The sequence below is a fragment of the Cucumis sativus genome, chromosome 2, assembly GCF_000004075.3.
Source record: "Cucumis sativus cultivar 9930 chromosome 2, Cucumber_9930_V3, whole genome shotgun sequence".
NCBI classification, from domain to species: Eukaryota; Viridiplantae; Streptophyta; class Magnoliopsida; order Cucurbitales; family Cucurbitaceae; genus Cucumis; species Cucumis sativus.
In genome coordinates, this window is record NC_026656.2 from 10613558 (window position 1) to 10677619 (window position 64062).

General features: G+C 31.6%; 7 protein-coding genes across 7 annotated transcripts; 3 read left to right on the forward strand and 4 right to left on the reverse strand.

Moving 5' to 3' along the window:
• The first annotated feature begins 9222 nt into the window (after positions 1 to 9222).
• LOC101216114 (40S ribosomal protein S15-4) lies at positions 9223 to 11304 on the forward strand. The gene is made up of 4 exons (XM_004150355.3): positions 9223 to 9381; positions 9464 to 9615; positions 9717 to 9774; positions 10787 to 11304. Exons 1-4 carry the CDS (start codon positions 9379 to 9381, stop codon positions 11033 to 11035), a joined length of 462 nt encoding a protein of 153 aa, XP_004150403.1. The 5' UTR covers positions 9223 to 9378; the 3' UTR covers positions 11036 to 11304.
• A 1443-nt stretch (positions 11305 to 12747) lies between these two features.
• Positions 12748 to 14207, reverse strand: LOC105434595 (transcription factor bHLH92). Its single transcript, XM_011650863.2, has 3 exons — positions 13674 to 14207; positions 13285 to 13578; positions 12748 to 13072 (listed from the first exon to the last, which is right to left on the reverse strand). The coding sequence occupies exons 1-3, from the start codon at positions 14103 to 14105 to the stop codon at positions 12959 to 12961; spliced, it is 840 nt and encodes a 279-aa protein (XP_011649165.2). The 5' UTR covers positions 14106 to 14207; the 3' UTR covers positions 12748 to 12958.
• Positions 14208 to 17554: 3347 nt separating this feature from the next.
• Positions 17555 to 20086, forward strand: LOC101215872 (DNA-directed RNA polymerase V subunit 7). Its single transcript, XM_004150354.3, has 2 exons — positions 17555 to 17689; positions 19258 to 20086. Exon 2 carries the CDS (start codon positions 19294 to 19296, stop codon positions 19819 to 19821), a length of 528 nt encoding a protein of 175 aa, XP_004150402.1. The 5' UTR covers positions 17555 to 17689; positions 19258 to 19293; the 3' UTR covers positions 19822 to 20086.
• Positions 20079 to 23946, reverse strand: LOC101217310 (protein SIEVE ELEMENT OCCLUSION B). Its single transcript, XM_004150360.3, has 7 exons — positions 23613 to 23946; positions 23197 to 23298; positions 22632 to 23080; positions 22439 to 22536; positions 22213 to 22346; positions 21179 to 21655; positions 20079 to 20881 (listed from the first exon to the last, which is right to left on the reverse strand). Exons 1-7 carry the CDS (start codon positions 23844 to 23846, stop codon positions 20300 to 20302), a joined length of 2076 nt encoding a protein of 691 aa, XP_004150408.1. The 5' UTR covers positions 23847 to 23946; the 3' UTR covers positions 20079 to 20299.
• Positions 23947 to 27826: 3880 nt separating this feature from the next.
• Positions 27827 to 32832, reverse strand: LOC101217067 (protein SIEVE ELEMENT OCCLUSION B). The gene is made up of 7 exons (XM_004150359.3): positions 32512 to 32832; positions 32138 to 32230; positions 31554 to 32002; positions 30879 to 30976; positions 29904 to 30037; positions 29291 to 29767; positions 27827 to 28629 (listed from the first exon to the last, which is right to left on the reverse strand). The coding sequence occupies exons 1-7, from the start codon at positions 32737 to 32739 to the stop codon at positions 28036 to 28038; spliced, it is 2073 nt and encodes a 690-aa protein (XP_004150407.1). The 5' UTR covers positions 32740 to 32832; the 3' UTR covers positions 27827 to 28035.
• Positions 32833 to 40862: 8030 nt separating this feature from the next.
• LOC101216834 (acidic endochitinase) lies at positions 40863 to 42687 on the reverse strand. The gene has a single exon (XM_004150358.3). The coding sequence runs from the start codon at positions 42006 to 42008 to the stop codon at positions 40995 to 40997; it is 1014 nt and encodes a 337-aa protein (XP_004150406.1). The 5' UTR covers positions 42009 to 42687; the 3' UTR covers positions 40863 to 40994.
• A 12119-nt stretch (positions 42688 to 54806) lies between these two features.
• On the forward strand, positions 54807 to 60497 carry LOC101216599 (protein SIEVE ELEMENT OCCLUSION B). The gene is made up of 7 exons (XM_004150357.3): positions 54807 to 55095; positions 55307 to 55396; positions 55873 to 56321; positions 57005 to 57102; positions 57233 to 57366; positions 58164 to 58634; positions 59709 to 60497. Exons 1-7 carry the CDS (start codon positions 54868 to 54870, stop codon positions 60282 to 60284), a joined length of 2046 nt encoding a protein of 681 aa, XP_004150405.2. The 5' UTR covers positions 54807 to 54867; the 3' UTR covers positions 60285 to 60497.
• The last annotated feature ends 3565 nt before the right edge of the window (positions 60498 to 64062 follow it).

Below are 64062 nucleotides of genomic sequence, written 5' to 3' on the forward strand. Positions count from 1 at the left end.
TCCACTTTGTCCCTATTAGGACAAGTTGGAGGTGGAGAAGGTTGATTGCAAGGATCGATAAATTTAAGGTATTTTGTCTCTGCTGCTACCTCTTGGCCCACGACCAACATGCCTATTAAGGCCAAACATATCAACCACGACTTCATGCTTTTTTTATTGTCTGCACGAGATCTTCTTGCGATTGTTTTGTATATTCGTTAGATGATTTCTCTATTAGTTTTCTCTGACATTTATATGTTCCATTATGGTTGAGAACACATACAATGATGCAGGAAAGTGGGGACCTACAATAGGTAGATGGTTAGGTAGGTACTTTTTGTGAGTTGTCTTGATGTCAAAAAGTTATATAAAAATATGAACCACACAATCATAATTTGTTGTCATTAGTTAAATATAAATCTATAAACGATACCTTATATTTTTAGTAAGAAGAGAGAAATTTGTTAAAAGAGTAGAGCTTATCTAATGTATAAGTGAAAAGTTGTATATTTGTTAGATGATTTCTTTATTAGTTTTCTCTGGCATTTATAAGTGTCATTATGGTTGGGAACTAGGGGTGTAACGATCTGAGTTGAACCTGAATAACCTGGACTACCCAATTTATATTATAAGTGTTAGGTTGGGTTGGAAACTAAATTCGGTTGTCTTCTCTTCCAACCCAACCCAACTCAACCCGGTTACACCCCTAATAGCAAGCATTCCGTCAAGTTAAAGTTAACTCAGTGACCATTTAGAAGTATTTACCAAATGTGGGAGAACAAAGTATTTGTTTGGAAACTTCAAGGACTGAATAGATATGAGTTTCAAACCTTAGGGACCAAAAGTGCATTTTAGCCTCAAAATGATCATATCTAAATAGGAAAAACTCATTTTCTCTCACACCATTAACAAACCCTAATCTCTTACCTTATTTTTGCCGACCCCATTGTCTTCCTCTCTAAACTCATATTTCGATGGAAAAGTCTGTATTGCAGAATGAATATTTCTACAACAGTAAGAGATGGGTTTATGCCAATGAGTTTCTCAAGGAATATAGGGTTTATGTTGGTTTGGTTTGGTCCTAATTTCAATTTCTACTCGTGAAACAAAGAGGAATCAATGATAGGCTTGCAAAATGTGCAAATTGCAAACAAATATTTTAGTTTAAAATTTTAATTTTGATTTCTTATTTTTGTTTTACTTTTTTTTTCTTCTTATTTTTGTTTTACTTTTTTTTTCTTCTTATTTTTGTATACTAAATTGTTGGTGTGGAGATTCAAAATTAAATCTGCTGTAGAAAATACAATATGTACAAGGGTACATATTTGTTGGTATTATTGCTCTATTATATGTATGAGTTTTATATCTAAAGGCTCTTTTCAAATTTCAAATAAACATTAGTTAGTTTATTTAAAACAATGTGAGTTTTCTCTATGTTTAAATACATCGGCATATATAATAGATTATGTAGAATATTTATCTCAATTTCTAATATATACATGCATGTAAATATATGACAAACTGTAACACCTTGAAATCTAAGGTAATTAATTTTAATCAGATTGCTCTATTGTTTTAGAACTTTTATTTTTTTGTTGGGTGTTACTTTATTGCTTTTGGCTTGGAAAAGAAATCTATTTATTGAGAAAGAAAAGAAGTGAAAGTGGAAAAGTTAATAATAATAATAATAATAATAATATATTATTATTATTAAGTATTATTTATATTGATAAAAAAAAAAGAAATTAGAATTTCTTTTCTTCTTCTTCCTCCAGCGCGCCGTGTCACAGTTGTAGCGTTTCAACCTCGAGATGGACGATTGTGCGGCACTTGTTCTAACTCAATGAACAAGTCAGCCGATCAAAATCCAAGAGTTGTGGGTAACGTCGATGTATGTCGTAACCTTCCTTTGCGTTTTAGGGAAATTTTATTTATATAACGCGGGAAAGAAAGAAATACATTGAAATAGACGTTACAATAAGCATTAAAAAAGGTCAATTGCAAGGAAAACGGGTTGCTTGCAAAGAGTACAACTAATGCTTGGGCGAGGATTCAACTGGTATGCCTTCCCTATAGTACATTTTGAACATTTTCTTCTCTGGCAGGCTTACATATGAAAATGCCGAAACGTCACACCCAAGCTTTATGACCTAGAATGAAAATCAAACACCTAAACTAGTTATGGAAACTAAAGATGAGATAAACTCGGGGTAATCAGAGCATATAACCAAAGGTAAACACACTTTGGAAAAATATGTTTGTGACACACTCCCCCACTTAAACAATTGACGTCCCCGTCGACTGGCAAAGCTGGAATCCTTCGATCTTCTGCCTCCACGCTTCACGGTCTTGGTACGTCTTTCACAAGCTTCTTCCATGAGGAGGCTCTTATGCTTCACCATGAACTTGTGTATCCTCCCCATGGGTCTTCTTCTTCAACTTCTGTTGATTCCTCGTGTGCTCCCACGAGGTGGAGATCTTTGTATCTTCAGAAACCGCATTCGTTCAGGTCGCGACGTCACGATATCCTGACCTTCCACATGAAGGTCTAAGGGGAGATGCTTCCCATCTGCCCATTTACTCAGCTGCTTCGAGACTCTCTCTAGATTGGCTCGAACAGTGTCTGATCTTCGCTTCCACTTCTTTCCAATGTTACGAGTCTGAGGCTCCTTCTTCATACATGGAAAATCAACAGGACGCGACAATACATGTTGTCCATCACCAACACTCTTTGTTGGACTTCTGTCAGTAGATGATTTCTTCACAACTGTAACACCAGGTTGTGTTGCCTCCAACGGTCGACCCCCATTCTTTTGCACTGACTTGCCGGCCTTCGTCAAACTCATGCCATCATGAGTGGCAGATTTTTCTTTCATTGATTCTTTTGACGCCTCTCGCATTGAGCCATCAGCTTGACAGGCCTGAATACGAGCCGACACATGTGGAACCCCATGACTGCTCTTGCTACGTTCTGACTCGAAATCAAGTTTGAGCACGAGTCTTCGTCTCCTTGCTTGATTCAAAGTCAAAATCGGCCGAGTACCGAAATGGTGGGCAACATCGTTGTTCATCTCTCTGACAAACGTTGATTTATGGGGACTCTGTCTCCCATCCCTCAGACTGTGTGCTATGGCCAGAATTTCTTCTTCAATCATTGTATGATTGCCCTCGGTGGCACTCTTCCTTCGACTCTCAAATGCGATAGGGTGTCCATTCTGTAGTGGGACCCCACTCAACGCATGACTACGCGCCTCAACGTCAGCTTCAACAGGTTGGGTCACGCTCATGGACCCAAGAGTTGGCCCTCTCCTCAGGGCTTGCTTCAGGACACGGTTGTTGACACACAACCGTCCATTCTCTTCCTCATGCAAAAAGCCTTGTGCTTTATACGGAGCTCCTACAGGTCTAGCGAATCTTGCACTCGACAATCTCCTTGATTGTCTCCAGGGTCCAGATGACACTAACTGTGCCATACGATGACTTTTCTCTGTAGGCGATCCTAACATGGGCAAACTATCACGTTTTCCATCTCCATATTTCTCTGCGACACACCTTGTGTCTTCTCGAACACGGTCCTCTCTCAGTTGCATGGCTGAGATTACTCTCAATCCTTTAGGTTGTCGAAGGGTTGTCTGCACAATGGTGGGGGTAGAGCCCGTGATCACTAGACATTTAGCTGCAGGCATCATGATCACTTGATGTTCGAGGAGGAACTCCATTCCGAGTACCACATCAAAGTCATCCATGCCTACAACCACAAAGTCAACGAAATCGCTCCATCCTCCCAACTGTATCACTGCCCGTTTTACTACTCCAACGACGGGTAAAGCTGTAGAATTCACAGCTTTCATTTGTCCCGTATCCTTCTTCCAATGAAGGTTTAGTCTCTGGCTTCTGCCACCGTTATGAAATTATGGGTTGCACCAGAATCAACCATAGTGCTTCTTGCATGGTTTCGATTTATCCAGGTGTCCACATACATTAGGTCCCCTTTCGTGCACCCACTTGTCTCCCCTGCTCTCTTTTGAAGGGAGGACAAGAGTCTTATGGCTCCCACTCTAACATTTTGAACTCCTTCTACTTGCCCAACTTCATCCTCTGGTTGACCCGACGTGTCATTTGAGTCTGCAGCTGACGAGGCTTGAAAGGCATAGAAGGTAGCTATATCTGGACATTCCCTCGCCCGATGTGGTCCATTACATATATAGCAACTAAGAGGACGATTCGACGTGTTTGGATTATCACGTCTTCTCCAGGTGTTCCCTGTATTGGACTTAGAAGGCTTGCGGTCTCTATCGGGACTTCTACTTCCACTGACAGCTTTGGAAGAATTTGGTCGGCTGTTTCGGTCTCTTCCAGGTGAAGAGCTTTGATGACGTCTCGTCTCTTGAGCGTCACTAGATAGATCAAACAAATGCTCAACTGTTGCATAGGCCGACTCAAGGTCTTCAACTCTCTGTTCGTACAGCTTAGTCCTTGCCCACGGCTTTAACCCTTCAACAAAACTGAAGAATTTGTTCTTCTCGGTCATATCAGATATGTCTAACATCAGCCCCGCAATTTGCTTCACATATTCCCGAATGGTTCCAGTGTGCTTTAGTTCCCGCAGTTTTTGTCGAGCCAGAATCTCGACATTCTCAGGGAAAAACTGCGAGCGGAGTTCTTTCTTCAAACTGTCCCATGTGTCTATTACACAACACCCTTCCTGAATGTCAATGTATCGGGACCTCCACCATAACTTTGCATCCTCAGATAGATGCATGGTTGCCAATGTCACCTTGGCTTCCTCTGCCACGGTGTTTGTGGCTTTAAAGTACTGCTCAATATCGAAGATAAAGTTTTCCAATGCCTTTGCATCCCTTGCCCCACAGAAGGGCTTGGGTTCTGGGATCTTTATCTTGCCAACTGCCATCGCTCCTCCAGCTGGAGCTTGATTGGCCAATGCTCGCATCGTAAGGTTCATTTCTACGATTTCATTTCTAACGACATCCAGGGTGGCTCAAAAGTCCTCTGACATGCCATTTATCATTTCTATTATATTCTTTTGGGAGTTATCTAGCTCCATAACTCGCTCCTCCATCCAGGCAATAGAGTCCGATGAACTGTCCCCACGATCGTAGGGAACATTTCCAATTCTCTCGATTTGTGACTCTAACATGTCAACTCTAGCCAGCAAATCCTGTATGGGTAATCCGTCCAGGCGACCGGACACCGCATCAACAGCAGCGACTCTCTCGGCAACTTCCTCAAGTCGTTCTTCCATAAATCGGATGGAATCATGAACTTCCATCAGGTGGAGCATCTGCTCTTCGATCCCCACCAATCGTTCTTCATGGGTCTTGCTCGCTCGTTTTGCAGTCGACATTTTATTTTTGTCCAAACTGTCAGCCAACCTTGGCTCTGATACCACTTGTCACAATCGTAGCGTTTCAACCTCGAGACGGACGATTGTGCGGCACTTGTTCTAACTCAACGAACAAGTCAGCCGATCAAAATCCAAGAGTTGTGGGTAACGTCGATGTATGTCGTAACCTTCCTTCGCGTTTTAGGGAAATTTTATTTATAAAACGCGGGAAAGAAAGAAATACATTGAAATAGACGTTACAATAAGCATTAAAGACTGTCAGTTGCAAGGAAAAAGGGTTGCTTGCAAAGAGTACAACTAATGCTTGGACGGGGATTCAACTGGTATGCCTCCCCTATAGTACATTTTGAACATTCTCTTCTCTGCCAGGCTTGCATATGAAAATGTCGAAACGTCACACCCAAGCTTTATGACCTAGAATGGAAATCAAACACCTAAACTAGTTATAGAAACTAAAGATGAGATAAACTGGGGGTAATCAGAGCATATAACCAAAGGTAAACACACTTTGGAAAAATATGTATGTGACACACCGCACCCCCCCCCCCCCCCCCCCGTTTTTTTTTTCTCCTTCTTCTTCCGTTTCTCTTCTCTTCTTTTTGCCCTAGCACCAGCCACCCACCATCTTCTTCCTCTTTCCTTTTCGTTGAAGCCGCCGCCACCCCCTTCCTCTCTTCTTCTCCATTCGTCCACTACAGCCACCGCACACCCTCACTACTTTCGACGAAGCCAAAATCCAATCAAGCCCAACAGTCCGTTTGCGCCTGCCTTCGTCCGACTTTGTCCGCCCACAACCGTCGTGTCTCTCTACCCACAACCGTCACGCCTCCATCTGAAATCAAGTCGTTGTCTAGATCTGTGAAGTTGCCTCACCTTCGTCCGCGCCGGTCTTCGTGGTGAAACTAGCCATTCTATTCTACCTTGCACGCTGTTGCTTGGGTCGACTGGTGCACTAACGTTTCTGCCCTGCCACGAAGAATACTGGGTTTTTGTGCTGTCAATTGTGGACAGTGTTTGAATTTTTGGGTTCACGAAAGTTGCTTCGAGTTCAATTCTCCATTTAATTTGAGTAAGTTTTGGAATTTACATTAGAGTGAATGATTGAATGGATGAAATTGCTTGTGGAAGTAATGGATTTCTGTTCGATTTTGTTTAGGTTCGTTCGTTACATTGTAGTTTGAAAAAGGAGCTTAAGTAAGGTTAAGGTAAGGGACTTTCTACTGGACCCATATGTGAATTTCAATGATTAAAACGATTTGACTGTTATGTATGGACTTGAGTAACTTAAAGGGTATGACTGCTAAGTGTAAGTCGATGTGGTTTAAGGGACTTAATGGCTTTAGATAGTTTTATGTGTGTTGATGGAATGACTAAATTAAAAATGTTTGTTGATTGAACCGAGGATGGTTGACTGTTATCTTAAAGAATGGATGATATATGTTTGACTGGATTGACTGAACTGAGATGAGTGACACTTATGTATGAGTATACCTAATCGAGAAATCGTTACGCTAAGGTCAGATTATGTATTAGAAAGGGATTCTCTACTACTGGAGTCAACCACTGATATATTTATGTATGGATGTTTGAATGCGTACTGTGAATGACTGAATTTATATATGTACATAAAATTGATGTAGACTTGATGTTGAACGCATATGGTGTTTGTTTGGAATTATATATGTAGATGTGGTTGTAGACATGATGATATATATAGATGTGGATGTAGACAGGACGATAATAGTAGAATGTGTTGTATAAAAACGTGGATGTAAATTTGTGATTGTGATATGATTGGGTGTAGGTTATATTAAAGTGTGGTTTCGTATTGGTGAACTGAGTGGTGTTATGACCTTGTAGTTTGATTGATTGTGTATTAAAATGTTACCCACGGTCTTTGGACTAAAGTGAGATAGGTTGACTGTTAGAACGTTAAGTGAAAGGACTATATATATTGAAGTAGTTGAACGATGTTATAAATGACCGTTAAGATGTTTAGAATGGACTGAGGGGAAAATTGTTAGTTTTTTTTTTTTTTTGGGATGTGTCCCTTGTAGGTGTCCTATGGGATCACCAATTATTATGCATCCTTCAGGAGCATTAGACTGATATGTGTTTCTGCAGAACACTGGACTGAAATGTACGTCCCTCGGGGCTTTAGACTAATATGTGTATCCTACGGGATCACAAGACAGTGACTGTGCAGGGTATCCCAATAGGACGTTAACCGTTTATTTTTCCCCAACGGAACCAGTAGTGGGGTCTCTTATTGAGTATATTTATACTCACCTTTTTATGTTTATTTTTTTTCAGGCAAAGGTAACAAGGGTGGCAAACCGGCGAGGGGCAGGAAGGAAGCGTGATTGCCATAGGGAATATATTTTTATTTTGCATCCGCTTTATGTTTTTGATGTTTAAAACATTGTGATGTAACTGAGCTTACGAACTATTTTTTTTTTTTTTTATAAACAGTACTTTTAAAGTTTTGAATATTTGAAATCGGACCTGACTTAAATTTGTTTTTCCTCGATTGTATGTTTTTCAAATGTCTTATATTTCATTTTGTATCAATAAAAGTCTTTTGTCAAAAGTTAATGACCTCGACTTAGTTAGAAAAGTTGGGTCGTTACACAAACTATGTGAAGTATATATCTCATTGAAAGATTAAAATATGGAGTATATATTAAATATGTATATTTGATTTAAATACATAACACATATTATTTGAAATAAACCTCATATACACAAAGATTTACAACCATAAGTCAACGTTAAGTGAAATCGACCGAAATTTACATATGAATTTTTAGTGAAAATTTGCTATATGTAAACAAGAAAATGAAAATTTATCTTGAAATATACTTACTTGTACATTTAACCTCCTTGAAGACAATAGAGAACCAAATATGAAAATAATGCAAAATGTTTTATTAACAAAAAAATGTCCATGGACCCACAGTACGAAATAACAAAAAGACTATGTGATTAATGAGTCAGACACTCAGAAAAACTAAATACACAATTGTTCAGATCTTGCTAAACAATATTAGTACGTGATCTTATACTAATTCTAAACAATCTTGGTAAATGATATTGGAATATGATCGTTTACCAAGATCTAAACAATCACGTACCATATCTAAATGATTTTGATTCACGATCGTGTATCAATATCATCTATACTTAGTACAAGATCGTATACCAATATCGTTTAGATTTCATATACCAAGATCTAAACGATTTTTGTTCAAGATCATCTACCAAGATTTAATATGGAAGAGGAAATATATGAGAGATGAAGATTGTTTCCCAATTAGAAATGTAAAGAAATGAAAAATGAGAGATGATGAAAAAGGAAGAAATTTCGAAAGAGAAAATAAAGAAATCATGAATAAGAACAGGTGAAAATATGAATATGAAGAAGTGAGATAAATAAATCGTAAAGAAGAAGAAAAAGAAGTGAAAAATCGTTTGCAATATTCAAAGATAAGCTTAAAATTTATGAAAATACCATTGACTTTTTTATTTGTGATACGAGCCGTAAATATTTTAGTATTTTGTTATATTTATAAAAATTAATAATTATTTTAATAAAAGAAAAATAAGGAGTCAACAAAGGAAAGTAAATAATATACCAAAATTTCTAAAAATACAATGAAAAGGTTAATTTTGTCTCAAATAATAGCTAAAAATTTTGAAGGACATTTATGAAATATTATGTTTAAAAAGGACTCAATGGGTAAAAATGTCTTAAATTATGTAGAGATATGCAAAGGTATTGTTGGGTTAGACATTTTTAGTTGTAAATTTTTTTACTTAAATATTGGGCCTATAATGGGCTTGTGTAGGCCCAATTTTAAAGACCGTATTGTCAATACTGGTTCCACCTAGGGTTTCCGCCATTGGAGTTGCTGATTGTAACCAATATATAAATATCGCCGAAAAACGAAGGCGAAAATCCTTGCAGATTCTGAAGCATCCTCGCGCCGATTAGGTCTACACCTTCTCATCCCGGAGATCCGAAGACGTTAACCATGGTATGTTTCAACTATTTCTTCTCTTCCATTTGTTGTTCCTTTTTCCAGGTTCTTTAATGGTGCTGCCTCGGTTTCGTTTCAGGCGGATGTGGAAGCCGATGTTCCAGTTGCTGGACAACAGCCAAAGAAAAGGACGTTCAAAAAATTTAGCTTCCGTGGTGTCGATTTGGATGCTTTGCTCGACATGTCCACCGATGAGCTTGTTAAGCTCTTCACTGCCCGTGCCCGCAGAAGGTTGCTACACTTGAATGTGTACTGAAATGATTTAGAATTCATTCGTTTCTTATCGTCCTTATCCTTTGTAGTTTACTTTGTTTTCTATGATTTTGGTACAGGTTTCGTAGGGGTTTGACAAGGAAGCCAATGGCCCTTATCAAGAAGCTCCGCAAAGCGGTAAGTATCTTTTAAATCCTTTTCTGCCAATTCAATGTTGGAATGTTCAACTTAGTATTGGTTTTTTATTTGCATTGACGACGATGTTTTCTTAATCTTGGCATGGTTTAGATTAAGCGTTTCTTCAATGTTCTTGATGAGTAGCTAGGTGCAAAGAAAATTTATTTATTTAGGGCACGATATATTCGGTATATAGTTCTATTATATGAGATTTCCAAGAATAAGTTTCGACCGTAAACTCAGTCCTATTAGTTGCTAAGCCTCATTGCATTTTGCTAGTCTTTTAGTGAATATCAATAAACTAAAGTTTGTGAAATTTCCATTGTCAGTGAGCTTTTGCACTATATCTTCTAATGGATAATTGTGCTCTTGTTCTCGTGGGTCAAATGCGTCTAAGTTATTACAGGAAATTATATACCATTGGATTAGTTTAGGTTAAGAATGTAATCAACGGTTTGTTATCAGTTTCAAAACAAATGAATGGACTATCTCTATTTCTCTGAGAACAGCTATGCTGGCGTCCTGATAACTTGGGTCTAACTTGAAAGCTAATTTGTTTCACCCAGCTATGGTATCCCCCGTTTTTGCTATTTGATTTCTCATAATCTGACATGGGAACCTACCTAATGGTGGATGTGTTCATTAATGTACCTTGAGTCGTTGAATCTTGTTAGTATGCTAGTGTTTTTTTTTTTTTTTTTGCACTTGCCTTTATTTTGCTATTAGATTTGTCAAATCACATCACGAGATTCCAAGATCATCTCTCAGTGGTAGATTTGGAATTTCATATGCCTTTGGGAAGTGAATGTACTGCCGATCTCTGAAATTCATCACTGTGCTCCTGCTGTTATTTACTTTTCCCATCTGCGTCTTCTATTTTATATGTTCTCTACACTGATGAAGTGATTGTGAACTTGAATTCCATTCTGGATCTCTCTTCTTTCTATTTAAGAACCGAACTGTTCGGTTATTCTTTTCTTTCTCACCTGATTTACTCTTCTCTAATGTATAGAAAAGGGAAGCACCTCCAGGTGAGAAGCCAGAGCCCGTCCGAACTCACCTTAGGAATATGATCATCGTCCCAGAGATGATAGGAAGCATTATTGGTGTTTACAACGGGAAAACCTTCAACCAAGTTGAAATCAAGCCAGAGATGATTGGCCATTACCTAGCAGAGTTCTCCATTTCATACAAGCCAGTCAAGCACGGTAGGCCAGGTATTGGTGCTACCCACTCTTCAAGGTTCATTCCTCTCAAGTGAAAATCAGAGTCTTCAAGGTCTTGCTTGCTTAGTTTTGTTATATTTCTACAAGAAACTTGGATGTTGATCAGATTTTGTTCTTAGTTTTTGCACCCCAATTTTCTATATGTTTGATATCTGATTAGTATTATGGAGGCTGGAGGTATTTAGTTTTTCGAAGCTGTTACTGTTAAAAAATTTATTCTACTTGTTTCAACTAAATGTAGACTTTGGCTGCTTCGTAATTTTGTTTTCAGTTTACAAAAATGTTATGCATTATCATTTTTCTATATTTACTTTTTAAAGTCAGGATGGATTCTATGTTCTATCAAAATGATAACTACGTTTGGAAGTTGGTTTTTCTACAACAATTTTGTTTTAGCATTTTTAACAATGTTTTTTAAAATTGAAAAACTAGAGAACTAGAAGCGAGTATTCTTGACACATATGTATGTGAGTTAATTTTGTATGAGGTTTTTTTGACACCTACATATAGAAATAAAAATGAAGTGTAGGTTGTTTCTTAGTATGGCTTGAACACCCACATATATATATTATATATATTATATATATTATAACAAGCATAAAACTGATAAGCAATTTAATAATGGACTAATTATCCTTCTAATGGTTTTATTATTTGAAAAACTAAATTGAGGGTTGTTGAAATTTTAGGGACATAAATGTTAGATCTTAAAACACTAAGTAGTAAGTTAATTCAAAATGTAGTGAGAGATCAAGAAGATATTTTTTCGAGAAAGATCAGAGGTTATATAGCTACAGTGATTTTCAAACACTTTCTAAAATACACTCTGCGGTTCGCTTATAATTGGATTGAATTTGAGCAATTTAAATTCCTTAAAAGAAACACAAAAGAGACTATATTTATTTTTAATTTTATTAAAACTTAATTCTTCATCGATTCTTCACATCATTAATTTTACCCAAAAAAATGAAATTGACATGAGTTTATTTCTCAGCATCCGAAACTTTCATTTCCAAGTAACAAAACTTGTGAGAATTCACATATATGTTTATTTTTGCAACTTTAAACCCTTAGCTTTGTAATTAATTGCCAATCTACAATAATAATTGTAATTATTTTTTCATTTCGTTTTTAAATTTCTATTCATGCATTGATATTTACACATACAAAATGCGGAGAAAAATAATGAAAGGTCGTACAATTAGAGCACGAGGCTGTTATTTGTATATAGAGACAATAAAAGCCTGCAGGTATTAGAAACCATAAGACAGAAATAACAAACCCAAAACTGGAAAAACAACCAACAGAATAATAGAAATAATAACTAGCAGAAAATATAAAAAATATAAATTTAACCTACATTACAGTACACAACTATTTTTTTTTTCTTATTTTACAGGAATGGTGATATTAAAAACAATCAATTATAGTCTAGTTGAAACACAAACAAAGTTTTTCTAATATTTTTCATAAAGTTTCTTAAAAAATTTATCGACTTTTCATATAATTTTGAAATCCCAATATTGACATTTGGGACCTTGTTAAATAGGAAAATTAATTTTCCTCAAATTTAGTTTACTTTATATAATTATTTATACATTGTTTCCGAAAACGAGTCTTTATATATTTTAAAACTATATTATAAGCGTGATGTCATCAATAATAATTTTCGTAAGTTGATTAACTTCCAAAGAAACGTGTTAATTTTTCTTTAAACAAGAACTTAACGTGTTAATTAAATGGAGTCTATTCAAATTAAAACCACATATATTAATTTTTTATAAGACACCATTCTTAATTCCACATGATTAGAAGTAGAAGTCAAATACACAAACAACACTAATAGCAAAAGAAAATAAAAATAATAAAATAAAACCTAATTTCCCACGTGCCCACGTGGCTATATAGATTTCAAATTTCTGGACCCACCTCTGGGCCCCGTTATTATTATTTTAAAGTTAAAAATAACTTTCTTTAATTTCTTTGGATCCTTCGCTGTGTTGCCTTTGAAATTTCCTCTCTGCTTCGTTTAGCGTCAGCTGTAATGCTCTTTCTACTTCGGCAACTCTCATCTACAAATCTCAACCAGACCAACATTAAAAATTATATAAAAAATGTATATTATTCGACCCGTATCCTTTAATGATGTCGGGTCGGTATCGGATAGTTATTAGGAAATGATATGCAGTAGACGTTTCGTTGTTCAAACTACGATAATTTTTGTTTCGTTAAGTTAATTTAAGGGATGGTGAATTTGAGAAGGAGGGTAAGTATTCATTCTTACATGGGTATCAATGGCTAATTGCGCTGAGAATTGAGAGTTGAAGAAAGTGGCATGAATGGCATTGGAATTTACTCCAACAGTTTTCAGCACATTGAGAACAGTTAACATTGAGTTTATCCCACAAGAAGTATTGGCCAATGCTACATTTATTATTCCTTCTTTCTTTTCTTTTTTCTTCATTGCTATTGCTATTTCCATTTCCAACTCTGAGTTTCTCCTCTTCAATGTCTTCTCTAAGCCTTTCATCTCTTGTATTGTTCTCGCCGCGCTTTGAACGATCGAATTCTTATCGTTCTATGAAAAAATATAATAAGTTAAAATCATAATTTTATGACATATAATTTTGAATGTTCTACACGCACATGCATGGTTTTATCAATATATTATACCTTAGTATTTCTGGGGAGCATAGAGTGGAGTGCCAAATAACATTGTTTCTGTTTCTCCCTCCTCATTCTCTCATTCAACATGTGTCGATGACATTTCTCTCTCTCTAAATCCCCTGCGGAAACAGGTAATTCTTTCTTCTCATGCCAATGCTTCCTCCAGTACTCAATCATCCTCTTGTTCACATTTCTAGAATCATAGCTTGTGGAGGCGGAGGCGGAGGCGGAGGCGATGACGGTGGCAGCAGTAGTTGTGGCAATATTATTGTCTTGTCCCAATAATCCGGTAGGTGGTGGAGAGAGATCATATGGTAGGAAAGCACTTATCTGTTTCGCAGGAGGAGGAGAAGTAGGGGCAGAGACGGGAACGGAAATGGGAGCGTCGAGCCAAAAGTGATCGTTATGCCAGAATTCAACAGGAAAAGTATCATCCATCAGGTGGGGTGGGGTGATCAAGTTGTTGAGATTTTGGAAGGTTTGGTGTGGAAGAGAGGAAAGGAGAAGAAAAGAGTAGAGAGGGAAATTAAATTGAGAATAACTGTGGGATTGGAATGAATCTGTGTATATATATATGTTTTGGTTAATAATCATAATAATAAATGAGGTAATTAAACACGTGGTCAGTGAGATTAATATGGTTATTTATTTAATTTTGGAATATTGGTTAGTTTTATTCGGTGGACTAAACATTATGTTTGGTCAAATTTTTCGTGTGGCTCGTTTTGGAAGACTTGAAGAGAAGGGGAATAGTCAAATGATATTAATCTTCACTGATCACACTATGACTCTGGGATCCCACTCCTAAATGGCTTCAATTTTTCTAAGCTTAGTACACCACATAACTATATCCACTACATACCATAAAAAATATGAGATATTGATCAAAGAAAAAAAAAAACTTCATTCTTACCCTATGCTTTCATTTAATACTTTTTATTCGCTAATTATAAAAACCTTTCAACAATTTTCTTAATCTTCATTAAAAAAAACAAATAATCTTTAGTTTAGTTTTGAGTGAAAGTTGTTAAAGTTTGTTTGGAAAAAACACTCTTCAACCTTTAGAGGTAAAAGAAAATAAACTTAACTTAACAAACATTAAAAAAAGAAAACATTAAGGGTTAGTATTTGAATAGAAACGGTTAATTCCTTGTGGTAAAAATAATTTTATAAATTAAAAAACAAAAAGTTAAAAAAGTGTTCTGGTCACTAATATTGGAATAAATTTGTTTGAAACTTTTTTTAGTTTGCAAAAAAACCAATTCTTGAATAAATTATATAGAAGTTGTCACGCTTCGTTCTGCACGTGTCCTTACTAGTCATACTCACAATCATAAATTGACGTTTTAATTATGTACCTTAATTAAAGTGTTTATTTTTATTTATTTAATTTAGATAAATAAGTGTGAAATAATTAACAAAAATTCAATATTTATTTAGTTTAGGTAAACAGGTGTTAAATAATTAACAAACAAAAAAAATGGAAGAAATAAGGTATTGAAGAGGGAGAGGAAAGATGAAAATTAGAGAAATTAAATAAGATGGTATTAATGGTTTTTGTTCCCACAATAGTGAAAAACATTTTTAACTTTTTGTTTTCTTTAGTTTAATTGTAATTTTGAAATTTTAAAAAAATTAGAGGTATTTTTCCTAATAGTTTGATTGCCCTAATTAGGTGTGTAAGTAAATGTTTTAGTTTATATACATTTATCTATGTGATGTTTCTTAAACTATCAATGATATATTCTATCATTAATAGACTTGGAATATATTTATGGATGTTAATAGATACTTTAGTTTAACGTACGTGTATATATATATATATATATATATTATGTTGCTTAAAGGTGTTTAAGTAATATTGATTTCTATCACTAATAGATTTGGAAGATCTTTAGATTGCTTGCATTATAATATATATTTATAAACTCGAATTCAGTATTATCATTTCAGGTTGTTCAAGAAAAAAAAAAATGAAAACTATGGAAATGGTGAAGGATTTTAAAAATGCTAAGTCGAAGAGACAACTTAACCGATCAAAGAAAATGTTGGAGAATGCAAAAGACTAGAAAATTGCAAGAGGCCAATTGATTTGTTGTCCCTGGTTTTAATTTGCAACTCTCTCATTGAGTAAATGAATATTGTACTATATTAGTTTTGTGGATATTTCATGATGGAAAAAATCAATGATAGACTTCACATTTTATTTGATTTTGTTCTATTGATATAGAAAAGTGTTGGATTACAAGTTGAATATTGTAAATTATGTCCCTTTATATTCTTAAATAGTCAAGATTATTTAATAGATGTTGAAGTCTATTATTAATAGACAATAATATAGTGAAAGACTTTAGAGTGACATCACCTCTTCATATTTAATTGATTTTACCATATTAATATAGAAAAATGTTGGATCACAGGTTAAATCATTATTGCAAGTTATCTGCCTTTGTGTTCCCATTCAGAAATTAGTATTATACATGTTGAATAATTGCAAATTACTATTATACATGTTGCAAATTAGTATTAATGGGTGCATTTTACTAATAATTTTTTTTGTTAATATACATGTTGAAGTCTATCATTGCTAGAAGCCATCAACAATAAACTTCATACTAAAGTCTATAACCGATAGAAACTATCTGCTATAAATTAGACTCCATTATGAAATTATTTATATAACTACTTTACAATAAAGTAACCTGTATGGTCTTAAAAGTGTATTGATAAGAAATGTAGCTTATTATCGAAAGGTTAGAGTCAAACAAATAGAAAGTATTTATGGCTAACAAAAAACACTCTCTATTTTTCAAGTAGAATGATTATTATCAACAACATAATGTCACATCATTGTAAAAATAGTGGAAGTGTGCACTTTCTACGACTGTGAACAACACAACAACAATGACTACATTTAGAGTGACTTTTCTTCTCATCAATCAATATTTTTTGTTTTGTTTTCGTGGTCCTTCCGCTCAACGCTTGCAAACTAGAAGTAGTGTTACACTCATAAATTGAGAAATCATATTTATATATATATATATATATTCAGTAATTATTCTAGTGTTACACTCATAGCATTAATAGAAGATAAAGTCTATCATTGATTGATTAATATTAGTGATGGACTAGGATACGAGTTTATGATTGATAGACTATTATCACTATGCTCATATTAACTAGTCTAATTAATAGTCTATCAGTGATAATTTGTATTTATCAATATTTATAGAGAAAAAAACTCAACTTCTTTTAACCTAAAAACATAAAATTGATAGAAAAATTCATAATAAAATTTTAGAAAGCCTCAAATAGATGAAGTCTAATATAAGTAAAATAAACGCACTTTTTAAATATAAAATATTAGTAAAATCATCCCATTGAATTGAGCAAAATTAACCTATAGTGATGAAGTTAAATGAAATTGTACAAATTGGATGAAGTAAAATGAAAAGTTTAGGAAAAAATCACTAAGATGATGAACCTAAATTGGATGAAAAATTGAGAAACAAATCATGGAGAAGGGATAAAATCACCGAGAATGTAGAAGTGAATATTAATATAGGAGAAAATGAGGAGAAGATAGAGGAGAGAGAAAATCGTGGAGAATATGGAGAAGGGAGAAAATCGTGGAGAAATCGAACGAGAGAAAATCATGTAGAAATTATAGTGAAAATGGGGAAGGGAGAAAATCACTACAATTTCCTTTAAAAAGAGGGCAATTTTGAAATATTAAAAAAAAAAGTAAAAAATGTACTATAATTCCAAATTGTTTAAGAAATTAACAAACAAAAGAAATCTCATTATTATTCTCATTCTGTACGAAGGCCTACCAATTCAAAACCAATGAAGTCCAAAAACAAATTAGGCCAAATGGGCTTTGTTAACGTAAAAATAATCAAAGGCCCAATTGAGATGAGGCCCGTTACGTTGTTAAGGAAGGTTGCGACATAGCGGGGAGGCCGTGAAACTCGGTGACTGGAAAGGGAAAGCTGCTGCTTCATTTTCTTCTTCATCCTCAGGTCTGCTCTACAACCCTAGCTTTTTAATCATTCTTTTGTTTGTATTTGATTCGTGTTCGATGGTTCACAATATCATTATTTGTATGCTCGTATTTATTGAACCATAACATTTTCTTGTCTTCTCTCTCGTTCGCTCTTACACACTAAAAAACCAATACTTCAGCGCCCAAATTAGTGCCATTGTCTAAATTTTCAAAGATCGTTTCTTAGTCTTTCTTTGACGTGAAGAGGGTTTCCTACTTTATTATTCTCCAATTTTATATGATTAGACTTTCATACTTCTTGGTACGATTATTTTGTTACTCGAATTTACTGAATAACGTCGTTACTGATCACGCATTGGTGAACGATAATGGTATAATGGGAAATGGAAGTGGTTTTGTTCGACCATTGTTTATAAAGTTCTTGATTATCCAGGGCATGCTTTGAAATGGTTAAAATTCACTTTTGTTTGTTTCCAAATCACTCCCAAACATTTTTTCAACCCTTCAAAATTAGTTTTGATTGCTTGAATGCTGTGTTTAGAAGTGATTAAATTGATTTTGAATGATTAGAAGCATGTTTGCTTGGAAGTGGTTTTGAAACGTAACAAAATTGATTTTAACTATTTCAAAATCATTCCCACGCTTCTTGATTGGGGACAGAATTTTTTGAGAACTTTGATTGCTGTGAAGGGGATTTTCTTTTTGAGGTGCAAGGAACGTATTGGAGGTTGAGATTTTCAGATATACTGAAGGATTCTATCTATTGTTGTTTGTCAGTTTTCTTTGGCTGTCACTTTTAATGTGGGTTTGGAGATGTTGGGGGTTCTCCTGCTGTTATCCCCTGCTTGATTCCCCTTTTACCTTAGAACCACGCTTTCTTAAATATGGTGGCAGAAAAAAATACAAGAATAGTGATAATCGGAGTAGAATGTGAGTTTTCTGTTCTAGGCTGGCCATAGATTTATGTTGAAGACGATGAAGAGAGTGAATCTGATACATTACTTGTCAAGTCTATTAAATCTTTAAACATGACTAAATCATATGGAAATTTGTTTCTAACGCAAAGGCACGTTGAGTCTTGGGAGAGGAGTGTCACAGTCACTGGCAGTCGTTGACATTGGCCTTTTGGTGCTATTTGTTCTTGGATTTGGAAGTAAATAATAAAATGTCTATTTCTCTACTTCATTTCTCTACTTCATTTCTCTACTTCATTTCTCTAAGTTTAGTATCCATATTGAAACGATGAGGGGAGCTTACAATCTTTATGAGATATATGAGGGACTTCCTACTTCCATTTAATTTTGGGATGAACCCTCATATGGGATAGAGATCTATTTTTTGAAGTGTTAGGTATGCATAGCTGGTAATGGTGGGCAACCCTACTAGAAGAGGCTCTTTTCGTAATAATTCTTATTCGAAGTTTGAAAAGTAAAACATTGTAATTCTGTCTCTGATATTGGGAATTATGATAAATTTAGTTCCGTATAATCTGATTTTAGATAAAATGCTGATAACTAGGAATGACCGAAACTGTCTTTTGGATATTTGAAATAAAAATACTAATTGTAAGTCTTGTTCTTCAAGATCTCTGATAGGTTGAACGTTGAAGGAAGTAGGAAAATGTTTCTCAAAGTGCAGTTACCATGGAATGTCATAATTCCTGCTGAAAACTTAGATGCAAAGGGCTTGATGCTCCAGAGGTCAATTATAATCCGTCTACTAGATGAATTTGCCACCAAAAAGGCCACCAAGGATCTCGGCTATTTCCTTGCAGTTACAACTCTAGAAAATATAGGAGAAGGGAAAGTTCGTCAAACAGGTGATGTCTTGTTTCCAGTTATTTTTAGTGGTATCACCTTCAAACTTTATAGGGGAGAGATCTTGGAAGGGGTTGTTCACAAGGTTCTCAAGCATGGTGTTTTCTTGAGATGTGGCCCCGTCGAGAACATTTATCTCTCTTACCTAAAAATGCCAGACTACCGCTATGTGCCGGGCGAGAATCCCGTTTTCCTGAACGACAAGCTCTCAAAGATTGAGAAAGATGTGGTAGTTCGTTTTATTGTGATTGGAACAAAGTGGCTTGAGGCCGAAAGAGAGTTTCAAGCACTTGTAAGTTTGGAAGGTGATTATCTAGGGCCTGTTTCTTAGTGATTTTTTTGGCACTGCAAGTATGTACTCTGTATATATAAACCCAAATCAAGTTTTCTTCAGGATGGAACAATGTGTAGGTGACATTATCAATTGAAGCTAAATGCTTGTAGGAAGTTTCTTTGACGATGAACAGTAGGCCTGTAATGCAATTATGCTATCCTGTTATTTTCTTCATCTTTGTTAGGCTTTAAGACTTGATTTTCATTAAATCTTATGTATCATGCATACAGATATATAATATCTTGGATATTTAATTTCCAAACATTCAACTCTTGTATATTTATTATACTCAGGCTCATCATATAAATGACGAAACCAATTATAAGTATGAATAAGAGAACATCATTATAGTATAGCCACATGGCTTTAGGGACTCTACAGCCAAATGGTATTATTTAGCAATAATAGAAGAAGAAGAATACGATGATCTAAAGAACATCATGGCCGGGCTGCCATGGCAGAATAAGATGGTGATCTAAAAAAGCACATCAGGGCCGCCATGGCAGCATGTGAATCTGATACCACTTCCCATGTAGCGACGACACATAGGACAGGTGATGAAAAGAGGAATCCACCCACTATATCCGATGAGATTTACATTCGTGCAGTGAAGACTCGTGGCAGTGAGCTCGTCGAAGTGCTCTTTGAAAGAACCAGAGAAGCCTAATCGACGCATATTTTTCTTCCATAAATTAAACTGGTCCATTGCTTTTAATATCAAATCACCACCAGCAACGAAGACAACTGTGGGACCTTTGGTTATGATTGCCCATCCATCTTCAGTTTCGTAAGATATCAATCGTGAAATATCTTCAGTTGCAGTCGATCCCTGTAATTGATGTTTGAGAATGAAATAACTCCGTTGCGCCATCCAGAAACGAAACGTGATGACTGGATCTTGTTCTCCTTTGTTCATTCCCACGGGTGCCAATTCAAATGTAATTCCTTCTTCTCTGGTTGTAGGATCTCTTTTCATGGTTTCTGCTGATTCTTCAAATTTTTTAATCCATCTGGGATTGTGCCCTCCATAGAATATGACGTTCCTTTCCTGGTTAATCTGTTTGGAAATGATGGTTATCAAAAATTTGAAGCAGATGGATTTCACACAACTCTTAAGTTTATTTGAAGAAAAACAAGATTGTTTTTTTTAATAGTAACATAATTCCCCATGATACTCCTTTTTCCAGGTAATTAATAGAAGACAAATGTGCTTTGGTACGTAAATAGTTTTTTTTTTTTTTTTTGCATGGAAACTAAATTCTTTGGAATATTATATTATGTCATAAATTTTAAATATTTATCATTTATTTCTAAGTAAAAAAAATAATCAAGAAACGAGAAATGAGAACATTACCACAACCAGACTCCTCAATCTAGGTTGATCAGTAAACTTGACAACAGTTGATTCAATCCAGTTCTTCTTCAACAAAGCTTTTGCTCTATCATAAGTAAAAGGAAGAGCTTCTTTTTCCCATATTCTTGTCAAGTGAATAGCATTTGAAAATTCAACCTTGGATTGTGTGTTTAGAACAACCATCAATATATCTTCTCTAAGCTCCCATCTTTCCTCCAAAAATCTCATACCTGCAATTTTTGTATTAAATGGCACTACATACCATTTCATTACAGATATCAAATATTCATACGCTTCCTCATCACCATCCATTGGAGGATCCGGTATCACCGGAATCCAAACCATCTCGAACTTATTTTCCTTCTTCACTTCATTGTAAATCGAATAAAGAATCTCTAGATCTTCCGTTGAAATATCCAAACGCTTTGAAACTATTAATATCAACTTCTTTTCCTTCAAAAAGTCTTCGATGTATTCCTACATTCAATGCCAAAAAAATCTAACTAATTAGAGTCCATTTGGAATACCTTCTAATTTATAAATACTCTTACCTCTTACATTTTAAAAATGTACTTTATAGAACAGATTATCTTATATGTTATATTAATTGAAAATATATTTTCTTTTTTCATTGCATATTCTTAGAATACTTGAATGAATATTTTCAATAAAGATGTTTTGTTGTATTATTCAAAAGTTCTGATTCCTACCAATTATAAATATATTTTTCATTCTTACCATGTGTATCTATATATCAACATTTTATGCTCCAAAATTAGTCAATAAACTGTTACACACAAATCTAGCAAATACATTTTGTTTTGATGTGTTTAAAAATATGTTAGTTTTACCATTTAAAAAGTACAATTACCGTTTTTTAGAAGAGTTGCTTGGAGAAAAATTGTTTTGGTTAATTATTTTTTTTCAATAAAAAAGCTAATCCAAACAAACCATTATATGGTTAGAAAAAAGATAATCAAAAGCTTTACTTTAGAATGTATAAATGGAATTAAAAGTGTATGAAGAAGAGAGACCTCCAATTGAGTAGAGCAGTTAATGAGAGGCCTGGCTTTGTGTTTGCCATCAATTAACTTGGAAAGAAACAATGTGATATCAGTTGGAAAATGATCAGTTTGATCCACCAACCATCTATAAAGTTCTACCTCTTCTGCATAAATTCAAATACACAAGCCATTTTTATCATCTCTTCCTTTAATTTCTTATTAAGTAAATGACTACAAAATAAAAAATCAAATTGACCTATTTGTTCCCTGATGAGTTGCAGATGATTCTCAAGTGTCAAAAGAATTGATTCACTTTTTTCAAACAACTCATTCAAATATTTATGTGCTTGACCTCTGAAATTACATCAGTAGCCATTAGTTTAGATTAAAACATAATTACCTTTCTAGAACATGTGAAGAGAGAGGGAAAAAAAGAAAAAAAAACTTACTGGACACCAGAAAGATAGCAATGAAGTTCAATGCTAGAAGCCACAAGAGTGTGAATAATCCAATAAGAAACCAAAGGGATCTGACGAAGTGCTGCCGATAACTCAGGCACATCTTTTGTGTCATATTTTGATAACGTCCTGAATTCATTTATGTATTTAATTGCCTTCATGCAATTATAGATCATACTATTTTGGTTGAAAAAAACCTGCCCATATTTCACACTATCCAACTCCTTTCTCAACAATGACACTCGCTTTATAGTCGCCAATGATTTTGCCAGCGTATCCGAGTGTGAGTAATTGTCGAGGTGCCACAAAACTCCATAGTTTGTCGCAAACGCTGTAAATATCAACACTGCCTTGGCATCCCAAGAATATCTCGTCAATTTTCGTAGAATGTTGAGAGTTGTTTGGTCTGCTGTTTCTACGCCTGGATCCTTACATGTCATCTGATGAAAGTTGTACATTTTACATAACATAATATAATTAGTTTCAATTCATCCAATACTAATACAAATTGGAAAAAATATATGCAAGGATTTCTTTTTGGCTAATAATTAAATACCTCTGTTGAGATCTGATGAAGGGTGCAAATTGGAGGATCAATTTGGGTGGGATATTTCAATGACTCATCTGCCAATACAAAATTCCCTTTGCTTCCTTTTGCCTGAAATATTGATCGTATAAACTTAATTAATATAATGTGAATCAAATAATCACGATTAAAATATCATTTTTGTATTTTAAGTTTTGTTTCATTTCAGTCCATCTCTAAGTTTTGTTTCATTGAATATATTTGGATACTTACAGAGGAATTGCTAATGGAAAACCATTTCCTTTTTTTTTTTTGTTTTTTCTTTAAAATGAATTGGAAAGGGTTGATTTTAAAATTTATTGAAAATACATATATACCAAAATGATATTTTAATCCACTACGAAACATAAGATCAATTAGGAAGGGGAGAGGAGGTGAAATCTAACCCAATGAGAAGCAACAGCAATCTTATCTGAAGATTTGATGACACTTTCAATGAACAAAATGTAGCTATCAATGTCAATTTTCATCGTCTCATCATCGCTGTTTATGGTGAATATCCGATTCGTGATAACGTCGTCGGACAAATGCTTTAGATTCTTCTCTTCTTCCTTGTTGATTTCCTGCGGTAAAGCGAGTGCCAAAGCAGTGGCCGAGGTTTTGGGACGAAACATCGACATGTTTGCAATGGCACTTGATTTCTACCAAAGATAAAAACTTAGTACACAGATAGAGAGAATATTTTTGGTTTTATGTTGATATTTTATTGTATATATATACATATTTGCTTTGATTTGCTTCTTATTTATATATATAGCCTTTCACATGGGTGTAAAATGAAGAGATAAAGCAAAGAATTTCCAATAATTATTTTTTTTTTCAAACAAAGAATGAATGTTAAGAGTGATACTAATTGTTGGAGCTTTGTAGAGAAGTTTATTTACACAAAGTTTCATTGAGTACTTAAAGAATATGCAACTTGGCTGCAGCTTTATATTGACTATTATATAGTATTTTGGACTTTAGTAATTAAGATACTTTGGGTAACAAGTTAACACAAAATTCTGTAAGTAAACATTACTCTAAAGGAAAATTAAAGTTTATGTTGTTTTGAAAATTTCTACATTTGCATCTACTTTGGCAAGATTCGAATGACGAGGGAGAGACCCATAACATAACCTATAGAAAATTGTAATATGTAATTGTGAAAAAAAATAAAATATAATACATTTTGACCAATATGAGAGAAGAGAGATTTATATGTTTATAAAACTATCCCAAAATAAAAAATGTTTTGACTTACCATTTTAAAAGACTTAATAAGGAATATAATAATTAATTGTATACTAATTAATATTTATAGAATTGGAAATATAGAAAATTAAAATTTGTCATTAATAGTCTCTAACCTTTATTATTAAAATATTTTTAGGCTTTTATATATTGAGTGGAAGTAATTGAAGATATGTACCAAAAAAGTCTCTTCAATCTTGAAGATGAAAGTTTATAATTATTAGGTAGAGACATGATGGTATATGAGACAAAATCAATTTTACTATTGCATTTTCTTTTTAGTGAAATGTGAAAAAAGCATTAAGACTACAAATAATTAATTTGAAGAATGACAAAAGTTAATTAAAGCTATGCAGTACAACATATATATCCATTAAGTTTCCACAGAATATAATCTATTGTTGAGAACCATATTGTTATATATTATTATAACAATTAATTTAATACTATATATTTTTAAAAATATTTAAAAACTCAATTCCAACAAAAAAAAATAATAATTAAGCTTCATGCATAAGAAGGTGAGAGTTTGAACCAACTCCAACCTCAATTTTCGAGATTAAATATTCAAACTTTTTTTTATGGTATTTTTATTTTTGAGTATTTTTATATGTATTTGTTAAGTTAATAGTTACATGGTACTTTTATCAAGGTAATTTTCATAAATATAATAAAATATTAAAATATTTATGATCTAGTTAATAAAATGAAAAAGTTTATGAAACCGCTATAAATTTTTCATAAATTTCAGATTTGTCGCAGACGATTCGTCACTTCTCTTTCTTCTTCTTCTTTGCGATTTATTCATCTTTTTTTCTAGATTTCTTCGACTCCTCAAATTTTCTTTGTTCTATTTTTATTCATCTTCTCTTTCTTTCTTTCTTTCTTCATATTCTCTTTCTTTCTTACAACTCATCTTCTAGAATATTGAGATCGTTTAAATATCACTTACTTAGGTCAACACGATCGTTTAGTATGATCAACACGATCGTTAAGATTTGAAGCATTTTTCCATTGTTAAAATGAATTATTACACAATCATATATCATTTTCTACACGCGCATCATGATCGTTTAGAAGAAAAATTACATGAGCATTTTTCCATCATTAAAAAGAACTACACAATCATGTATCAGTTTCTACACGATCGCTTATTATGATTGTTTAGAAGAAGAATTACAAGTTTGGGTGTGGCCGGTGTTGATACTATCTACACGATCGTGTATCATTTCCTACACAATCACGTATCATGATCGTTTAGAAGAAGAATTACACACACCTGTGGCTGATTATTGTAGGCCCATGAACTTTTTTCGTTTTCAAAAATGTTTTATATCGTGTAAATGTTTTTTCATTTTGTTACATCTTTTAAAAAATCATTTTTATTTATATTTACAGAAGAGAGAAATGAAAACAAAGTTTATTATAAAAATAAGTGAAATTATTTTAAATAATAAAATTGCTTAAAATATTTATAAAATATAACAAAATTTGATATTCTATCGATTCGATCAATGATAATATAGATATACTTCTATCAATTTTTATTATTGTCATCGATAGATTCATTGATAAAAGATTCGTTAATAAAAGTCTATCAATATCTACCAGTGTCTTGATTTATGAAAGTTGACAAAAATTAAAAGATATATGTCTTAGATTAATTGTTACCTTTAGAATTAATTTAAGTATGAGTTTCACATAAATTAAGCGTAGGATTTTAATTGTTTTGTGTGTTATACTCGTGCAATCCCATAAATAGGATGGACAATTACATTGTTGTTGAAGCAATGTTAGGTGTGAAATAAACTACACATAAAATATTTGAATTTTAAGAGTCTTCCACATAAGTCTTTTTTTATTTTTTTCTAAAAATATTCTATTTGGTAACTATTTATTTGAGGTTGTCCTATCACACGCTTCCCAACAAAGAGGTACTAAAGTTTGATTTTGGAGTTTAAAAAAATTGATTTTGCAAATTGCAAACAATAATTTAGTTCCCTTTCCAAGTGCCTCGACTTACGAAAGACAATGATAGCTAACAATTGGTGTTTTGAATGAAAACTCTACTTGGTTCACAAGATGTGTGAAAAATTAGTAACAATGGTTATGAAGAACCAAAAAGTGATGTGACTTTGAGTCAAGCTCAACGAGAAGCTTTGCAAAATATAAGATAAAGAAAGACCAAAAGGTGCTTACCATCATTCATCAAGCCATTGATGATTCAAATTTTGAGAAGATTTATGGAGCAATTAACTACTGCATATATATAAGCATGAAATTTTTTGAAGAAAAAGTATAAAGGAGTAGATTGAGTCAAAAGAAGGTTTGCCTAAAAAAATTGGAGGTGATTATGAATCTCTACACATGAAGGAGTCTGCATCAATTTTAGATCATACTTCAAGATTTCTAGGAGTAGTAAATAAAATGAAAAGATATGGTGAAACAAGAAGTGATGAACATGTAGTAGAATAGATACTTCGCTCATCGTAGTAGCTTTGAAGAATCAAAGGGATTTAAGTACGATAATGTCCATCGATCAACTTATGGAAGATAGCCTAGAAAAAGGAAATTGAAATCAAGGATGTGGTGGCAACTATAGACGGGTGATTTCAGAGGTCGAGATGAAGAAAATACGATCAAAGAAAATTTGATGAGAGTAATTCAAACTCAAATTCATCAAGAGGTCATTAAGCTGACAAAAGTTTTTGAAGTCAAATGGAAGAGGTATTTGCTTTAGATATTTAAGCTAATTAGGATAGATGCTGAAGTTTAGCATTGCATAAAATACAGATAAGAAATAGAACCACAAAGTTAATTAAGAACTACAATATGACACAATGTCATAAAAAGGTGTTTGGTCCATGAATTTTCCGTACGTATGAGACGATAGTTGGATGTCATCTCTTAACTACAGTTTCAAAAACGCCAATTTGAAACTGTAGTTTCACTCTCAAACTCTCAGTGAAACTCTAATATAATTACAATACTTAAACTCTCTCTCATAATTTGAAGACTTTCCTTACCTTGTTTCGTGTACATTTATACATATATTGATGAATTTTTTTAATACCTTGATTTATCTTTTGCAACTAAAGTATCAGTGCGATCACTTCTTTTAATTACTAATTTTGGAATGTTTCATAATAAGTGTTGGATGTAGGTTCTAAATGCCTTCCAGAGGTATAAACTCAATATATTTTCATCTCATAGATTCAACTTCCATCTCATTAGTAAAAAATTATAAATTATCGTATTGTGATAATCTCAACAAATAATTTTTTTTTGTTATAACTTCTAGTATGTTTACGAGTAATAACGAGTGTAAAAAATAAAAAAAAAACTATAATAAAAATAAACTAAAAGAGAAAGTAAAAGCAACAAGCTTTTATTAACATTGAGTAATTCATTATAGCCTAATAGGCTCGTAAGCTTGATGAAATAGTACAATAAGATGTAATAGGATGAACCTCATATTATTTAATTGTAGAGTAGTACATATATATAATACCTATAGTATATATATTATATACCAAACATCTGTGCGTTTGATATCATCACCATCATTCTTCATCTTCATGAGAGTTCATAGCGGCCATGGTTACACTTGAAGCTGATACCGGTCTCCATGAAACGAGGGCATTCAGGACAATTCACAATCATAGGAATCCATCCACTAAATCCAGGAAGTGTCATTCTTTCACAAATATGAAAATTGAGATTCAACTCATTGAAGTAATCTCTAAAAGCATCAGGGAAAGCTTTTATGTTCATATTTCTTTTCCATTTGTTGAAATCTTGTAACACTCCCATGATCAAATTTCCACGACCAACAAGCAATGGAGTTGATCCAACAGCTACGATCGCCCAACCATTTTCGTTTTCGTACGATATGAGTCGTAGGATGTCTTCAGTTGTTTCAGTTGCACTCGAACCTTTTAGTTGACTCTTGATTACAAAGTAACCCCATTGAGTTAACCAAAATTGAGGGGTAAGTGTAAAATCATTGCTATCTCCTTTGATGTTTTGTCCTACTCGTATGATTTCAAATGTGTTTCCTTTTTCCTTTAAGTAAGGATCGTTCTTAATCTCTACTATTCTATCTTCAAATTGTTGAATCCACTTTGGTTCTTTTCCACCATAAAATATGATGTTCCTCTCTTGATTTACCTAGCCAAGTCGAAATAGAAGACGTGTTATTGATATTAAATCACCATGATCTCCCTCTAATACTCATGTTAAATCATCGTCAACTAAACCCAACTAGTTAATGTTTTGTTTGATAACTTGTTTTGTTTTAGAACTTCACTCGAATACTCGAATTCTAGTGATTTCATTAAGAGGAGTGAAAATCATAATTGAAAATTTTGGTACAAAACAAATATAACCAAATAAAATGGAAGCATATGAATTATTATAAATTTAAGGAGTGCAGAGAGTTTAGTTTTCATTTGTACTCTCAATTCTAAATGTGGCCTTTTACTCTTGAATTCTGATTTTAAAGCTTTTCCATTTGGTCTAGATTTCTAGATTTTACATTTTTGTCTCTTTTACCTATTAGGTATGTTATACATTAGATAGTTAAATTGAAATATTATTTAACCAAAAAAAAAAAAATGAATATGAGTAAAACCCAAAAAATTTAGGAACTAGAAGAAAATTAAAGGAAAATTCAAATCTATATAAAAACAATATTTTAAAAGTTAAAAACTAGACTCAAAACCACACGAAAAAGAATATGTCTTCCTAACTTAAACGTTCAAAACATAAATTACGAATAAAAAGCATTAAAAATAATAATGATATGGGAATAAAAAAGAAAATGACTTACCCAATTCATCAATCTTGGTTGGTCAATAAATTTGAAAAGAGTGGATTCAGGCCAATTCTTTGCCAACAAAGCATTAGTTCTTCCATTGGTGAAAGGAATAGCATCAATTCCCCAAACTCTAATCAAATGTATTGCATTGTTGAACTCAACTCTTGATTTTGAGTTCATAACAACTATCAATGGATCTTGTCTAAGTTGCCAATTCTCTTCAAGATATCTCCACCCAGCAATTTTTCTAGTGTATGGCACAATATACCATTTCATTAAAGAACTTGCATATTCATATTTCTTTCTTGCTTCTTCTTCTTCATCTTCAGTTTCTACTGTAATTACAGGTATCCAAACAATCTTGTATTTATCTTCCCTTTTCACTTCATTGTAAATTGAATGAAGTGCTCTAATATCATCCTCAGAGATATCTAATCCAGATATCACCAATATCACATTCTTGTCTCTCAAACCATCTTCAACACTAACCTGTATATAGAAAATGTATAAAATCCCAAATTAATGTATATGTTAAATAGTTAGATAGATATCTATAAAACCAAAGCCCCAAAGACCTAAACCCTAATCCCTAATAAGCTTAGGAACATAAAGAATTGGAAAGGACCTGCAATTTTGTAGAACCATCAATGAAAGGCTTTGCATCAAACTTGCCTTCAATAAGCTTAGGCACAACTGCTGTTATCTCAGTGGGGAAATTATCAATGTGATCCACGAGCCATCTATAGAGATCAATTTCATCTGCAACATATTGTACACAAAACAATGATAATGTTCAAGTCAGCAAATTATTAGCATAGGTATGAAGTACAAACTAAGTTTTCTACTTGTCGTTTTGCACGAGGAAGTAGGCCGTTCATCATTTATATAGCTTGTTAGGCTAAATCACGAATCAACCAAAAAGGTTTAAGCATGGGTAAGGATAAATTTAAAACTTTATATAGACCTAACAAGGAGAAATAAACATCTAATTACTCGAGTGGAAATTACTTATAGGGTTTCAAACGTAGAACCTTCTTACTATGATACCACGTTAAATCACCACTAAATTAACCTAAAAACGTAATTTGATGACATGTTATGATAAATTAAAAACTTGTGAAAAATCCACCAAGTGAAGATTAATATTCATTTGAGATGAGCTTGAACATTAAAATCTCGTGCTTTGTTACCTTGTTCAATCACCAATGGATTATTCAAACAAATAAACGGATTGTTTATGGTAAATTATTGGAGGCAGGAGAAAAATTAAATTATTAACTAAAAGCTTAATTTGATATGTTACGGTTAAATTAGAAAATTTGTAAAAAATGAAACGAGCGAAAATAAGTGAAAATAGATGTTAATTTTAGTTGGAGAAGAAATAGCATTATGAGAGTTGGAACACAATATTTCATGCTTTGCTATCATGCATGTTAAGTTATCGATCCTTAATTTAAATACTTTAGTTGAGGAGTTATGGTAATAAATTTAATTTAGATAGTATAGCATAATAATCTATCTTTTTTATTTCTTAAAATTAGTGGATAGATATTTGGGCCTATCTTTATTTCATACAAATTAAACATGTCTAAAAATTGACCTTGTTGTTCTTTAATGATCTTGAGATGATTCTCAAGTGTATAGAGTATAGAGTTTATCTTTTCAGACAACTCATTCATATATTTTTGTGATTGACCCCTGCAAAATAATATTACCACCAAGTCAGTCTTATAAGTATGAAAATAAATATATTAAAATGATAAAACTAAGAATACCCCATTAAGACAACCATTTTCAGTTTTTTTAAAAACTTACTGTTCATCATTGTAATTTTCACTTTTATTAAAAAAAATTGAATTTTTAGTAAAATACCATAAAGTAAAAATAAATGTTTAAAAACTATTTTTTAAGATATTTCTTTTATTCATTTCTCAACTACCGTTTTAAAAAATATTCAAGCTAAAATTTAAAACAAATAATAATAGTTTTCAAAAAATAATTTTTGTTTATAGTATTTGATCAAGTATTCAAGCATGGTTTTAAAAAACACTATTAGAATACACATATAATTTAAGTATATAACAAAATAGTGAACGGACCAAATCTACAAGTTTATCACTTATCAAATAGTCTATTTTAATAGTTCTAAAATCTTGATTTTATTTTTGAAAACAGGATTAAAAAAAAAAAAAACAAAAAAAAACTAAATCTATAGATTTCGTAATTAGATGTATAAAATAAAAAATCGTTATCAAACAAAGTCTAAAACACTTACTCGGTCTCATTCAAATAACTTGAGATCTCAATTCGGGAAGCAACAATTATATGTATGATCCAATAAGCAACCAAAGGAATTTGGCGAAGGACAGAGGATAACTCAGAAAGCTCTTTAATATCATATTTAGAGAAATTCTTGAGTATGGAAATGTATTTCATAGCTTTCAAGCAGCTATAAATCAAACTGTTGGGAGTAAGAAGAAGTTGACGGTATTTGATTGAATCCAACTGTTTCTTCAACAAAGGAACTCGCTTGATCATAGCCAATGATTTAGCAAGTGGGTCTAAAAGTGAATAATGGTTGAGATGCCAAATGTCTCCATATTCAGTAGCAAAAGCAGTTAATGTCAAAACTGCTTTTGCTTCCCATGGGTAACTCACTAATATATCAAGAATTTCTAGGGTTGTTTCATGTGCCGTTTCTATTCCTGGTGCTTTGCAAGACAGCTGAGAGAGAAGAAACAAGTTACAGTAATAGGTATATAAATTAATGGTTCTTTTGATAACTAAGAATAAGAATGTTTTCAAACTGATCAATCTGTGTTTAATTAACAATAATATATATTTGTTTATAATGATCACCTGGCTTGAAACATGGTGAAGGGTACAAAGGGGTGGATCAACAGCATTGACGTTCAAGAACTCATCTGAGAATATCAAACGCCCTTCGGTACCCTAAAATTTTGTTAGGATCGGTATTTTAGTACATCCAACCCAAAAACAGATGAATAATGATAAATTTAATTAAAACGATATTTTAGCACTCTCCTAGATCACCTACAAGTTTGAAAGTTATGTAGAAGATCCGAACATGTATAAAAGTCAATTTTGGTTAGAGAGAAAAGCACATTAATATAATTATAAACAAGCAAAACCTTCATCTTTCAAACTTAACATGATAGATTATAATGATAGTTAAATTTGAATATATCTAAGAAAAGAAAAGAGACACGTACTTGGGCTACAGTTTCGGTGATTCGATCGGCAGTTGTGATGATACTTTCAACAAGTGCAATGTAATTATCAACGTCAATCTTAATTCTGTTGTCCTCCCGATGTTTAGTATAGATGTGACTTGTGACGATCTCATCGGAATAATGCCTTAGGCTCTGGTCGTCTTTGGTGGCGGAAAGTTTTGGAAGAACCGATGGAGCAAGGGGGTTGTTAGGAAGCGGTAAAGACATGGTTTGAGTAGAGAAGAGAAGAAAATGGAAAGGGGTTTTTAGATAGTTTTGTATGGAGAGAAAAGAAGAGAGAAATTTTGACGTGCCATTGGCTTTGATTTCCATTGTTATTTATAGCTCTTTTGAAAGTGAAGAAATTAAAAGAGGAGACAAAGTTGAAGGCCAAGGGTTAGGTAAAAGACAATACCTAGCTGGCTGTGGGAGAGCTTTATCTAGCAAGCCTTAAAAGTGGGCCCATATACTATATGAATTGCACTTTTAACATTTTTAGCTTTTGTTAATTTTATGCCAAACAAAGGGGCACATTATATCTTCCTGTGTCACGTTTGGAATAAATATAAACCCTCCAATAATTACTATACATATTATACATATTATTTTTTTCTTTACTTCAAACAATATTTTCACCTTTTGATCCAGATGTGTATATAAATAAATAATACAAAAAAAGAAGTAAAAGTAGATCAAGTTCCACAAATTATAGCAAATAACACAATTTAACAAATAAACTAAAAGTATAGCATATGAATACAATATTTACAAAAATAGTAAATATTGACCCGTCAGTTAGTAAAATCTTTTAAAATATCAAATTTGCTATTAAGTGGCTATCATTAATAGAGACTATTACTTTAATATCAAAGATAACAATCGATAGCACATGTATTTTTAAAATTGAAAACTTACTCAAAGCATCTATCAACGATAATAACAATTGTTAATGTTAATAGCTGCTATCAATGATATATAAGTTTCAATTTAAGAAATTTGAGAAGAAACACTCATGATGATGATAAATAGAAAGTTATCACTGATAGCAGCTATCGATGAATCGATAATAACAACTGATAGATAGCAATGATTAGTGATAACAACTAATAACATCTATCAATGCTAACATTTATCCATCATAGTTGTATTGTCATTGATAGTTGCTATCGGTGATAACTTTTAATTTGAGAAATTTGAAAAGAAGAGCTCAAAATGGTTGTTGAGCGTAGATTTTTTAGTATTTTACTAATTTTTGTGTATATAATGTAAAAAAATTAACAACAATTTTATGAAATTAACAAATATAATATATATATAGCAAAGTGATAAACATCCATCAAAGTTTATTAGTATCTATCTGTATCTTTCCTTCCTACATTTTAAAACTTTATATTATTTTGTAAAATGGTTTTAGGTTGGAAATATATATATATATTTTATATATAATAGATTTGGTTTCCATTTTCTAATATTCCACTAATGTGACGGTGGAAATGTGAATTCTGAATTGATATTATTGATACATACTGATACACCACCAATGTTGTAATTGACATATTCTATTATGGATGCATGGATGTCAAACTTGAAATGAACTTATAATGGGCATTATAATATATTATACCTTAAATGAAAGATTTCACGATATTGTTGACAATATCGTTGATGTACTTTTCTTTCTCACGATGGTACACCAATACACGAAATATGAAATACGTATATTACACAAATGAAATAATACATATTAAATATAATTTACATGTCATCAAAATCATATTAAAAATTTGAAAAAAAGAATAAATTAATTGATATATACACTCTATAATTATCATATTAGTTGACATTTCTCGTACAATTAAGATAGATTAAATTATAAAAAATACCTCTCAATTTTATATTTTATGTCAAAAATATATCTATACTTTCAAAAGTTTATAAAAATCCCTTAAAGGATTCAAAAATACGTTTATCGTTAGTTTTGGATAGAAACATTAAATATTGTTTTATTTGAAGAATATCATTAAATTTAAAAAAGCTTAAGAACTATTCCCACAATAAGTATATAGATTGAAACCGTTAATATTTCATTGTAAAAATAATTTTAAATATAAAACATCATCGTTAGTATAGTGATAAATGTATTTGAAGTTTTGTTGAGTTGAAAAAAGAATCAATTTAAAAACAAATTGTATTGGTCTCCTTAGTAATTAACAATTTGGTCTTTTAGTTTCTTTCTTTTTTAAAATTAGTTAGTTTACTATCTTCTACTTTAAGTTTCATCATTTTGTTATCTACACATTTACCAAAAGTAACTTTTAAATTCAACCTCTATACTTATAAGTAACGAGGAAAATACTCTAATTTTATAGGTTTAATTTCAAAAACAAATTTTAAAGCAAATAATGATAATAACTTAAAAAAACAAAATGATTCAGATGGTCATACAAATTTTCATTTTCTAATATTGAAACTCCAATTTTCTCTGATGTTTCCAAGTTTTACATGAATTTTTTTCATCATGATTTGCATTTTTATCACAATTTGTATCTTTATTAAATACAAAGATTAAATTGAAAAATTAAAGTTACTTTTGTTAAAAAGATATATATGTGAAGAAATTTGAAGGTGAAAATAGTATTTTATAGATTTAATTTTAAAAAACAAAAACTCTAAACCCAAATCCTTCCCAAATGTGATATATATATATGTGTTAAATTTATTCTTTTCAAACTAAAAGAAAACTTGCGAAAGATGAAGGTGTAGTCTATTGTGTTATAACTATGTCGCCTAAGATATCGTATACTTTAGCTATGAGACTAAAAATATATGATATTTTATGCGACATAGTTATAACTACGATGCTAGTATCATTTCTCTTAACTTTAGAGCTTTGTTAGACTAGGTTGATATAGACTTCACTCTAGCTTTTCAACCTCTTAACTAATCTCTTTGTTAATAGACGATAAAACCTCTCATTCTAGGATCACTCTTAGTTTGTCTGACTCGGTTTCTTCTTCTTCTTCAGGAAAAAAAATATTATACATTTATTTTTTTTAAAAGGATATATTGGGTCAGGAGGTGCATCCAGACATTTTTACTAGGTGGACACCTCTTAGCACTTTCAACATTCTCGCTTCATTAAAATAAAAGAGCAATTTTTAAATTTTTTTTCAAGTTCAATGGTATTTTTTAAACCTTTTAATAACTCTTTAATGACTTTCCTCTAAAGTTAATAGTAAAAGCATTTTTGAACTCTTATTGAAAGTTTGAGAGTATTTTTGAAACTTCCAAAGTATTTTTAACTCAAAATACAACATTGTTTATAATTTAGCCATTAAGATATACTATTAAAGGTAAGCTAGATTTTTATTTTATTTTATTTTATGAAAACACGGTAAAAGTCATGCGGAAACCTAAAGTAGACCATCAAAATAGAATTAATAGAGTGAAATATTAAAAACAAATATTTCATGTTTTTTCATTGTTTCTTATGTTCACTTTTTTTTTTTTTTTTTTTTAATAATGAAAGCAAAACTATAACATTGTATTCTAAAAAATGGTTATCAATGTGTGTATGCGAAGGGATTTGAAAATTAGAAACAATTGGAATTTGGGAACTATCGTGGAGAGGAAGTTGTCGAGTGTCATGTTACTTAAGATTAGTGGTCAAAGTATGAACTATGTGAACTTAGAATTTAAAAGTTTTAGCCAACCAAGGCTGTTTCATTAATTTTTCAAACAAACTATTATTTGCTATGCTTCAAATTACTCATAAAAGAAAAGTACAAAGAATAATTAAATAAAAAAAGTATTTTTCTTGTTTGATTCTACTCCAAACTTGTAGCATTCGAGTTTCTTATAGGGATAGTTTTTGTTTGGTTTAATTTTAAAAAATTTGTGAATTTTCATATAAATGATTAGTTTGTTTTTTTCTTTTCTTTTCTTTTCTACATCTGCAAAAGTTATATAAAATTAATTCTTTGGCCATTTTCATATTTTCCTCCTCTTGGCTTTCAATTTTTTTTCCCACTCTCCACCATCCTTCACCTAAATAATGGGGATTGTCCAATAGGCCATGTCTGCTACTTACATACGTGGTCATATAAGTTTGTTTTCTTGGATCACCAAAATACCTCACTTGTGATATATTGTTTCTTTATGGTTTGATTAGTTTAATTCACTTTAAAAAATGTTTAAATTACAAAAAGTAATTTTACAAAATGTTGGAGGGTAACCACAAAGAAGCAATCAAACTAAACAAGAATTGGTAATTCACTTAAGTGGAATACATACCTATACCTATATATATTTAGAGGGTAGTGTGCTCAATAAAGATAAGTCCACTAAATGCAAAACTAAAGTTATACAAAGTTGTACTTATTCTAAAGCTACTAACAGTTATATTGACAAAATTTAGAGGTTGAATTCTTGAAATAACATTTAGGCTTCCCTAAGGGATCATATATACATTAGCAGATGAGCACTTAGACTCATCCTCTCAATCCACTCTAAAGACTTTGATACAAACCCAAATCAAATATTATCCTCTAAATCAGAACTAGTGACTTATAAACATGTATGAGGTATTTGAGAGAAGGTTTAGATTATGGAGGGTTGAGTTATAACTCAACCAGCGTTTGGCCCTAGTTTTACCCCTATCCTCCTCCCACAACCTTTCCTTAACTCTTCCTCGTTTATATTTTATCCATTTAAGTTTAAATACTATTTATTTTTTTTTCTCATTTATAATTTCTATATTTATGAGTTTTGTTTTTTAATCTTTTTATTTTAAAAACACAACTTGTTTTTAAGTTATGGACTTAGTTCAATTACATTATTAAATTTTTTATTTCCTCCTTTACTTTTGAATCAGGTAATTTATCGTGGTTACACAATTAAAATTTTAATTTAATTACCTTCAATCAACTCTATGTTAGAATTTTATCAATATATTTGTGAAATTAAAATTTTGATATCAATCTCAACCTTATTATATTTTGTTAATTAGCTTAAATATCTAAGGAATGTAAATTCGATGCCGGTACAATTTTAACAAACTACCATAAATTAATTACAACAATTAGCAAACTATAAGGACTATTTGATTAAATTAAAAATTAGTGGGGTTGTAATTTCAACAAACCTATTATTTAAAGGTGGCTTGTCTATATTTTTCCACTTTCATAATGTTATTTTTGTTATTAAATTAAGTTTGGTTAAATTAACATAAAAAATCTTTTGTTACAGAGATGGTACGTTCATGAATTTTTTACCCAATAGTTGTTGCAGAAGGACTAAAATAAATGTTTTGAAAGTATATAAACCACCGTTAAAAAAATAAAAATTCAAGTTGATATTTTAAAAGTAGTCTAAAATAGATTGAAGAGAAACCTAAAACTAGATTCATGGTAATTTTCTACCTGAGAACAAAACTAGAGTTGGTAAAAGCCTTTGTTGTTATTTTCTGCTTTCGGGACTTAGTATTTTCAAGGGTTATTTGCACTTATTTACATGTTTTGGGTTGCATGTCACATTCATAAAAAATAATTTATTGAAACGTAACGCTTACTTACAAAATTTTAAAAATGAACGTCGTAGTTAAATAAATTAATGCAAATTATTCTACAAAAACTAGGACGCTTTGGTAAATTAAATATACGAAATTTATGTTATTGGATTTAGAATATGAATTTTTTTAAAAATTATTCGCACCTAACGACTACTTAAAAAAATATTGAAAATGAACGTCGTATTTAAAGAAATTTATGAATTTTTTTTTAACGAAAACTATGACAATTTGATAAATTAAATATACGAAATTCGTGTATTGAATTTACAATATGAATTTTTTTAAATAAAATAATTGCACAAAGTTTGAAAATGAACATTGTATTCAAATTAAGGCAAATTGTTTTACGAAAACTAGGACAATTTGGTAAATTTAATATACGAAATTCATGTATTGGATTTAGAATATGATTTTTTTTTAAAAAAAATAAAATTTATTTGCACGTAACTGCTAATAAAAAAAGGTTGAAAGTAAAGGCCGTATTTAAAGAAATTTAGGCAAATTATTTTTCGAAAACTAAGACAATTGGGTAAATTAAGTATAGAAATTTGTGTATTAGATTTATAATATGATTTTTTTTTAAATCTAATACACTACCTGCATAACCCCTTCTCTAAAAATATCTTATCATAACCCTATCACAACCTTACCCACATAACTTTTTCCCTAAACACATCTTATCATAACATTTCCTCCATAACCCTTCCCTCAAACACATAATATCATAATCCTAAGTTTTTCTAGAATGTCACACTGTTGCAATTTCAAATGACTCATGATATAGCAACAACAAAAATCTTATATCATACCACATTGTTAACCCTAGAAAATACAACCCTTAAATATGCAATGAAAATCGAAAAGAAAATCCTAATTTTTTTTTCTAATCTTTACAAAAGAAGGAAAAAACAATTGAATACAAGAATCTGCCAAATTTTTTTTCATAAGGAGACAGAAAAACAATAGGATCAACTTTTTGAAAACAACATTTTAGAAAACCACGCATGTTAAGACATTTCAAGCGACATTCATTTAGAGAGAACAAACTTGCCACCAAAGCTCTACAAAATATCCTTTAAACCAATACTTATCATACTAAGCCCTCTTCCCTTCCTTCGAACATTCAGTACTACAAATATCCACCTTAAAGGAACCAACCTTTTACCAATCATAAGTGAAGCATAGTTCCCTTATCGACTGACAAGAATATTGTTGGATGCCGGTGGATATACAAAATTAAACACAAAGCTGATGGCACTGTTGAACGCTATAAAGCGAGACTTGTTGCAAAAGATTTTACACAGCAAGAAGGTCTGGATTATTTTGAAACTTTTTCACCTGTACCCAAGATGGTTACTTTCAAGACCTTATTAACTATTGTTGTATCAAAGAACTGGCAACTGACTCAATTAGATGTGAATAATATCTTTCTCTGTGGAGACTTGTATGAAGAAGTGTACATGGACTTACCACTTGGTTATAAATTGAATCTCACCATTCAAGGGGAGAAAATGGTCTGCAAACTTCACAAGTCCATATATGGTCTAAATCAAGCTTCTCGTCAGTGGTTTGCCAAGTTCTCTTAGTTTCTTGTCTCAATAGGCTTTCAACAATCAAAGGCAGATTATTCACTCTTCATAAAAGGTTGAGGTAACAACTTCCTTGCTCTGCTTGTTTATGTTGACGACATTATTATCACAGGAGCAAATGTTGGCCTCAATCGTAATCTACAAGCTGAACTCAATCATAAGTTTTTACTTAAAGACTTGGGATCCCTTAAATTTTTTCTTGGCTTGAACTAGCCCGATCTTCAACCAACATTTTCTTGTCACAAAGACATTATGCCTTACGTTTATTGGAAGAAGCTAGCTTACTTGGTGCCAAACCAGCCTCAGTACCTATGGATCCTATTGTCAAGTTGAACAGTTCAGAAAAAGACCTTCTCCAAGACCCAACTGCTTATAGAAGATTAGTTAGGAAGCTCATGTACTTAACCATCTCAAGACCGGACATCACGTTTGTTGTTCATAAACTTAGCCAGTTCATGACAAAACCTAACAAGACACATATGGATGCATCGAATCATCTCTTGGGAAACATCAAAGGCTCACTTGGTCAAGGAATCTTCTTGTCCAAAACACATGATTTATCTAAAAAGCCTTTGTAGATGCAGATTGGGGATCATGTTCTGACATCCGTCGCTTAGTTACTGGATTTTGTATCTTCCTTGGTAAATCTTTAGTATCATGGAAGTCAAAGAAACATCAAACAGTTTCTCAATCATCGACTGAAGCAGAGTATTGAGCTTTGGCCACAGTTTCCTGTGAGGTTATATGGCTTAAAAGTCTCCTCAAAGAACTTTAAATTGAAGTAGATACACCAGCCGTTGTTTATGGTGATAATTAGGCTGTCATTTACATAACTAATAATCCTATGTTTCATGAGAGGACCAAACACATAGAGCTTAACTGCCACTTTGTCTGAGACAGGGTTATTGATGGATCCATCAAGTTACTTTTTGTTCACTTTGCTCATCAACTTACCGACACTCTTACTAAACCTCTCAATGCCACAACCTTATCTCTTCTCATGTGCAAGATAGGAGTCAAAGATATATTTTCTCCATCTTGAGGGAGAGTATTAGATAGTTAACCGTGTTTGTCTGTTAACTATTAGTTTCTTCAAGCTCCAATTTGTTGAAGTAGTTTCATTTCTATTACATCCTATTATCAACCTCCCATGTACACACTTGTATAAATTCTTCTACTTGTTCATAAATAAATTGAGCGAAAGTTTTTTCAAAACTCTTCAATAATCTAACAATCTTGAAATACAATAATAGAGTTTGAGAGAAGTAAAATTTACATCGATTCTAATAAAAAAAACTAGGAGCCAACACGATTCAACTATATTATCAATTTGAGTCTATCCAAAGCATACAAGTTCCTCTGCAAGTTCTAAATCCTTGTGTATCACCATACTTATTACCCATGGGGAGCAACGCCATATCACTCGTCGTGTCACTCCATGCCGATCCACATACTATTTGGCTAATGCTTGAACTATATCCTCTATCATATTCCCTAGACCACAAAATCACTCCCCCAAATTTTGAATTGCGTTTAAGCTCCGGTAACACTCGATTTCTCACCACATCAGGAGGAATATATCCCGAATGTGCCACTTCTGGAGCCGCTGGCAAAAAAACAAACACTTCACCTGCATTGATTTTTGTCCACTTACTCCAACTAGCCAGCAAATTATCAAGACTTCCGTCCGAGTAATCGCAGGAAGGATTGTTGAAAAACAGAACCCAAACGTAATCAAAGACTCCTGTGTTGATAGCAGGCTGAAGATTTGCATCAGGGAAGGGACATTCTGGAGCCGCGGATAAGTAAATTTTACCCTTACTCTGTTCCTTGTATTTCATTAACGCTCTTGCAAGCTTATCTCTATGCTTTGATGACGGATCCCATCCGGCAACAAAGTCAATGCCGTCCAGTACGGCGTCTCCTAAAGGACGGGAACTTGATTCGCCGCCGAGGAAATTGTTCCATAAGTATAAGGCGTCGTTGGTAGCATCATCATCGTTGGTGGAATTCAGAGTATAGCTACCGGCACCGCCGCCAATGGAGAGGAAAACCTTGATGCCCAAGGCTTGACATGACTTGATTTCTGTGCTCAATATAGTACAGCCGCCGGTGGTTGAATCACAGTGGCCGTATAAATTAAGCGATCCATTTTCAGTTGTATGAAATGAACTGAGATAGGCTATGTTGACAATTTGGTAATTGCCGGTGGCGCAAGTATCAATGAGGGTGGTTTCGTTCTGACCCTGTCCCCAGTAAACTCCGATCTGGAGGCCATGGCAGCTGGTGATGGTGGAGAGGATGAACAGAAAGAAACAGAGTAAATGTAACAACGCCATTTTTGGGGAGATTAATATGATTATAATAACAACATTGTATTTATTATTTAATATCCAAAACCAACACTAACACCGTTGAAATTTGGGAAATGTAGAGGAGACTGGAGAATTTGAGAGGAAGATTTGTTTTCTAATAACTTGACCGAGTTAGCAATCTAGAAGAATACACATTTTTATATGATGATGATGATGATGATGATGAATGATATTTGAATTTTATACTAAAATCTCATTTTGTAAGTGATTCACCTTCACATGACTAACTTCCAGCTCCAAAAAACTACCTTCGATAATAAGACCGATGATTGTTGAAGTAGGTTCTATACTTGTTAATTATATATATGCTTGTATTTTGTCTACATTAAATGGTGAAATGTTTATTTGTAAAATATATTTTAATTAATTGATTTCACATGCACCTCAAATAAGTGATGAATATTTGGAAAAGTATATATGTAGTTGAAAGTATGTAACAAATAACAAAAAACCAAAAACCAAAAATGAAAAATCTTTCCGAAAACATTTTTTGGAAAAAATGGGTGCAGAATGAAGATTTGTTCTCCCATGATTCTCCAAATTTGGAGGAATTGAAAGTAGAATTGTTGAAGAAAAGTTCAACTTTGGTGCTCCAAGGACTCAACATAAAAACATGACAAAGAAAAAAAGACGTAGCCACAAGAAGAAGGGAATAATGGTACAACAAATGAAAAATAGCCCCAAGTTCAATAACAAATGACCTTCGGCTTATTGTTATGCCATCATTTTATGAAATTACAATTTAGCCTTTTCTTTCTTCTTCCTTCTTCACTTTAGAGGCTTTTTCTTCGTTTTTTTTTTCTTCTGTTCTTGTCATTTTTTGTTTTTTTGCGCCTTCATTTTCTTCTTTCATTTTTATGCTTCCTTTCTTCCCTTCTTGCTTCCCTTCTTCTCCGTTACGTTTTTTTTTTGTTTTGCACATGGTAGAAAGAGAAAGAAGATTTCGAACAATAAAAAATAAAAATGAAATAAGAAATAGGTACCTGAAACAAGAAAGAGAAATGATCGATAAGTTATTTATGAACAAAAAGTAATATTAAGCACGAGAAATAAGTACTTGAAACGAGAAAATCATGTTCACTAGTGAGAAAAAGGCAAGTGTTGAAAACTTGGGCACTACGTTGGGTGAGAACGAGTAATGAAGGATGAAAATGAGAACTGAGAAATAGGAATGAGAAGAAGTCCATAGTCCAAGATGCTCATGTAGAAACGTGTTAGTGAAAACATCCTATGCAATAAAATTGTATAAGACTATCATAAAATAATAATCACTTTCATTTTATATCATCATTTATGGTTTAAAATTAACTATTTCTAGTTGACGAACACCTAATTATCAACCATCATTGTTCACATTTAGTTAATAAATAAATTTATTTCAAAATGCAATTCAATCACCCATAGCTTATTTTAAAATTCAATCACCATCACTCCATCATTCACTTTTAATTAATTAAGAATACTATTACTATTTTTAAATTCAAAATTCAAAATCCAATCATAATTAAAAGTCAAAACTTTTTTAAAACTAAAACTAAACAAATTCAAAATGAATTTAAATTTAAATTTTAGAATCAATTAAATCTCAATTCATATTTTAAAGCCAGTCAAAATTCACAAGTCACCATGTGTCATTCATCACAGGCTCCAAACATACCTTTCAATTGGCCCATATTAATGAAAAATAATAGGGCACGTCATCAACTTGAAATTGTTTTTTGTTAAGCTTGAACAATAGTTCTTCGTTTCAGCTCCAATTCAGGTGATTCAAATTGCATAAAAAATTCATTATCAAGAACTCTATACAATGAACATTAATTTAACAATTACTAGGCTTAAGAACTTGATTCAGGCGGTTGAAGATAAGGCAGAGTGGGTTTGGAAATATGAAAGACAGAATCGAATAGTGTAGTCGGCTGTTGAGGATGAGATTCATCATCCAAATTTGGGAGTTGGACATCGAAGAGTCTTTGGTCCTAAAGCTGAGTTTTGGAGTGCACAAACGGATAATATTTTGAAGCTTAATACTGATGCATCTTCCTGTGTTGAAGCAAATAAAACTGGGGGCGGAATGCACTTGAATTCTGAAAAATTACAAAAAAATGCCGCAGCTCTAACTTGTCTTAGACCGTTCTTGTTTGTTTTAGCTCTGTTTTGAGCATTTAGTTGGGTTAGGCTCGTTGGGATGTCTAGATGTTTGTTTTAGCTCTTTTTTGAGCAATTTTAGTTGGGTTAGGCTCATTGGGATGTCTGGATAAATATTTCCTATAAAATGGGAGAGATTCAGTGAATAAATGATGTTACGTGAGAAGAGTTAAAAGTATAAAATGTATGTCAAAAATAGTTCTGATAATGTCTAGCATGCAAAATATATAAAATTTAAAAGATTAAGACTATAGTACAAACTTATTTCCTTTTGCAAAAATGACAAAAAAATAAGTCTAACCCACGTGATACACCTGATAATATGTACTTAATGTACCTAATATACACTTGATATACCTAATATACACTTGATACACTTAACACACTCAACACACTATTAATAATATAGAGTTGATATACAACTAATATTCACTTTGATACATTTGATATACTTGATACATTTTTAATTGAGCACTTGATACACCTGAAGTGCTTAGGTTGATTTAGCTCGCATGCTCCTTCAAATGTGGTGGAAAAAGCTACACGATTGTATCTATTCAAATTTTGTTTCTACAAAGACGTTTTCATATTCTTAAATAAAGAAAAAAAAAACTGTAATTACTAGTAAATTAATTCAGGTTCGTTTTCATTAATTAATTTGTGATTAAAGAAAAAAATCAACTAGACAACTAAATTATATATATGTCAAACTCTGCTACACAACTTTCTTATTGAACTAAACCCCACCTAAACTTTAAATCAATAAAATATTTGCTTGTGGGATACGTAAATATGTAGTATCTATGTATACATACTTAATTATTATAAGGGACATTAAAAAATGTAAAAAATATCAAAATACATTAAATTAATTTCTGAATTGTTCATTTAAGTTTTGTATATGTTATATTTTGTAAAATGTTTCAATTTTTTTTTTAGCTATTCATGATAATTCTCCTAATTATATTTCCAAACCTAATTTGATATCAATGGAAGCTATTTAATTCTTTTAACCTCTAACTCCCAATAAATTCCATGCATTTCAACTTGTACACATACAACCATCATTGGTTCGTATCATGTCGACGAAGATCCCAATGACATGAAGAAAGAGCAAAAGAAGAACAAAACCAAAGTGCACTAATTGTAATCATATCTAGCGACTTGAAATAAACAATCATTTTTTTCTTAATGTAATTTTCTTTTATTGGTTTTTGCAAGGATTTTTGTTTGGTATCATGAATGAATTTCTTTTGCTTCCTTCTATCAGTTCTATAGATCATGATATCTTAACAAACAAAAAGTACACGCACGGAGTAAATGCATGCAGAATAAGAATTGTTACGTTTATAGGGTAAACCAAAACAAAATACTAATCAAATGTGGGGAACTTTTCATTATCGTTCAATATTTATTACGTTTTCCCATTTGCTGATATCTCCTTCATTTGTTGATAGTACCCTTGCGTAAGCGAATTCGATGCCGTCCAATACGGCGTAACCAAAAGGATGGGAACTTGATTCACCACCGATGAAATTGTTCCATAAATATAAGGTGTATTTTCTGGCATCAGCGGGGGAAATTCGTGAATAGCCACCGAAAAGGCCGCCTGTGGAGAGGAAAATCTTGATGCCCAATGCTTGACATGGCTTAATTTCTTTGTTCAATTTAGTACAGTCGTTTGTGGTTAGATTGCAGTGGGTGGCTAAATAAAGCTTCGGAGTTTATCTACACCAAATGAATCAAGGAAAGCTACGCTGATAATGTGTTAATTCCGGTAGAGCAAGCATCAATCAGGCTGCCTTCATAGACACCCTATCCCCAGTAAACTCCGACCTGGAGGTTGCTGATTGTGGAGACGACGAACAGAGAGAAGAAGAGTAAAAATAATAACGCCATTTTTGGGCAGATGATCAAACATCATAGTAATTTAATAATGAGAGCAAAATTGAAAGTGGAATTTGAAAAAAAGTTCTGTAATTAGTGGAAAATTTTCCAGCTTGCTTTTTAAAAAGTAAAATCAGTTCACTAATTTGCTTTCTTTAATTATCTGACCCACTGTGATGATGATGTTTGAATTTCAGTACACGTTTTGACTGGGGGATTTATTGGACCGTCTCGGACATCAAACATTTCTTTATTATTCATAATCGATCTCCACGATATTTAATTATATTATTATTCAAACACATTTATCTTCCTTCTGTGGTTTAATTTATACATCTACAAATTGGAGCCATAAATTAAGTTTACCAAAATTCTTTAATCCTTTCATACACTATTCCAAGCAAGAGTTAGAAATTTTTTAAAGTCTAAAAAAAGTGTTTTATGTTTGTTGTGGAATTGACCAACATGAAAAACATGATCATGACTAAATTCACATGGGTAATAGACAAAAGGATAATTAGTTCTTTTCATCCATTCTTGTTTTTTTCTTTCTCATTAATACTTGTAAATTAACATTTCTTCATATTTCAAACCTACAATTAACGAAAGTGTTAGATAGTATGGAGTTTCATCTAGAAAATAATTAGCAATGAGAGACAAATCTATATTGATCTATCTATCCTTACAAGGAGTGAAGCTTTTTCAATAAGTAATTGTAACTAATGGTCATTTTAAGAATAATAATTAAGAATATAACAACATTTAAAAAAATTGTAAATATAGCAAAACTATCGCTCATAGAGACTTGTATCGCTGATAGATTCGTATGGTCTATCGCACAACATGGTTTGGTCTATCGGTGGTATACTTCTATCATTTATAGAATTTGACAAATTTTGTTATATTTGTAAATTTTTTAAAATGTTTTATATACTCAATTAATTATTTTGAATCTAATTACTAAATTTGCAACATTTCTTTATTAGGTTAAGTTTTTTGTACCATGCACTTTTAACTATGAGTGCGACGAAAAAACACAATTAGAGACAATAGAAAAAGAATATTTCGTGTAGTTACGTTCTTCAGCCATTTGGGGATCGATTCGTTGTTCGACAGTCATGCTGAAATTTTGATAGTGTATTCTTGGCACAAAGTTTTTCATTATGAATGGTGGAGACGTCTTTTGAAGCTATCTACACTCAGATTCTAATGGATAGTTGACTACCACATATTCCAGAATATGGTTTACCACCAAGAAGGACCCCAAGATAATTTTTGGGAAGAAATTGTTTTTAAATGCTCCAGATGTTTGCCACAACTTCAATTTTACAAGTCTTCACATTTATGGGAGAGATTGTAGAGTTTGATATGTTTATGTTGAGCCCCGAGGTAGCTTCAAAGAGGAAAATGACATTATTTAGATTTGTTATATATTCATCATTATCTTCCACAAATAAGAGAATATCATCAACAAAGAGTAGATGTGTGAGGTTACAACCATCTTTGAGAAAAGCACCTCTGATTTTGTCTTGTTGCTCCAAGTGTAAGATCAATCAACTGAAGTAGTCTACAACAAGAACAAATATGAAGTGGGAAAGAGGATCACCCTAGCGAATCCTCTTGAAGGTTTGATTCTCCCTCTAGGTTTGCCATTAATGAGAATAGAGTATTGAACACTTTCAGTGCATGTACGAATCCACTTTCTCCACATTGAGTAGTTTTTTTTTCATAAGAATATAGCCAATGAAGCTCTAGTCAATTTTATCAAAAGCTTTTCCAATACCCAACATTATGGCAAAAACAATGAGGATGTCATTTATAATTTGTCTGCCTTTCACAAAAGCCATTTGATAGTAAAAAAATGGTGTATGGAAGAGTTTCTTTCGGTCGTTCAGCCATGGTCTTTACCATGAGTTGGCGGAGAGCAGTGGTGAAGATAGGCCTATAATCTATTGCTTTGTTGGACTTGTCTTTCTTTGCTATAAGGGCTATGTAAGTTAAGTTCACAATCCAGTTGATAATACCTTTTCTGGAAGAAATCAGTAAAGATGGCCAAGACATTTTGTTTAAGAATCTTCCAACTATGTTTGAGGAACTCAATGGTATAACCATCAGGACTAGAGGCTTTATTTTTTGCAAAAGATTTGAGGATCATATGAATCTCTTTCTCTTCAAAATGGAGGTATTAACTGACTCTTGCAATTATCTTGAATGAGGAACCAATTAAGGTTATCAATTAGGCAAGTGTTAGTTCTGTTTCTTGAGTATATATTGGTAAAGTGGTCAATGAAGACTTTCTCAATGGTACTATTGTATTGCACATTTCCCCATTATCATTTTGTATGTTGGTTATGGTGCTTCTTCGCTTTATGACATTGCAAACTTTATGAAGGAAGGCTGAATTTTCATCAACATCGGCAAGCCATAATCTTTTACATCTTTAAGCTCAGAGTTGAGATTCTTTATGGATTTTATTGATAAGATCAGTTTTGAGGGAAATTGACGCGTACTATTAAAATCAGTCAATTTATTTTCTCTTTCCAGCTTATAAATATCAACAATTTCTTTAATCCTTAATTTTTCTTTGCCTCAAATTGGAATTCTTGCTCTTAGCCTAAGATTAAATATGTTTGTTGATCTGTTTAAGTCTTCTCATGAAAAAATAGCTAGGGTGGCCAAACTTACTCGTGTTTTTCCAGCATGTCTCAATGTTCTTGTTAAAATCATCATCATTTAGAAGATGGTTTGTAAAAAGAAATGGCATAGGACCCGAACTCAAATTAGTAGTCTCCAAAATCATAAGAAAGCGGTCTAACATAATTCTAGATATATGGTTTTGGAATAATGCATAGAGAAAGTGTTGTCCCAATTTTGTGTATAGAGGAATCTATCCAATCGAGATAGTGTGGGAGGATTTCTAAGATTAGACCAAGTGAATTTCACCTTGGTGAGAGGAGTGAGTGTCAATGAGTTTGCAATTTTCAATGAAGGAATTGAACTTCTTCATATTATGTCTTTATGGGTTGGTTGAGGAAGTTTCTTCGCCCATCTTATGACATTAAAACCGCCTTCTAACTACCAATTTGGAGTACACGGTTACTTTAATTGCTCAAGTTCGGACCAAAAGGCACTTCTGTTTCTCCTTTTTACAAGACCATAAATAGCTCTGATCCACTATAATGAATAATTTATAGAATTGATATTTGCAAATACAGAGAAATATCCTTCGATGGTTTATTCTACAGAATTTCTAAGATCATCCCACGTTAATCTAATGTCCTCTGAGTTATCATTCTCTTTTAAAACTCTAATTAATACTTATAAAGCTTCCTATAGATTTAATAATGGCTTTTGAAAAAAATTGGAGTTTGGTTTCAGTAAGAATAACCAAGTTAGGGGAATAACTAGAAATAAAGTTTTTTTATTATGACACTTTTAGAGGGTGAGCCAATCCCTCTTATATTCTAGGGGATGATTAGTTTTTTTATGGAGAAATACTAAAGTTCCTCTAGGTTGGTTTCATCAACAATATTAACATTCATTTAAACATTTTCATCAAGGTTGTTTCTGTCTACAAGTTCTAGATTAACGTAGTTATACTTTGGTGCCAATTTGAGATTATTATCTCTATGCCAAATCACCAACTTCTGTTTAAAATCATCTTCACTTTTGTTTGTTTTTGTTCATCTGCCTTCTGATTTTTCTCTTTAGCCTCTGTAATTTCTTGGTCACTGATCATCATTGGACCTACACCATCTTCCATTATTTTCGATTATGTTGGTTGGGGATAGGTGTGTAGGAGTAAAAAAAAATATAATTAGGGCTTGATACTTCAATGACCGACATTGGTAAGATGTGGCCTAAATCAATTGTGAATCTACATTTTGTTGTTTCTTCCATTTCCTTCATCTTGTTTATGCTTTCGGCTTTCTCCTTCAACGGATTTTGGTCAACTAGGCCTTTTATTCGATATATCAACTTGGTCTTTCTTTGTCTTTGCATTGTTGGTTTATCTTTTATAGATGGATCATATGTTGGGCTTTTTATTTGTAGGGGCTGAATGGAAGCACTATTCGGGTCAAAATAAAAAATTTGGCTTTTTGGGAAGGAAAAAGAAACCTTCATTTTTTAAAATTTATGAATTGTTAGATTGGTCATCATGGCAAATCATTTTACCTTTTTTCTTTTCCAACATCCTTCTTGTCCATTTACTGTCATCTGTCATCACTTGTAGACTGCTGTCACTATCACCATTATAATTCAAACTTTTCAACATATAATCGATTTTTTTAAGTAGATATTAGTAGTGTATCATTGTCACCGTCACCATTACTTGTTGAATGTTGTCACTGTCACCATTATAATTATTGTCATCACTTGCTGACTATTGTCACTCTTTGCCGAACTGGTTTTTTTGTCAGCTGTCTGTTCATAGTTTGTTCCTATTTTCTGCTGCCTTGTTCCATTCTTGTAGGGGAGACAACAATTATGTTATACCAATAAAGGTACATTGTTCAACTCTTGGGCTGTATTCATCAAAAGTTATAGCAGGTTATCTTGTGAACGTTCCATGGTATGCGAGGATTTCTTTCAATTAGTCATCTTCCTTCAATGGACTGAATCCAAGTTTTAAACAAGAGGCCCCACTCTCTCATGGGTCTGAGAGGGATTCGGTTTATAGGTTGTACCTAAAACCAATTGTTCAATAATTGATCAATAGGACTTAATGGGCAAGGATGTACTCTTGGGGTAAAACAATATTTTGACCCAACCGAGGTTACGAAAAATCTGTGAAGCATTATCTTACTAATCATGGTTATATCAGATGAACAAAAATATATCTATAGTGAGGGGAGTGTAATTATAAGATTTTAGTGGAATAACCCGTTAGTTAACAAATGTTAATTAACTTGATCACAAAGGATTTAACTAGTTAATCTCTGATTGTTGAAGTCCATGATCTATTGGTCCATTAGGTTCCTCTGCTAGCTCATATGGAATAAACTTAGGACAATATGACGAAACGATTCAAATTTTTTTAATTAAGCAAAGAGAGAGAAACTGACAAGTATATGCGATATAGTCATCGAGTATCAAATTAGAGATAGAGTTTTATGTTTAAATATGATTTAAATATAAAATAAATGAATACGAATTCATATTCGAAAGCTTGAAAATGATGGAAATAGCCAAAAATGAAAAAATCTTAAATGTTGACTTTTGACTTTAAGAAGTCAAACTTTGACCGGTCGATATATTCAAATATGCTTTGAATTTTAAGAAAATGAATGCAGATTCATGCTTGGAAGATCAAAATTAGTCAAGAAGGTCAAAATGTTAACTTTTGACTTTGACTAGAATGGTCAAATGACTATTTTACCCCTTGATTAAAGTTAGTGGAAAATACAACATTTTGTTGGATAATTCCACTAATTCTAATTAATGGACTATGTGGAGGCTCATGAAGATGATATCAACCTACTAACAGAATGCAATGGTGAATAATTCTATTATATTAATATAATAGTAAGTTAAAAGTGGGGGTTGAAATTGGGTGAACTAATTACCTACGATAGTCGCATGTAGTTAGGTTATTTAAGAAAGTTTTTTCAAATTATGAATGACTTTGATATTTTGTAAAAAAAATATATTTCCTTTTCAAAGTTATTCTCCACCAACATTAAAATTTCAATTTTCAAACCTTAGAATTTCTTGAACATCCAATTTCATCACTCTTTCTCTCTCTCGATTCCTAATTCATTAATGGGTCCTACAATTTGATTTTAAGTTTGGAAGATAATAGGTGACTACTAGTGGTGGTTCAATTTCGTGATCAAGAAGTAGACGATTAATTCAGAAACATTAAAGGTAATTTCTAATAAAACCCTAGGTTAATTTAGTTTAGGGTTGCATGTTAATGACGAGCATTTAGGGTAAAATTTGACTCGTACTTATGGTGTGCATGTTTAAATTTCTTCAGGGAGTTCTTGCCTAGGCTCCCAATGAGCCAATTGTTGCATCTGGAGATGTCCTATCTTCTAACGCACGTCTTTTCTCCCGATGGTATAATGCAACGTCAGGAAGATCCAAAAAACTCGAAAGTAACGTTTTTCCTACCAAATTTTCATATATTTTTTTATTTTTAATGAGACACTTTTCTCCATCCATATACATTTTTTTCTTGATTTCAAGTGTCATTGTATTCCAAAATTTGTAGTGATATATCAACGATCTTGCTATCATTGACATTCCAAATAACTATTATAAGTAATTTTTCTATATTGACATCAACGTAAAATGATATCACTAAGATTATCTACCAATGATTGCATTAGAAAGATATCACCAGTAGCAATTATAAGTGATATCATTAGAAGTATATTTTTTTATAAGATTTAATTAGACTATCAATTGATATTTTGACAGCTACTATCAATGATAATATTCTATTTCTATCACTTATAATACTTATTAATTAGTGAAAGCAATAGAAGGATATCACTGATACCACCTATAAGTAATATCTTTAATAGACTACTATATATCAATGTAATGCTACTCTAAAGTGATATTATGATTATTGTTTGTTTTTAGCATAAATAGACAAAGAAAAGAGATCAGATTAGCATGCTACCAGTAATAGCTTTAAATCACAAATATCATACTATATTCATATGATAGCTTCTATCACTGATAGTATAAATGTGATATAGTGGCAACTTTTGTTAAAATAAATTATTGATTTTAGGTTATGCTGTCAACATTTATATCATTTACAAAATTTAAAGTTCAAGTTATATGTGATAAATTTATAAAAAAACATATTGATACATTAGACATGATGTCTTCTATCTAGAAATTGAAGGACAAAATTGTCATTTTAAAAAACTTCACTTGTGGCATAGGTTATATTTATTTTTTAATTTATGCTGTATGGTTCAATTTTGCTCAGTTAAAAGATTACAATTCATTGGATTTCTGGATAATATTTATTAAATTCGCATCATCCAATAGGTTGGGGTTGTGCTTTGTTAGGAAACATCCTGTTCTTTACTCAAGAGTCCAGACACTTAAGGAATAATGGGAATAATGGGAATAATGAGAATCACTTTGACAACAAGAAGCATTTTCTACTTCCTATATATGGTGAAAAAAGGGAAGTTATCCCTGATTTAATTCATACAAAAATGAGATATTTGTCCCTTTCTAAAAAGCACAAGGAAACATCAGTTGTCTGTGTTTAAGGCAAGAATAGATTCCCAAGCAGCTGCTTTAGCCAATGTATGGTCATTCTTAAGCCAAAAACATAGCCAAGGGAAAATTGAAACTTGTAGTGGATCTTTGCTCTAGGGTTTCTCTGATCTCCCTAACTTAAAACAAAAGACGTGTCAAATTTTTATAAGTTGTCTTCGTTGGTAATTTAAAGATGTTCATGGAGTGTTTTTGGGAAGGACCAAAACTACTTTTTTACATGTGTAAAACCACTTTCCTTCAGGAAATCAATTTTGTTAAGAAGACTCAAGTTTCACTTAAACCCTCTGCCCTATCTTTAGTTATGAAGTATCTATTTTTTAAAATATTTTCAAATAAAACATTAACCAATACAATTATTATTAGTTTGATATTTGAATTAAGGCACTTGTACAAATTCAAATTTTAAATAGATAAGATCATTAGGTTAAGATTTAATTTAATTGATACAATCTAAAATAGGGGTATAAATTGATATTTATCCTATATTTTATTTTATTGAATTCTTCCCTAACTTAAACAGTGATGAGATTAGTAAAATTATGTGCAGAACAAACTATTTTTCTTAAAAAAAGCATAAAGTAGATTTATAGAGATTTAACCTTATGTATATTATAGACTAATTAAATTGGAGAGATTCTTTTTCTATCTCCCCTTTTACATAAACATAGCCTCATTCGTTATGATTTTCCAACTTAAAAAGAAACATCAAGAGCTTATCCTTAGCATATGATTTAAGGAGCTAGTCTGAGACATTTTTTTTATTATTATTGTTTGAGAAGAAAGGTGAGAGGATTTCGTTTGCTTTAGAGAATATTCTAATCATCCAGTCTTTTTCACCGAGTAATGAGAAAAAAATTAATTTTTCATAGATAGAAATTATCGTAAATGATAAAATTGCTAAAATTATTTATACAATATAGCAAAATTTTAAAATTTTATATTTTATCAGTGAATTTTATCAATGATAAACATTGATAGACATTAATAGAAAATCTCTATATTTTGTATATATTTTCAACATGTTTGACATTTACAAGGATCTTCCTATTTTTAATTAGTTGTTGAACACGACAAATTTGATTGCTAAAATGTATAATCTTTTTTTCTTGTTATGTTGACATAAAAAAAAACAAATTGAAAATGCATGTTCTCAAACTTTTTTATAAAAGTATCACCTATTAAAATCTAATTTTCCTTTTGACGAAGAAGATACGTAATTATATGGAAAAGTGAATGTGTCGGATCATCCCAACTAATTATCCCCAATCTTAACATCTTCATGATCATCTTTCACATATAATATTAGTACAGGGGAAGATGGCATATAGTTTTCCTTTTATACTTTAACCAAATTTGAATCATAGTCATACCAAATTCTATTCTTTGGACTGAAGCTGCAGATTTCCAGGGTTCTCTTTACTATTGTCTCTTCATTCACATCCTTTCTAAGACCTATAAATAGAAAACAAAAATCAAATACACAATCAAAAGTAACCCTTCTTTTTTCTCTCTACATTTGGTTTTCTTTTGTTCACCCATGTCTTTTCTACCGCCAAAGAAACCAACGACCTCACTTGTTCATCCCAAATTGCAAAACCTCAAGGAGGGGCTGAGCCTGGATCACTTCTCGGACGATGTCGTTACAAATCATATTTACACCAAACATCGTGAGGATGATAGAATCAGAATCGATATCGATAGTTATATCCTATTGGTTGAAAGCATCATTATAACAGCAGATCGAATCACTGATAGTGTTTCTCGAGTAATAAAAACAACCCTTTCTAGATACTTTTAATAGCGGTTTTGAAATTTGAAATGATTCTGTAAGTTCTTAAAATATAAGTGTGTGAGAAAGTCATTCCAAACCTGCCAAATAAAAAAAGATTCAATCAATTACTAACGAATTTAGTTACTTTTTTGTTGGAAAAGTTGATAAATTGTATTGTGTATGAAATAATTTGTTTAGATTGCAGGTAATTGAAGGGCGTATAGCATTTAGTGGTGACGCTTATTCTGCTTCACTCAATCTACCTCTTTGTACACTGCATCGTATCTCTACTGAGGTCATTCATTAAAACCCTTTCTTTTTTCTTTTTGACAAATTATAGAGAAGTAATTACAAAACCTCGATCTCATACCGATTATCTTTGGAATGTTTTCAAATATAGCAAATAAGTTAAAAGATATTTACCAGCATACCAAAATCTTACTCTCTATTAAATGACAATAACATTTTGCTACAATTATCAATCTTTTGAAAAGTTTTGTTAATTAAAATAATTACACTTACATAGTTACATTTTACTGTTTTTTGAACGGACTAATTTCACATTCATCTATAAGTTTCACTGGCTTTATCTAAATAATATGATAAAAAAAAAATCTATATCTTTCTTGAAAAATCAATGAAATTTCTCAATCTGCTTGCTTTGATAACGATCAATTTTATCAACCACCGAAATGGTCTTAAAAAAAAAAAGTTACTAAATAGAACATAATTTCCAAACGAAGTAATTGGATTGAATATAATAATAAACAGTTGGGATGCAAAGCAGCAGGAGTTGAAAAAGCACATGAGACAACAATGGAAATTCTCAACATACTAACAACCTATCCATGGGAAGCAAAAGCAATTCTTAGTCTAGCAGCATTTGCAATGGATTATGGAGATCTATGGCATCTCAACCATTACTTTAAAACAGATCCACTGGCTAAAACATTGGCCACAATCAAGCAAGTCCCTGAATTGAAAAAGCACTTGGACACACCTAAATATCGACAGCTGTTTCTTAGCCCCAAGTGCTTAATTTATGGCTGTATGAAAGCCATCAAATATATGAAAGAGATTAAGGATTTTTCCAAGTATGATATGAAGGAGATTACGGAGTTATCTTCTGCCATTCGCCAAATTCCTTTGTTTACTTATTGGGTTATACATATTATTGTTGCTGCAAGGACAGAAATTTCTTCGTGTTTGACACGGACTCAGTAAGTATTCTAACTTAAATGTTTCTTGAAAATGCCATAATTCTCTTATTTCATTAGATAATCATTTGGTTTGTTACTTGTTAGATTTTTGTTGTTGAAAAATATGTTGATTTTCTCTCTCTTTCTTATTTTGTTTGATGTTTTCTTTTAAGTAAAAAGTTAATTTCTGAACTAATTTCAAAAAGTAAAACTTGGCTTGATTTATGAAAAATATTGATACAGTAGACAACAAAATAAAACAATTTAGAGGTGTGAAATGAACATTTATGTGGTTGATATACTTTTCAAAACTAAAACCAAATAGGATCAAATGATTAGTAAATGGGTTCTTAATTTACCTAAGGTTATTCATTTGTGACCAATTAGGCCCTATTTGATAACTACTATTTTTTTCTTGTATTCTTACAACTTATTTGCTATGGTTTACATCAGATATAATATAAATAAACACTTGAATACTTTTTGCTAAATTGAAAAAGAAAAAAAACATTTTTATTATTTCTTTTCGAAACATGTTTTGGTTCTTTAAAATATTTCTAAAATTTAGATAACAAAAGCAAAAAAAATCAACCATTGAAAATAATAATGTTCATAACCTCCATGATATCCTTTATGCATTTATCAGCGAAGTTGTTTTAATATGAAATAACTAATTAAGATTGCAATATATATAATAACCACAGAGGCCAATCACAGAAGTACTTGAATGAGTTGACAGAGAAGATGAGTTCCATACTCTCCATACTTGAAACCAATCTTCAAACTATAAGACAACAACAAGGTCAATATTTTTTGTTTTGTATATATGATATAATTCCACAACTAATTTACTTTGTTGATATTTGGCTTCAATTTGATTGGGAAAAAATACTTTTCTTTTATTAACAATCATTTTGTTTTTTGGAATACAGAAGAAATTAACTTATATAAATGGTTGGTGGATCACATTGATAACTTTCCAACTGAATTACACTTGGTTGTGTCAAAGTTGCTTGAGGGAAAGAATGAAGCTACGCCTTTCATAGATGGCACAACTAAAAGAAAGGTCAACATTCCTTCTTAGGCCTCGCTCCTTTAATGACTGTTTTTTCACTTCTTAATATGATTTATCTACCATTTATATCAAACAAGTCTAAGATAATGTTTCTTTTTTTAAGAAATTGTATTAAATGACAAAAAAAAAAAAGTTTAGAAAAAAATGTCTCATAAAACCTTTTTTTAAATTTGACAAATATGTCGATAATCTGATAGTAATCTAACGAAAATTTATTTTTAAATTAAATGTAACGAACATCAGCCATTTGCTATTTTCACAAACTTTCCGTTTTTTCTTTGGTAAGATTATAGTATTTTGTTTCTAAAAATTTAGTTAATATAAATACTATTTACTTGATTTTTTAAAAAATTATTTTGTTTTCTATTTAATTTCTAAAAGTGTTTTCACAACCCCAATTAAATATCATTAAGTCCATATTTGACAACCACTTAATTTTTATATTTAGTTTTTTTTTTAAAATTAAAGATAAAAACTAAAGATTACTCCTATCTCTAGATTTTTTTAGTTTATATCTAACTATTTAGGAGGTTTATCAAAATTCAAACTCAGTATTAAAAATTAAAATAAATTATGTTCTTTAAAATTATGTTATTCCGCTGCACAAAGATGAACGTAGGCAAATTTAAAAAACAAGAAAATTGGCTACTAAAGCATGAATTAATGCTTGGAGGTAACAAAATCTTTCTAACTTTTCAACAAAGTAATTAAAAAAAAAACAAAGTTCTTTCTAAATTTTCAAAATTTTGATTCATACATCTCATAGCAGATTTGTTTAAATCATACAGGTAAATATTGAAAATGCTTTGAGGAGGAAGAAATTGGTATTAGTAATATCTGGATTAAACATTTCAGAAGAAGATATGAAAGCACTTCATTCGGTTTATGATGAATTGGGTAGAGAAGATAAATACAAAATTGTTTGGATTCCAATTATCAATCCAAATGAACCATATGAAGAAAATAGAAGAAGGTATGAGTATGTAATATCAAAAATGCCATGGTATATAGTGCAATTTACTACAAAAATTGCAGGATGGAGATTTTTAGAAGAAAATTGGCAACTAAGAGATGATCCATTAGTAGTTGTTCTCGATTCCACATCTAAAGTGGAATTCACAAATGCAATCCATTTAATTAGAGTTTGGGGATCTGAGGTTGTTCCCTTCTCCAATAGAAAAATTGACATTTTATTGGAAAAGACATGGCCAGAATCTACTATCCTCAAATTTACTGACCATCCAAGGGTGCATAATTGGGTAAGTAAATTTCATTTCTAGTCTTCAATTTAATTCGGCCCCTAAACTTGTTCCATTGCCTAACTTAGATATTAACTTTTAATTTCATCAAACTACACAATGTAGATCAAACTCATCAACTTATTAACTTGACAAGTTTAAGGGTTTTTTTGTTTTTGTTTTTTTTTTTTTTGTTTTATGGGTTTTAGGGAAAAAGTACTGATACTATTAAAATTAGCTTAAAACTTTAGTTTTTTAAAATTAAGTTTATAAATAAGACTACATTTTTAATTCATTAGTTTCTTTGTTTTGTTGTTTTGATTTGAGGAGTGATTTCAAAAACCAATCTAAAGTCTAAAAACTGTATATATAAATAGCTTAATTACTTAAATGTTTAAGTATAAAAGATGAAAGCAATAGTTTACAAATTAGGAGAAACGAAGCATAATTTTCAAAGTAATGTTCCCTTTGCCAACCAGTTTGGTTTTTAATTTTTAGTATTAGAAAGTTAAAGCCTATAACCAACTCTTTCACCTATCAATTTCTTGCTTTGGACTACCCTATTGACTCATGTATCTTTTTTTAATTAAAAAGATTAAAACTAAAGCAATGAGTTTTTAAAACATGTTTTCTTTTGGAGAATTTGACCAAGAACTCAGCTATTAAACTTGACAATACAAGTTAAAATAGGAAAATTATCTTAAATGTAAAAGTTGTAAAATATTTAAAAAATATAAAAAAAATTTATGATGGATTAATGATAGATACTTGTAGATGGTGCATTTCATCGATAGAATTTATGGTTATGTTATATTTTGTAAATTTTTTTATTCGTTTTTCTATTATTGTATTTTTCTTTTCTAATAAAAAAGGTGAGAGAATATATTGAATTTTAAAAAATTTCGAAGAATCAAAGGATTACAAACCAAGCCCTAGATAACCATTAAACAAGAACTAAATGACATTGGTCCAATTTTAAACAAAATCATAGGAAAATAACTATAAATCATTAATAAAGCGTATTCATGAATGATTAAAATTACAATTATGGTTTAACAAAGGATTACACATTGATTTTTTTTTTTTTTCATTTAGATCAACCAAGAAAAAAACATCATATTCTATGGAGGAAAAGACCCAAATTGGATCCAACAATTCGAAGAAAAAGTAATCGACATAAAAACCGATCCATGGATAAGAAGCAAAGGAATAACATTTGAGATTGTACGTATAATAAGAGACGATGACCCAAAACTCATGTCTCGTTTTTGGATAACACAATGGGGATTTTTCATAGTAAAAAGCCAAATAAAAGGTTCAAGTGCAAGTGAAACAACAGAAGATATATTGAGATTGATATCATATGAAAATGAAAATGGTTGGGGAATTTTAGCTGTTGGCTCTGAACCTGTTCTTGTTGGTCGTGGAAATTTGATACTTGCTGTCTTACAAGATTTCAATAAATGGAAACAAATATTAAACATAAAAAGTTTCCCTGATTCTTTCAGAGATTATTTCAATGAACTTGCCTTAAAGACTCATCAATGTGATCGAGTGGTTCTTCCTGGATTTAGTGGATGGATTCCGATGGTTGTTAATTGTCCCGAATGTCCTCGTTTCATGGATACTGGTATCAGCTTCAAATGTTGCCATGGCCGAGCTCGTATTTAAATCGATTATGATTTGACTACTCTAGTAATAAAATCTATTGCACCCTTAATAGTTGTTTTTGATGAATATATGTTGCATTTGGTGTATGGATCCTCATTTGTATTTTCTTTTTATTTACCCAACACATTAGCATATTATCAGTGTATTTGGTGTTAGAAATGCATGTTTATAAGTTTACATAAATAATAAATGCATTTTTCAATATTTTTTATATAGGTTCTCTTTTGTTATCTACCTTGGACTTTTATTTTTAGAGTTAGTTGCAAATTTAGCAATTAAATTCAAATTAATTAAGTATATAGCATAATTTTAAAAAATTTGTAAATATAGCAAAATTTGTCAAATTCTATCAATGATATAAGTCTATCACTGATAGACCATGTTGCAAATATTGGTTTATCATTAATATACCATATGAAGTCTATCAGCGATACAAGTCTATCAGTGATATAAGTCTATCACTGATAGACCATGTTGTAAATATTGGTTTATCATTAATATACCATATGAAGTCTATCAGTGATAGTTTTGCTATATTTGCAATTTTTTTAAAATGTTGCTATATCCTTAATTATTATTGCTAAAATAGTCATTCATTGCAATTTTTCTTATTTTTAATTAAGCATATTAAATGTCACTTCCAAATGCATTGCTTTTATGCTTCAGGAAAAAAAAAGTTATAGTGCTTAGGTTTTGGGATGTCGTGTTTTTAATTTAGTCCCTAAACTTCAAAATGTTACATTCTGTTTTTGAACCATTGGAATGATAAGGTCGAGACATCTGAATATCTCAACTAGCTAGGGTTGACACATTTCGATAGAGCCCTCGTAATTACTTCCTCATCTCAATAGAAATATTATTGCCTACGAAAATTTGACAAAAAGCGTGAAGAAGCACATGCCAATGAGAGTTGTGAAAAAATAAAGTGGATCTAATTCACGATACAAATGCCACACACACGAGCACACGCACACATGCACCTGATGATAAAACATGATTATTCACAAATCAAGTGACTTAATACAAAGCAATAACATCAAAGATTGATAAGTTAGTTTGTTGCAATATCATACCTATGTCTAGGTTGTGTCCTTAATGAAAAGACACTTCACTATCTAAAGTGTTTAACAATATATAACAACATATCTAATAGTACTCCTTTAACAACTCACATAAAACCTATAAACTGAATTTCCCTCGGGCCAATAAGAAGGTGGGTACTAATTAACCTTTTAATGGGTAGGAACGAGTGAATTTCATCTCGTACTCTATGTCCTCAGCTATTCACCTAGTCTTACCTCTGAAATGGAGGTTTATTGGGCCAGCATTGTTGGGCTTCCCTCACTTATGTAGACCTATATAAAGATAATCTCAATCATGTGAAAAAGAATTTATAGTTAGCTCAAGATTAAGATTAAATTAACCTAGGTTATCAATAACTGAAATAGTTAGTTTTATACAGTTAAGAATGTAATGTGATTGTTTCATAGTTCTAGTCTTATGCAAACTCTTTACATAAGATGCTTCTACTTTTATGTCTCCACATGAATGATTCAATATCACAATGTTTGTACTAACTACACAACAGAATTGCATCCATAATATCCCCAAAATAAGGCAACCAATCTTATTCATATACTGTAGACCGTTTAGGCAATATACTCGAACTTGATCCATGTTTCATGTCTCTACATAAAATTCAAGTTTACTCAAGATAGTCCTGGGACCTTAGTTTATTGAATTCAAGATTATAGCATTCAATTTCACTAATAATTTCTCAATAACAACTTCATTGAATAAAATATGGTTTTAAACTACAAACTACGAGTTTAAGGACATAAATTCTAACAAAATTGAGAAATCTGCTAAAATTGTCCAAGTGCTAGGGCGACGCATTGGAGCGTCATGGCGCTCCGAACTCTACACACGGGACACTTTTCATCGACGTCAGGTCGGGGCACTGTGCCTTTATTATAAATATGTAGCTAGTGCGCTGCTAGTCGAACCCTATTCTGCATTCCAATTGACTTCCACCTTTTTTTTCTTTCCATTTTCTACTTTCTTTCACTACAAGAAATAACGCATATGATAGCTAACGGAAAAGGCTATAATAGACTTTTATAGCCTTTTTCGAAAGTCCTGACAGCCCATGTTATTAAAAGTTTGAGACTTTTTATAGCGTTTTTTTGAATCTATAACAAGTACTATCGTAGAGTATGAAGATATAACTTGTATACATTGCTATAAAAATATTTGATAGCGTTTTTCATTAGAGTTATAATAAGTTATATAACTTAAATAATGTGCTATCTTTGACATATAATAGCATTTTTTCGACGCTATAATATAGTATTTACAGCTGTAATATTTAGCTATAATATAGTGTTTGCAGCTATAATATTAAGTTATAATAATGTTGTTTAATCGTTTTCAATTATTATAATAATTATAATACTCTTTTGCTATCATTTCATTTTTAGCTATATCAATCTTTCTATAACTTTAAGTTATGGCTACGAAAGAGGTAATCTTTTTTTTTCAAAAATAAATTTTCAATTAATTAACTTTTGATAAATTTTAGTTAAATAACACAAATTTAGTTAAATCTACGCACATAAATACTTCATAACACAATAAATATTAATAACTTACATTCATAATGTATTAAAATTACAAAATAAAGTATTTAATAATTTACTTAATTAAAGTTTCAGTCTAAGAAAAATACACAAACGTAAATAAAATATTTTGTAAATGTACCAACTGTAGCCACCTATTTTTATCGTGCACATATTTTTTTTTAAATACTAATATTAGTAATAATTACTAAATTGTTTATTTAATTATTTATTTTAAAAAGGTAAAAAATTATAGTAACATAATATTTTATAATATTTCATTTTTATTATTTTAGAAAACAAAAATTAATCAATTTATTTTTAAAAAATCTTTTAATATCACATTTGTACTATTTTAGGAAAAAAATGGATTTTTAAAAAATAAAATCTTATAATATCACTTTTATCATTTTAGGAAAACAAGAAATCCAATTTTCAATAAAAAATCTTTTAATTTTCATTTGATTTATTAATTTATTTTTCACAGAATCTCAAAATATCTAATTTAATTTATTTTAGAAAAATGAAAATTTGTTTTATTAACGTAGTATCAAATTTTGATTTTGATTTTTATTCTTATTATTTTTTTCTAATTTATGGTACTCCCCACGTCTATAAATAGGAGCTATTGTCGTTTGGAAAGAGGGGAAGGTTTTTTTGAAACAAAGAATTCTTTGTAGGAAAAGAATTCTTACTAAAAAATCTTTAGAGAAAAGTTAGAAATTATTTTTGAAGAATCTAGGCGAGTTGGAAAAATATAATCTATGATATAGTGGTAGATGTATCAAAGTAGAAAATGTTCCTAATTCTAAAAACATTATATTCATGTTAGAAATTATTCATGAGGTGCGGGTTGAAATAGACTATTTTAAATAAAAAGTTTATTAAAATCAGATTTTTTCCTAATTCTAAAAACATTAAGTAATTTATTTATTAAAATAAAACATCTCCAAAACTCTTTCTCTACCTCCTCCTCCTCTTCTTCTTCTTCTTCTTCTTCTCTTCTTCTTCTCTGTGGAAGATCCACACGTCGCCCCTCTTTGATTTTTCCTCCCTTCCGCTAACCATCTCTCATGCACGCCGAAAGCGACTAGACTTTTGGTCAACAACGTGCGAAATTCCTCTTTTTCTCTCCTTTAGCCGACGCAACCACCCAACAC

Excerpts from the sequence above, each read along its gene's own strand:
- LOC101216114 (XM_004150355.3), top strand. Across the intron at positions 9,616-9,716 it reads ACTGCCCGTGCCCGCAGAAG|GTTTCGTAGGGGTTTGACAA; the intron begins GTTGCTACACTT and ends ATTTTGGTACAG. Across the intron at positions 9,775-10,786 it reads TCAAGAAGCTCCGCAAAGCG|AAAAGGGAAGCACCTCCAGG; the intron begins GTAAGTATCTTT and ends TCTAATGTATAG.
- LOC105434595 (XM_011650863.2), bottom strand. The coding sequence starts at position 14,105 with ATGGATGATACTTTTCCTGTTGAATTCTGGCATAACGATCACTTTTGG. Across the intron at positions 13,579-13,673 it reads TGCTCCCCAGAAATACTAAG|AACGATAAGAATTCGATCGT; the intron begins GTATAATATATT and ends ATTTTTTCATAG. Across the intron at positions 13,073-13,284 it reads AATTAGCCATTGATACCCAT|ATGAGAGTTGCCGAAGTAGA; the intron begins GTAAGAATGAAT and ends TGAGATTTGTAG.
- LOC101215872 (XM_004150354.3), top strand. The coding sequence starts at position 19,294 with ATGTTTCTCAAAGTGCAGTTACCATGGAATGTCATAATTCCTGCTGAA.
- LOC101217310 (XM_004150360.3), bottom strand. The coding sequence starts at position 23,846 with ATGTCGATGTTTCGTCCCAAAACCTCGGCCACTGCTTTGGCACTCGCT. Across the intron at positions 21,656-22,212 it reads ACTGCTCTACTCAATTGGAG|GAATACATCGAAGACTTTTT; the intron begins GTCTCTCTTCTT and ends CATTGAATGTAG. Across the intron at positions 20,882-21,178 it reads GATTGAGGAGTCTGGTTGTG|ATTAACCAGGAAAGGAACGT; the intron begins GTAATGTTCTCA and ends ATTTCCAAACAG.
- LOC101217067 (XM_004150359.3), bottom strand. The coding sequence starts at position 32,739 with ATGTCTTTACCGCTTCCTAACAACCCCCTTGCTCCATCGGTTCTTCCA. Across the intron at positions 32,231-32,511 it reads TCACCGAAACTGTAGCCCAA|GGTACCGAAGGGCGTTTGAT; the intron begins GTACGTGTCTCT and ends ACAAAATTTTAG. Across the intron at positions 29,768-29,903 it reads ATGGTTCTACAAAATTGCAG|GTTAGTGTTGAAGATGGTTT; the intron begins GTCCTTTCCAAT and ends TTCTATATACAG.
- LOC101216834 (XM_004150358.3), bottom strand. The coding sequence starts at position 42,008 with ATGGCGTTGTTACATTTACTCTGTTTCTTTCTGTTCATCCTCTCCACC.
- LOC101216599 (XM_004150357.3), top strand. The coding sequence starts at position 54,868 with ATGTCTTTTCTACCGCCAAAGAAACCAACGACCTCACTTGTTCATCCC. Across the intron at positions 55,096-55,306 it reads TCACTGATAGTGTTTCTCGA|GTAATTGAAGGGCGTATAGC; the intron begins GTAATAAAAACA and ends TTTAGATTGCAG. Across the intron at positions 57,367-58,163 it reads ATGGCACAACTAAAAGAAAG|GTAAATATTGAAAATGCTTT; the intron begins GTCAACATTCCT and ends TAAATCATACAG.